The sequence below is a fragment of the Oncorhynchus mykiss genome, chromosome 20 (genome assembly GCF_013265735.2).
Source record: "Oncorhynchus mykiss isolate Arlee chromosome 20, USDA_OmykA_1.1, whole genome shotgun sequence".
In the NCBI taxonomy this organism is placed as follows: domain Eukaryota; kingdom Metazoa; phylum Chordata; class Actinopteri; order Salmoniformes; family Salmonidae; genus Oncorhynchus; species Oncorhynchus mykiss.
Genome location: NC_048584.1, coordinates 1009461 through 1081549, shown reverse-complemented (window position 1 = coordinate 1081549; position 72089 = coordinate 1009461). Strand labels below are relative to the sequence as shown.

The window sequence follows — 72089 nt, the reverse complement described above, 5'->3', positions numbered from 1 at the left end:
TAAAAAAACAAAAACACAGCCCAATGTTTGTATCACAACTAAAGTTACAAATAAAGAAGCATATAGGAGTACCTATTTCTTTGTTAACCGCTCACCACAGAAAAGACGCACTCCCTCAAATAATTCGGAGAACATATCCTTTCCATTTTACTCAGCTATGTTTAATTGTATTCTTCATACTATAAAATATTGCCACAGAATTCTAAGCAAATCTTGTCTACTAGTGTAGCCACAGCCATTTCAGGGCAACTGTGACTGTCTTAGAAGAAAATAGCAGCATTCTACATTTTATTCATATCATGTTTCTTTAGACCCATTTAAAATAATGGATTTATTGTGACATGTAGGCTATATTACATGCATTTACTACTTTTAAAAATATGTTTCAAAATGTCTGCATCTGTGGCTTGTAGGCTGTGCGTGGAAGCCAGGAGATGCTAAATGTGTATATTAAGTAACTTTCAACTACCGTGAGACCGGCAGTTATTTGCTTGACCATCACCAGCTAATGAAATTTCATGACCGCAACAGCAGCACCTCAGGAGCCTAACACTACTTCGTATAATTTTTTTTTTTTTAATCTCCAGATAAGTATTGTGAACAGCTATTATCATGCCACAACCCCTAAAGTGATAGCTTGCAGCTTCCACTCTGACCCAAGGTAGTATTTTGTTCATGCAATTACTTCCATGTTGAAACAATGAATGACCCTCACCAAAAAGCTGCCCTCATGCACTCTCATTCATAAACCAAGACCAACCATATAGTGTATTAGGAAATAGTCGGAAAGTATTCAGACCCCTGGACTTTTTCCACATTTTGTTATGTTACAACAATATTCTAAGTCTGAATGAATCGCTTTCCTCAATCAACACACAATACCCCATAATGACAAAGTGAACACAGGTTGACATTTCTGAAAATGGGGGGGAAAAAAAAATAAAAAAAAGAAAAAAATAAACACACCTTACTTACATAAGTATTCAGACCCTTTGCTATGAGACTCGAAATGGAGTTCAGGTGCATCCTGTTTCCGTTGATCATTCATGAGATGTTTCTACAACTTGGAGTCCACCTGTGGTAAATTCAATTGATTGGACATGATCTGGAAAGGCACACACACACCTGTCTATATTACAGATCTCACTGTTGACAGTTCAAGTCAGAGCAAAAACCAAGCCATGAACTCAAATTATCAGTAGAGCTCCGAGACAGGATTGTGTGGAGGCACAGATATGGGGAAGGGTAACAAAACATTTCTGCAGCATTGAAGGTCCCCAAGAACAGTTTCTTCCATCAATCTTAAAATGGAAGAAGTTTGGAACCACCAACACTCTTCCTAGAGCTGTCCGCCTGGCCAAACTAAGCAATCGGGGAAGAGAAGACTTGGTCAGAGAGGTGACCAAGAACCCGATGGTCACTGACAGAGCGCCAAAGTTGCTCTGTGGAGATGGGAGAACCTTCCACTCCACCAAATCAGGCATTTATTGTAGAGTGGCCAGACGGAGGCAACTCAGTAAAAATAAAAAAAGGCACGACAGCCCGCTTGGAGTTTGCCAAAAGGCACCTAAAAGGACTGACCATGAGAAACAAGATTGATCTGATGAAACCAAGATTGAACTCTTTGGCCTGAATGCCAAGCGTCACGTTTGGATGAAACCTAGCGCCATCCCTACGGTGAAGCATGGGTGGCAGCATCATGCTGTGCGGATATTTTTCAGCAGCAGCGATGCTGGGAGACTAGTCAGGATCAAGGGAAAGATGAACGGCGCAAAGTACAGAGAGATCCTTGATGAAAGATCCTGAGCGCTCTGGGAGCAGGTGAAGACTGGGGTGAAGGTTCACCTTCCAACAGGACAACGACCCTAAGCACACAGCCAAGACAACGCAGGAGTGGGGTCTGAATACTTTCCAAATCCACTGTATATACACAGTATATGGCCCGATTTGCGCAGCGGTCTAAGGCACTGCATCTCAGTGCTTGAGGCATCACTACAGACACCCTGGTATCACAACCGGCCGTGATTGAGTCCCATAGGACGGCGCACAATTGGCCCAGCGCCGTCCGTGTTTGGCCGGTGTAGGCCGTCATTGTAAATAAGAATTTATTCTTAACTTCTTTGGGATAGGGGGCAGCATTTTCACTTTTGGATGACTAGCGTGCCCAGAGTGAACTGCCTCCTACTCAGTCCCAGATACTAATATATGCATATTATTATTATTAGATAGAAATTGGATAGAAAACACTGAAGTTTCTAAAACTGTTTGAATGATGTATGTGAGTATAACAGAACTCATATGGCAGGCAAAAACCGTAGAAAAAAATCCAAACACGAAGTGGGACATCTGAGGTTTGTAGTTTTTGAACTCACCCCTATTGAATACACAGTGGGATATGGGTTGCTGCACTTCCTAAGGCTTCCACTAGATGTCAACCGTCTTTAGAACATCGTTTCAGGCTTCTCGAGTGAAAGGGGGCCGGATAGGAGCGGTTTAACTAAGGGGTCTGCCTGCAGCCTCGTTCTCAGTCACGCGCTTTCACATGAGGTAACTCTCGTTCCATATACTTTTCTACAGGCAATGGAATTCTCCAATGGAATTCTCCAGTTGGAACATTATTGAACATTTATGATAAAAACATCCTAAAGATTGATTCTATACTTAGTTTGACAAGTTTCTGCGACCTGTAATATAACTTTTTGAATGTTTCGTCCGACTGGACCAGATGGCGCTTTTGGATTTGTTTACCAAACGCCCTAACAAAAGAAGCTATTGGACAGAAATGAACATTATCGAACAAAACAAGCATTTATTGTGGAACTGCGATTCCTGGGAGTGCATTCTGATGAAGAGCAAAGTGAATATTTAGAATGCTATTTTTGACTAATGTTGAGCATAGTCCCTGTGACCAAGAACGCCAACGTAACCCGTCTAAATGACTATTGCCCCATAGCACTCACATCTGTAGCCATGAAATGCTTTGAAAAGGGTAGTCTTGGCTCACACCACCATCATCCCAGAAACCCATTCCAATTCGCATACTGCCCCAACAGATCCAGAGATGATGCAATCTCTATTGAACTCCACACTGGAACATAAAGTATTCTTACAGTAGCTTGGTTAAGATAATACACAACAGATAAGAGGTCAATGGGGAATTACCGCTCAATAGAAATAGTTGTCTATCATTACTCAGTGTATTTATTCCTCCTCTGCGTTGTTGCCAGTCAGCGCCTGGACCGACTACCAATTAAGAGCAGGGGCCTGACGCAGATGAGGCTGCAGACATAACAGGCCACTACCCTGTCGATACGACGCAGGCTCAACTGATGACCAACAACTCGGAGCAGCCATCGCCACCGCGCCCAATCAAATCTAACCTGTTATCAAATGATTAGGTCATCGATTGTGCTTTAAAGCTAAATTAAAACCCATGGTAGTATTCCAAGTAGGGCTGACCCCATTTAGTCGACTGTTTGGTCTCATACATATATTGCTTGGCACACGAGACACCCGTCTGACTCACACCTGTCTCAGTGGACTAATCCATTGCGTAAGCCGCAGGGATGGCACACAAGTATCACCAATAGTACATTTACTATTCTAATCTACAACGTTAGTTTGGTTAGGGTCATTTGTTAATGCATTCAATATATTATTTCAGTCTTTTACTGTTCTCATTGTCGGAGTGGACAAGTTGTTTGCTGGCCGCACAACCTAGGCTACGCTTGTGAGGAACACATTTTAGCTTATTTCATTCCATTTACAAGTCTATTGTTTGGGGCGCTCATGTCAATCAATGTTGAGTAAGGACACGCACCTGATTATGCATAGAAGTAGATCAAGGCCACCTGGCCTGCTTGCAAATGTAGGCCTATACATTTGGGGGATCTGATAATATTTCTGATTGTCTTCACCATTGTTGAGCTTCTCAAATAAACATTTTCTTCACCTCAAAACAGCAAGTAAACAAAGTCTGTTTTTACATCCATTGAGAATGACAATACAGTTGCTACAGACAAGACATTTTCAGTGAGACAAATCAAAGGCGAAATCCATTAAAGCCAAGCTAATGGAATTCTTTGCCCTTGACAATCAACCGGTCTCTGTCGTGGGTAATGTTGGCTTTCGCCAACTGGTTGAGCACTGGTACACACTACCAAGTGAGCTATTTTTCAGATTTCAGTCACACAGTAATAGCGTCACTGCTATTAGCTTCACCACATACATACTATGGAACGCCGTTTGGGTCTTTGCAATCAAAAGATACAGTAGCACTGTCAAAGCTGTACAAAAAAAATCTGCAAACAAGCAAACGCTGGCCACGAACGATGCGTTTACAATACAGCATTGGTAATAAAGCACTCATTTGTTCGACCGCAACAACTGGGGTAGCTAGCACCAACACAACCAGCCTGAAAACAATGACCAGTTGAAACTGCAGTAATTTTCATTATTCTTAGCAATGATTTAAGAAACCTTGTGAGTAGGTATTAGCTAGGTTGCCACTTGTTGTTCACCTATTGAAATTGAACTTCAGCTAGCTTCATCTGGCTAGTGATGCTCGACCCGACCGGACCGGGTTAGGATTAGGCACAAGTAGAATTTGCGGTTTGCCTTCAAAATAAAAGTGTCATTGACAGTGATGCAAATGAATACAAATATAATTACTTTTATTTTGAAAGCTAACTATTGTGGCTTGCTTCACATAGATGGGTCCAACCATTAATCAAATAAGAACTGTTTTATAAAGTAGGGTTATTTTATATGACACCTAGCTAGCTATATAGTTAACTATAGCTACTGAAACATTGTTGTGTTATTTGACTTGTATCTTTTTTGACAAAAAGAACCAAACCATATAAATCCTGGTTGAGAATGAAACGACTGAACAAAACAGCAAGTACGTGAAAAAAAAAAAAGATTGTTTTACTGGTAATGGGGACATACATAAACGTCAACAAAACTGTCAGTGGTGTGTGTAACCTTTATTTAACTAGGCAAGTCAGTTAAGAACAAATTCTTATTTACAATGATGGCCCGGACGACGCTGGCCCAATTGTGCACCGCCCTATGGGACTCCCAATCACGGCCGGACGTGACACAGCCTGGACTGTGGTGACGCCTCTTGCACTGAGATGCAGTGCCTTAACACACATGGACGCAGCGGTCTAACTATTTAACTGTACTAGAACGCTTAAAAAGGGCAGTAAAAAATGTTTATCGGTATTATTTTGGCAAGGACGATATCGGTCAAAAATGTGAGTATTAATTATTTAATCAGTGCTTAAAGCATCAGACAAGCTAAGTAGCCTACATATCGTTTATTTTATTTAAACACATTGTAAAATGTAGACGATTGGTCGAAAGAAGAGACTACTCCCGGTCGACCAAGATGTGTATTTTATTTGTTGTCGGGGACTGCCCTAGTTCCAAGGCTATTCATGATGCCTCTACTACAAGTGAGACTAACCAACATTTGTGATTCCATTACGGTGCCTCCACCTTGCAAGAGTTGATACCTCCCACTTCGAGTCAAGACATGAAAGACTATAATTAACTAGGAACTGCAGTAATATGAAATTAGTGTGAGACTGTCTTCACAGGCTGCTGTATAATGCACAGTTCACATACGTTTCAGTGGGTGTGCTTAACCACATTCTCAAAGAAATCAACTCCAGTCTACAATTATTACCTTTTAAATTATCATGAAGCACAATATAGGCAATGGTTTACAAATGCATACACAAATCAGTAGATAATGTGTAAATTACCAGTTTGTTTCTCAATCATGGTAGTGGTGGTGTTGTAGTGACGTCGCATGATGGCAGGCTCACGTTTCCTGTAAGGAAACTTAATGCTGCTGGGCCTGAAATCACCGGTGTCCCTGGTGGCCCCCCTCCAGATCACTCCCACTGCCAACCACAGGGGCTACCCACGCTGGCCTGTGCTATCGCTACCCATAGGAGCTCTGGGTCAGCACTAAACACATATAGGGCTCATGCTAGGTTAGCCTCTTGCTAGTGTGTTTCCTACATACAGTAACTACACATTGGGTATAAATGAATGCATTTTAGTGCAATCAATAGTTTCCTCATATTACTTGCAATAATTTCACCTGACAGGAACCTCTAGGTGAGAGGATCACAACCCCAGCAACAGTTTTGAAGAGGAGTAAAATTGGGAATACTTAACGCAAACGGACAACTGGGAACAAACACCCTTCCACCACAAGTCATTACAGAGTTGAATTAACTACAATAGACAGGCGGCATGCCGCCACCACACAGCACAGAAAAGGAGAAAATAGTGTCACACACCCTCCTGCTCCTAGCAGTAGCTGCACGATTCAATATCCCCAGTAGGTCAAGCCCTCTATATTAGGGTTTCCGAACTCCATGGGTGTATGTTTTGGTTTTTGCCCTAGGCCTACACTGCAGATTCAATTAATCAAAGCTTCATGATCAGTTAACCAACTCATCATGAAGCTTTGATAAATTTAATCAGCTGTGTAGCGCTGGTGCTGAGATCGCTGGCTTTTAAATTGTAGAACCTGGGAAAGACCAATCACTTATACAGTTGAAGTCGGAAGTTTACATACACCTTAGTCAAATCCATTTAAACTCAGTTTTTCATTCCTGACATTTAATCCTAGTGCTGAGCGATTGGTGCTTTTTGAGGTTGTTTCGGGTTTGATTATTTAAATACATTATTGCAATCTTAAATTAATTTTTTAAATAATGTTGTTTGAATGCTGTAACACAGAAAACAATTCCAAGTCCTACGGTTGTTAGCGACTGCTCATCACTTAACCACCACATTACCTCGATAAAACATTTCAGTTGTGTATATTACATTTGTTTTAGGCTTATTTGACAACTATTATTTCAGTCCAAGTCATCAGCTCATCGCAGAGCTGCTGCCTATGCGGTCTGACAAACACTATTTTAGTAGTTCTTCAAAGTAAGGTATACTTTTATGACTGCTGAACACCAACTATCAATCTTTGAGGTATCGCTACCTGAAAATAAATCAAAGAAACTGCTCGCTCTCTCCCGATCACGTTCTACTGTCTCTCGTCTCAGTCTGGACAAGTAGGTGCGCAATGGATGCTGGTCATTGTAGTTAGTTTAGCTCAGAAAACATAATTATGTAGAATATTGGTTGTTGGAAACTACAACTCCCTACTACATGGTACAGTTTGGGCTCGATCTGATTTACACTACATATCCAAAAGCAGGTAGACACCTGCCTGTGGAACATCTCATTTCAAAGTCATGAGTATTAAAATGGAGTTGGTCCCCCCCCATTGCTGCTATAACAGCCGCCACTCTTCTGGGAAGGCTTTCCACTAGATGCTGAAACATTGCTGCAGAGACTTGCTTCGATTCAGCCACAAGAGCATTAGTCAGGTCAGCCACTGATGTTGGGTGATTAGGCCTGGCTCGCTGTCTGCGTTCTAATTCATCCCAAAGGTGTATGATCGGGGTTGAGGTCAGGGCTCTGTACAGGCCAGTCAAGTTCTTCCACACCGAAATGGTTTGTCTCACACCTCGTGCACAGGGGCATTATCATGCGGAAACAGTTCTCCAAACTGTTGCCACAAAGTCGGAAGCACAGAATCATCTAGAACAGGGGTTATTAAACTTTTTCAGCCTGGGACCCAAATGAGATCGAATCGCCGAGCTGACAAGGTAAAAATCTGTCGTACTGCCCCTGAGCAAGGCAGTTAACCCACTGTTCCCCGGGCGCCGTGCATGTCTATTAACGCAGCCCCCGCACCTCTCTGGGTTAAATGCGGAAGACATTCCAGTTGAAGGCATTCAGTTGTACAACTAGTAGCACTATGCACAAAGCTGGTGTAGCCAGCAGATCCAACCCGCTTGCTAACAGCTGCACTAAAGTCAGACAGCATTCCTGTGTATATTAAGACACCGTGGATATGGCTCAGAAAACATACCTCAATTAAGGCGTGTATCCCAAACTGATACACCAAGAACATTGAAAGACATTGAAAAAGTAAACTGCAGTTTGTCTTCATGCTAGCTAGCAGTAGCAACAGCCCACGTTGCGTTGAGCAACAAAATAGCTGATTGGCTGACACTGCCAACCCAAAATGGCTGCTGTGGCTTATGCTGAAGTAGTTTCAGGGCCATATCTCTTGCCAGCTCCTTGGGTGTCAAAGGAATGTTGTTTGACCCTAGTGCAGCTTTAAACAAGCTGATTGAATTGTGGTATGTCGCAAACCATAAACCGACACAAATAATTGAGAAATGACTTCTCAACGCACATATTTATCAAACATTATTTTGGAGGTGTGGTTACTGGTAAAGACACAGTTTAACAAAATACTGGGCAACTTGATTAGCTAGTTATTGTTGTCTTATGGCATTTTTCACCTAGTCCCAGTTTGTTCTACCTTACAATGCCTGCTTTGTTATTGTTGGAAATGACACCTGCCCACGTTGCTGGTAGGTAAAATTATAACAAAAAACGACTTCTGGAACTGAGGTCATCTATAGGGGTGAGATCTATCATGAGGTTTACTATAGGGAAATATAGGTATATCTATTTAGCCAAATATCTCGCAATTTGTATATCTTTGAATCAATTTCAATCTTCTCTTTCTAATTTATGTATGGCTGGGCAGCATACTCTCATCAATTGCTAGCCCCAAAATACCTTTTGCCCTTGTAACGCTGAGCCCCCCTCACCCCCCACCCACTGTTTTCCTATGGAGAGGCATGCTGGTACATTTCGCCAAATATCTCGCAATGTGTATATTTAGATTGTCAAGTCGGACACCATTTTAATCAGGATAATATCCTCGCTTTCTAATTACATAAGGTTGGGCAGCGTACTCTGCTTTCGTCGATCGCTAGATCAGAAACAGCAAATGTTTCCTCTTTATGCAGACATAAGCACACTTGGCACCATTGATGTGGGGATGTTAACTTTCTACACGAGTTGTTATTTTTCCTCCTAAGAACAGATTGTAGTGGTAAAATAAAGGGATACATCTTTGGGTGCCATTAAGGCTAAATTGAACTCACTCCAGTTAACATGCTCTGCGGAGGTAACTTGCTATGGGATTGGGCTAGTGTTCCAGCTCAGACAACCTTCTGACATTTCCAGCCTTGGGTGAATTTAGACTCCTATTGTCCAGCCTACTAACGTGACATACGCCAATGACAATTCATGGACTCTCGTCCAACTCCATCCCTTGGTTACCTGTCCGACTAACGTTAGCTTTGCCTGGCTAACTAGGATATGTATTAGATAGCAAGGAAGTATTGTTACTGAACTGGGTAGTTATGAGAACGAGTTTGGATAAAAGCTAACTTACATTCACTACGCAGATACATGACTCAAGTGCGTATACGCTAAGTTAGCTATGCAGCTAGTCAACTGGGTTAGCTTGCTACGTAGCTAATTAGCTGGGTTAGCTAGCTCGTTCGCTGTCACGCTAGCCGTTTCTGTGCTGGTTTCAGGCATTAGAGATGCGGTTTGAATGGACACATACCAATTTAAATGTAGCTATGGTAAAGATAGTAATTGAGTTGTGTGATAATTACCGCTGAAAACCATAGCTGCAGAGGCTCCCATCACTGCGAAGAACGGAGAGTATTCGGGGCTTTCGGACGACATTCTCGGTTTAAAAGAATACCAAACGGATATTGCGGTTCCCCTTAATGGCTTACCGACTACACCTATCGACGGCCACACGCTCTTTAAATGTAAACTGGGAAACCTATGTAGCTAACTAGAGATGTATTTGGACAAGTCACGAATCTTCTGTTAAATACACCGCGGAGCAGCAGCACAAAATGGTGAAGCGGAAAATATCACCTGACTGGCCAAACCCCATCAACTACTATATGTAGGGGAGGCGCTCACAAGTACCTCTAATAATGATTTACTGCAGCACATCAAATTGGATTTAAATTACAAATAAACAATTCGATATATTTCTGATTTAACCCATCCAAAGTAAATGCTTTATCCTTAGATTATGTCCATTCTTTTTTAAGGTAATCCCCTATTGTAGTCTATTTTGGTGTGCTCCGCTGCAGGGTTTCCCTTTGAAATCTCTCTAGCAATGTCGGAGTGGCATTGACTAAAATAGAATACAGAATATACAGAAGTTTACATGCACTTAGGTTGGAGTCATTAAAACTCGTTTTTCAACCACTCCACAAACTCTTTGTTAACAAACTATAGTTTTGGCAAGTCGGTTAGGACATCTACTTTGTGCATGACACAAGCAATTTTCAAATGGCTGACGGTACCACGTTCATCTGTACAAACAATAGTACGCAAGTATAAACACCATAGGACCATGCAGCCGTCATACCACTCAGGAAGGAGACGTGTTCTGTCTCCTAGAGATTAACGTACTCTGGTGCCAGAAGTGCAAATCAATCCCAGAACAACAGCAAAGGACCTTGTGAAGATGCTGGAGGAAACGGGTACAAAAGTATCTATATCCACAGTAAAACGAGTCCTATATCGACCTAACCTTAAAGGTCACTCAGCAAGGAAGAAGCCACTGCTCAAAAACGCCATAGAAAAAAGCCAGACTACGGTTTGCAACTGCACATGGGGACAAAGATCGTACTTTTTGGATTTATGTCCTCTGGTCTGATGATACAAAAATAGAACTGTATGGCCATAATGATGTCATTTATATTTGGAGAAAAAGGGGGAGGCTTGCAAGCCGAAGAACACCATCCCAACCGCGAAGCACGGGGTTGCTGCATCATGTTGTGGGGGTGCTTTGCTGCAGGAGGGACTGGTGCACTTCACAAAATAGATGGCATCATGAGGCAGGAAAATTATGTGGATATATTGAAGCAACATCTCAAGACATCAAAAGTTAAAGTTAAAGCTTGGTCGCAAATGGGTCTTCCAAATGGACAATGACCCCAAGCATACTTCCAAAGTTGTGGCAAACTGGCTTAAGGACAACAGGTCCTTAATGGTATTGAAATAGCCATCACAAAGCCCTGACCTCAATCTTATAGAACATTTGTGGGCAGAACTGAAACAGTGTGTGTGAGCAAAGAGGCCTACAAACCTGACTCAGTTACACCAGCTCTGTCAGGAGGAATGGGCCAAAATTCACCCAACTTATTGTGGGAAGCTTGTGGAAGGTTACCCAAAACGTTTGACCCACTGGGAATGTGATGAAGGAAATAAAATCTGAAATAAATCATTTCTCACTATTATTTTGACATGTTACATTCTTAAAATAAAGTGGTGACCCTGCCTGACTTAAGACATTGCATTTTTACTAAGATTGAATGTCAGGAATTGTGAAACTGAGTTTAAATCTATTTGGCTAAGGTGTATGTAAACTTCTCACTTCATCTGTAAGTGTGTTATATTGTCTGAAAGCTTAAATTATTGTTAATATAACTGCACTGTCCAATTTACAGAAGCTATTACTGCAAAAAAATGGCATGCTATTTTTTAAGAGCTAGTGTAACCGATGTGAAATGGCTTGCTAGTTAGCGGTGGTGCGCGCTAATAGCGTTTCAATTGGTGACGTCACTCGCTTTGAGAGCTTGAAGTAGTGCTTCCCCTTGCTCTGCAAGGGCCGAGGCTGACTGTTGATGTGTGCAGAGGGTCCCTGGTTCAAGCCCAGGTTGGGACAAGGAGAGGGACGGAAGCTATACTGTTACATTGGTTCCGTCACCCGGCAAGGGTTGTACTTACATTCTGAAATCTTGCTCTGATTTATCATACAAAGAGTCCCAGAAATTACATGAAATGTCGTTTTTGTTAGATAAAATAATTTTTCGTATCCTAAAAAGGTCTATATAGCATGCACGATCAATTTTCTATTTCCACTCGTTCAATTTGCAAAGAAGGGAATCTGTGAAAATCTAACCCTAAACGTTGTTTCAACCAGTCAAATTACGTCCGTATGTATTCCTCAGAGATCCTAGAACGTAACCAGATGTCACTATATCATTAGGAGTGTAGTATATCCTATAGGATGCCAAATTTGGTCAAAGAGCGACGCCTTCATGGCACACCGATGACGCGGGGGGGTCTTCACTTGATTGACTGGTGCTTATTTGACAAAGTTACAATTGGGGTCGAACAAAGCTAGCTAGATAGCCAATGAGCTGGGCTTTACGGGAGAATCGGGAAACCCCGTATCCGTTGCAAAATGTAGCTACTAACCTTGTGCGACAGCAATCCTTTTCCTTTTGGACAAATATTATAAGCATAAGGAGAGATATGAAAACTGGGTGTTTTGCAAATGTTGAACTTATAATATGGCTACTAATACTATAAAAGCTAAATCAAAGTCCAAGTATACAGATTTGATGATATTCTTGCAGAAAAATGTAATGTTAATGTCTCCTTCACGATTTGCCCAAATGTACCTGGGTGACTTCACACTAAATACCATGTAGTTTGCTCGTAGTTAAGGTTATCCGTCTGTAACTTTGCAAATACACTGCTGTCATCTTGTGGACACCATCGGAATTACAAACAGAGTGATGGATAGATTTAGATTTAGGACCTTTCTGTTGCATTTCAAAGATGGTGGTGCGGGGAGGTAGTTTTGTTTCTTTGTATTTTCTTCTACCAGATCTATTGTTATATTCTCCTACAGCCAATTCACATGTCCACAAGCTTCAAAGTGTTTCCTTTTAAATGGTACCAATAACATGCATATCCTTGCTTCAGGGCCTGAGCTACAGGCAGTTAGAGTTGTGTATGTCATATTAGGCGAAAATTGAAAAAAAGGGGGCTATCTCTATTAAATCATTATTTATTGAAGTTCTTGTCTCTCATCGTCACTGAACCTCTGCTAGCTAGCTACATGCTAATGATTTGTTTAAGCATAGCAACATTGCATGAATAGAATGAACGACTGGGTCAAAACATAAGAATATAATTAATGACCAGCCTGTTTGGTTAGCAACTTCAGAATCTTAGCGCAAACAGCTGGCTTTTGTCCGGACTATACCGTCTAGTGGAAGGATGAAATAAAACAAATTTACTCATTAAAATAAAGTGAATGAAAACATGTCGTCAATATTTTTTTAAACATGTTGGTAAACATTTTATAAAAGCAATAAGAGAAGAGAAAATATTTTCTTTGGTGGTCTTTGGGGAGATAAATGTAGCTAGCTAAATCAGCCATTGGCCAGGCCATCAGAAGCTTGATAGAAGGCATCTGCCATTCAACCTTATTAGGGCAACATTTTGGAGTGACCGTGGCATTAATCAATCACAATGACTTGTAAAGGGTCAACAGGTTGAAGTCCAACACGTCACTATGCAATAGCAAGCACTAGATATCCACAGTCTAGCTAGCTAACTAGCTTTTGTTGTAGGCTAGTTTTCAGCGGGTGTTATCGAAGAGGATGTTGTTGCTAATTTGTTAGCTTCGCCCTTTTCAAGAATAACTTTCAAGAAGAAGTTAGATATCAAATGATCATCATCTGGTGAGTGGAACAGTGTTTTTTTTTTTTTGCAGCTCGCATGCTATTAGCCATCTCTTTCAAAATAATGTGTGTGTGAAACAGTTTTGCATTTAAACTTTCGATCACCGGTTATATTTGTGCTAAACGTGAAACGTTTTTTGCATTAAAAAGTAATGGTTGTACATTTAGATTGGGAAGTGCTTAGCCTAATGGTTGTTTTTGTATTATGATTGGGACCTACTGGCTTATTATGTCCGAGTGAATGGACTGCCGTCTTTCCATCGGCCCTATGCAGTGGTGCATGGAGAAGTGGGTTTTCTTTCTTTCTTGTGTGAGGGTGTCGTGACGTGACTACCATTAATGTGAGGACTTATTTTATCATATCAATTAACTGTTAAATTATTACGGGATTAAATTAATCATGTAACAAGTAACTCATTAGCAGTCTTGGGGCACCCCGGAAAAAGTTTGTTCAGTGAGTTAGTTTCCCAAATTAATTGAAGAATATAACAGAATATATCGTTATCATATTAGTCATCCATTAACTATTATTATTATTACCACCTCAGTCTCATTCTGAACGTTGTTGACTTCAAATCTGCATGAACACTAGTCTAAATGATTCAGCTATACACATATTGGCTTAATTATTTATTTACCAACTAAATAATCACACAATTACAAACACACACAGGATAGATTATACGTTTATTACTAACATAATGCAATGAAAAGTCCCTAGTGGATGGCTTGGTACACAATGAAAAGGGAGGGGCATGTAAGGAGAGGGAGAGAAGCTATGCTCATGGGAATATGAATACACTGAAGAGGCGACTGCGGGATGCTGGCTTTCTAGGCAGAGTTAAAATGAAAAGCCGTCTCTCAGACAGGCCAATAAAAAGAAAAGCTTAAGCTGGGCAAAATAACAGACATTGGACAGAGGAACTCTGCCTAAAAGGCCAGCATCCCGGAGTCACCTCTTCACTGTTGACATTGAGACTGGTGTTTTGCTGGTACTATTTAATGAAGGACTTGTGAGGCGTCTGTTTCTCAAACTAGACACTCTAATGTACTTGTTCTCTTGCTCAGTTGTGCACAGGGGCCTCCCACGCCTCTTTCTATTCTGGTTAGGGCCAGTTTGCGCTGTTCTCTGAAGGGAGTAGTACACAGCGTTGTACGAGATCTTCAGTTTCTTGGCAATTTCTCGCATGGAATAGCCTTCATTTCTAAGAACAAGAATAGACTGACGAATTTCAGTAGAAAGTGCTTTGTTTCTGGCCATTTTGAGCCTGCAATCGAAACCACAAATGCTGATGCTCCAGATACTCAACTAGTCTACAGAAGGCATTTTATTGCTTCTTTAATCAGAACAACAGTTTTCATCTGTGCTAACATAATTGCAAAATGATTTCACAATGATTAATTTGCCTTTTTAAAATGATAAACTTGGATTAGCTAATGCAATGTGCCATTGGAACACAGGAGTGATGGTTGCTGATAATGGGCCTCTGTATGCTTATGTAGATATTCCATAGAAAATCAGCCGTTTCCAGCTACGATAATCATTAACAATGTCTATACTGCATTTCTGATCAAATGTATGTAATTTTAATGGACAAAAAACAAGGACATTTCTAAGTGACCCCAAACTTTTGAATGGTAGTGTATAGACAGGTTTTTGGGGGGCTTCATCCCAGTCATTTTCATGACATAGTGGGTTTTATTACGTATGCCTGTCTCCTATCATTATACAGCGTGACAGAATAATCAACCCATCTAATGGCGACAGCAGAAAAGGCCGAGCTGGCAACCATCGTAGAGACAGTCCATCATCAAGAGGATTGTCTTCCCAGACTTGGCAGCACTGTGGACAGCGTGCTGGCAACCATCCTGCGTTTGGAGGGACTGCACATTCTCCTCCAGTTTCCGCGGAACGCCCATGTCTCTCCCAGAGCGCTTTGACGGTACTCCAGCAAGATGCAAGGGATTCCTTCCGCAATGCGACCTGTACCTCGCTCGCTACGCCGAGGCTGTCTTTTGGAGAGACAGGGTTGCCACCGTCATCTCTGCACTGAACGAATGGGCCCTGGACTGGGCCGTGGTCTGGGAAACGGGCGGACCCAAGGTTGATTCCTACGAGGGCTTCACCTTCTTCCGCTCTGTGTTTGATCATCCTGTGGAGGGTCGAGAGGGGGGTGAGCGCCTACTCTGACTACGCCAGGGATCTAAGACCGCTTTGGAGTTCACCCTGGAGTTCCGGACCATTGCAGCCTCCAACGGATGGAACGAGTCGGCTGGTCACCGTGTTCCGTAGTGGACTGCGGGAGGAGGTACAGATGGAGTTAGCCTGCTGTGATGACAACCTGTCACTCGACCAGCTCATCAGCATGGCGATCCGGTTGGACAACCTCCTGCTGTCCCGATGAAGACCTGCACGGAATCCGGAGCCCATGGCTACATCTGCTCTGTGGCTAGAGCCGATGGAGGTGGCCTCTGCACGTTTGCCCGAGGCAGAGCGTAGGATAAGGAGGAATCTGGGCCTTAACTCCTATTGTGGAGAAAAGGGCAGGTCGGGGAGAAATGACCCTCTATCCACTAATAGGCGAGGAGGTAACAAGCTAGGGATTTCCCCTGCTCCAACCCAGGCAGGATGCAAGATATCCCCTCCTTTTCTGTCAATTCAACCAGTGTGTTTAACCATTCAATTCCCTGAATACCCTAGATCCCCTCACCCCCGATTGATTCCGGAGCTGCCGGGAATCTTTTAGATAGTGGCTAGTTGTAACGGTTCTCTTGTTGTGAAGTAGAGGCGGACCAAAACGCAGCGTGGTGGTTGTTCATTGTATTTTAATGAAGACACTATACATGAACAAACTAACAAAAACAAGAAACGTGAGAACTCAAAACAGCCCGATCTGGTGCAAACACAAAGACAGGAACAATCACCCACAAACACACAGTGAAACCCAGGCTACCTAAGTATGATTCTCAATCAGAGACAACTAATGACACCTGCCTCTGATTGAGAACCATACTAGGCCGAAAACATAGAACTGCCCCACAACATAGAAAAACAAACATAGACTGCCCACCCAACTCACGCCCTGACCATACTAAATAAATACAACACAAAGGAAATAGAGGTCAGAACGTGACACTAGTGCACTGCATTACACATTCCTTTGGTTCCCCTGCAGTCACCCATTCCGGTTCGAGCCCTGGATAATCGTCCAATAGGGACATGGCTCGTACATCACTTTTCCCGTTTCTCTGCTGACCCATGACACTCATTTAGAACTGATCACCTTTTTGATTATAGACACCCGCCACGCACCCCGTTGACCTGATGTCTGACGCAACTCTCCCCAGAAGACACGTCTATCCCCTCTCCTATGCGGAGACAGAGGCCATGGAGAACTACGTAAAGGAAAGCCTCCAGCAGGGGTTTTTTTTTTCAGCCGGCCCTGGCACCTTGGTATCCGAGCCAGACAGAGGTCCTGTGGACGAGTGGTTTTGGCAGGAGACCTGGAATGCTGCACACACTTGTCTCCAGCGCGCCGGCACAAGGAACACGACGACCGCCACCGCAGTGAGGTGCCTGTCATTTTCTATCAAGGTATCTTTTACTCATGTATAAGAATTGGATACTGTTTCACCAATGAAAGTAAATGTTAAAAAAACATCTAATTCCTTTTAATAAGCAAAGCAGACTTTTCTTGTTTGAAAAATTGACTAGCCAGAGATATGCTAATTTAACAATGTATAAATGTAACAAGTACATTTGGGTGTCAGGGAAAATATATAAATATATAATATATATATAAAAAGTACATAATTTTCTTTAGGAATGTAGTGAAGTAAAAAACTACTTAAGTAAAAATACTTTAAAGTACTACTTAAGTACTTTACATCACTGATTGAGATCATCTTGACTGGATGCATCACTGCTTGGTATGGCAACTGCTTGGCATCCAACCGCATGGCGCTACGAAGGGTAGTGCGTACAGCCCAGTACATCTCTGGAACCGAGCTCCCTGCCATCCAGGATCTCTATACCAGGCGGTGTCAGAGGATGGCCCTAAATAGTTGAAGACTCCAGCCACCCACGTCATAGACTGTTCTCCCTGCTACCGCACAGCAAGCAGTACCGATGTAAGTCTGAAACCAACAGGTCACAGAACAGCTTCTTCCCCTAAGCCATAAGACTGCAAAATAGTTGACCAAATAGCCAAATAGCTACTCAGACTGTCTGCATTGACCCCCTTTTGCACTAACTCCTGACTCATCGCATACACTGCTGCTACTGCTTATTATCTATCCTGTTGCCTAGTCACTTTATCCAAACCTATATTTACATACCTACCTCAATTACCTCATAACCCTGCACATCGACTCAGTACTATTGCCCACTAGTGCCCAGTGTACATAGCCAAGTTATCGTTACTTGTGTATTTATTACTTGTTATTACTTTCCTATTATTCTCTCTGCATTATTTGGCCTGTCAGTAAGCATGTCACTGTTAGTCTACACCTGTTGTTTACAAAGCCTTTCTCACGAATCCCGCTGAAGATGGTGCCTCTTCCTGTTCGGGCGGCGCTCGGCGGTCGCCGGCCTACTAGCTGCCATCGATTCCCTTTCCTTTTGTTTCTGTTAGTTTGGTCTTATTGGTTACACCTGTTTTGAGTTTAGTTTTGTTTGTAGGCTATTTAAGGGCACTAGGCCCGCTGACTTGCCTAGTGAAATAAAGGTAAAAAAAAAAATAGAAGCCGTAACAGAAGCCCGCAACAATAAAGAATGGAGTCAGCAGAAGCAGCGACTACCCCTCTCCCAACTATGGAGGAGCGCGTCCATCATCATACAGCTGTCCTCCATCGGATCGGTTCAGCGATGGACCAGATGATGGAGCGATGGGAGAGGAGTGGTCTACCGACGTCTACCCCAGCTCCCCCACAGACAGGGGGCTCTTCAGGGGTGGTTTTTCAGGACGAGTGTTCAGGTAGCTGTATAGGAGTTTCCATCGGTGCCACGACGGTGGAGAGTCCAGACCAGGTTTCCACCGTGCGCATTCCCCCAGAATATGCCGATTTGGCTATCACTTTTAGGAAGAAAAAGGCGACCACATTACCACCCCATCGACGGTGGGATTGTGTGATAAACCTCCAGGAGAACGCTGCACTTCCCTGGAGTCACCTGTACCCATTGTCACAGGAGGAGACGTGGACATATGTCACGGAAGCTCTGAGACAGGGGTACATTCGGCCCTCCATGTCACCCATCTCCTCGAGTTTCTTTTTTGTGAGGAAAAATGAGGGAGGACTGTGTCCGTGCATTGATTATTGAGGTCTCAATTCGATCACAGTGGGATTTAGTTATCCGCTACCTCTCATCGCTACAGCGGTGGAATCATTCCACGGAGCGCGTTTCTTCACAAAACTGGATCTCAGGAGCGTGTATAATCTGGTGCGTATTCGGGGAGGAGACGAGTGGAAAACAGCGTTTAGTACCACATCAGGCCACTATGAGTACGTCGTCATGCCGTATGGGTTGAAGAATGCGTTCTCCAAACAAGCCGTTTCCTTCCTGGGTTATCGCATTTCCACCTCGGGGTGGTGATGGAGTGTGACCGCGTTAACGCCGTGCGTAATTGGCCGACTCCGACCACGGGAAAGGAGGTGCAGCGGTTTTTAGGGTTTGCCAATTACTACCGGAGGTTTATCCGGGGTTTTGGCCAAGTGGCGGTGCCCATTACCTCACTGCTGAAGGTGGGGCCAGTGCGTCTACGGTGAAGGCGCTGTTTACTGAGGCTCCCGTGTTGGCGCATCCGGACCCTTCGTTAGCGTTCATAGTGGAGGTGGATGCGTCCGAGGCTGGGGTTGGAGCCGTGATGTCACAGCGCTCGGGCACGCCACCGAAGCTCCGTTCCTGCACTTTCTTTTCAAAGAAGCTGCGTCCGGCGGAGCGGAACTATGATGTGGGGGACCAGGAGTTACTAGCTATGGTAAAAGCCCTGAAGGTGTGGAGACACTGGCTAGAGGAGGCTAAACACCCTTTCCTCATCTGGACTGACCACCGCAATCTGGAGTATATTCGAGCAGCGAGGCAACTGAATCCGCGTCAGGCTAGGTGGGCCATGTTCATTACACGATTTAGATTTACGATCTCTTATAGACCAAGTTCCCTTAACACTAAGGCCGACGCGCTGTCCCGTCTCTATGACACCGAGGACCGGTCCATCAATCCTACTCCCATCCTTCCAGCCTCCCGGCTGGTGGCCCCGGTGGTATGGGAGGTGGATGCGGACATCGAGCGGGCGTTGAGGGTTGAACCTGCACCTTCACAGTGTCTGACCGGTCTTAGGTACGTGCCGCTTGGTGTCCGTGATCAATTGATTCGGTGGGCTCACACACTACCTTCTTTGGGTCATCCGGGGATTGATAGGACAGTGCGGGGTCTTAGGGGGAAATACTGGTGGCCCACCTTAGCTAAGGATGTGAAGCTCTATGTTTCTTCCTGTTCGGTATGCGCTCAGAGTAAGGCTCCTAGGCATCTGCCTAGAGGGAAGTTACAACCCTTCCCGGTTCCACAACGGCCATGGTCTCATCTCTCGGTAGATTTTCTTACTGATCTCCCCCCTTCTCAGGGGAACACTACCGCTCTGGTTGTTGTGGATCGGTTCTCTAAGTCTTGCCGTCTCCTCCCATTGCCTGGTTTCTACAGACTGCAGAGGCTCTATTTACCCACGTCTTCCGGCACTATGGGGTTCCAGAGGATATCGTATCTGATCGAGGTCCCCAGTTCACGTCCCGGGTTTGGAGGGCGTTTATGGAGCGTCTGGGGGTCTCGGTCAGCCTTACCTCTGGTTATCACCCCGAGAGTAATGGGCAGGTGGAGAGAGTAAACCAGGAAGTGGGTAGGTTTCTGAGGTCGTATTGCCAGGTCCGGCCAGGAGAATGGGCGAGGTACGTCCCGTGGGCAGAGTTGGCCCAGAACTCCCTTCGTCACTCATCCACGAACATGTCGCCATTCAAATGCGTACTGGGCTACCAGCCGGTCCTGGCTCCGTGGCATCAGATTCAGGCCGAAGCTCCTGCAGTGGAGGAGTGGGTACAGCGCTCTAGAGAGACCTGGCGGGCAGTCCAGGATTCTCTCAGACAGGCCAGTGAACGGCAGAAAAAGAGCGCTGACCACCACTGCAGTGAGGCCCCTGTGTTCACACCAGGGGACAGGGTCTGGCTCAAGACCCGAAACCTGCCCCTCCGCCTGCCCTGCCGGAAGCTGGGGCCGCAGTGTGTGGGGCCATTCAAAGTCCTGAGGAGGATAAACGAGGTGTGTTATAGATTGCAACTTCCCTCTTACTATTGCATTAACCCCTCGTTTCATGTGGGGCGGCAGGGTAGCCTAGTGGTTAGAGCGTTGGACTAGTAACCGGAAGGTTGCAAGTTCAAACCCCCGAGCTGACAAGGTACAAATCTGTCGTTCTGCCCCTGAACAGGCAGTTAACCCACTGTTCCTAGGCCGTCATTGTAAATAAGAATTTGTTCTTAACTGACTTGCCTAGTTAAATAAAGGTAAAATAAATAAAATAAAAAAAAAATGTGTCTCTCCTCAGGCCGGTGGTAGCTGGTCCCCTACAAGAAGATGAGGTACAGTTTAGTCCTGTTTGTTTGGACGGGTTGTTTCATGCGCTCTTGTGTTTTGCATGTCCGTTTTTCGCTGTCATTGGAATAAAGATCCACGTACGGAACTAACCTGCTCTCTGCGCTTGACTCCACCCACCATTCATAGAAGCCGTAACAGCATGTGAAAAATATAATTTTATTTGATGCCATTTTGTACATATACAAAATCAATCATACCGCATAGAAAGGAGACGCGTTCTGATTTTTAGAGATGAACATACAAATCAAGATGCTGGAGGAAACAGGTACAAAATTAACTATATCCACAGTAACCTGAAAGGTCGCTCAGCAAAGAAGAAGCCACTGCTCAAACAACGCCATAAAAAAGTCAGACCACGGTTTGCAATTGCACATGGGTACAAAGATTGTACTTTTTGGAGTAATGTCCTCTGGTCTGATAATACAAAAATATAACTGTTTGGCCATAATGACCAGTGTTATGTTTGGAGGAAAAAGGGGGAGGCTTGCAAGCTGAAGAACACCATCCCAACCGTGAAGCACGGGGGTGGCAGCATCATGTTGTGGGTGTGCTTTGCTGCAGGACGGACTGGTGCACTTCACAAAATAGATGGCATCATGAGGCAAGGAAAATTATGTGGATATATTGAAGCAACATCTCAAGACTTCAGTCAGGAAGTTAAAGCTTGGTCGCAAAACGGTCTTCCAAATGGACAATGACCCCAATTATACTTCCTAAGTTGTGACAAAATGGCTTACGGACAACAAAGTCAAGGTATTGGAGTGGCCATCACAAAGCCCTGACCTCAACCTCATAGAAACTTTGTGGGCAGAACTGAAAAAGCGTGTGTGAGCAAGGAGGCCCACAAACCTAACTCAGTTACACCAGCTCTGTCAGGAGGAATGGGCCAAAATTCCCCCAACTTATTGTGGGAAGCTTGTGGAAGGCTACCCAAAATGTTTGACCCAAGTTAAACAATTTAAAGGCAATGCTACCAAATACTAATTGAGTGCATGTGAACTTCTGACTCACTGGGAATGTGATTAAATAAATATAAGCTGAAATAAATCATTCTCTCTACTATTATTCTGACATTGCACATTCTTAAAATAAAGTTTTGATCCTAACTGACCTAAGACAAGGAATTTTTACTACAATTAAATGTCAGGAATTGTTAACTGAGTTTAAATGTATTTGGCTAATGTGAATGTAAACTTCAACTGTATGCTTCTCCTCACGAGCAACAAGTTTCCCAAATGGACCAATACGCTCAGACCATTACATTTTCCGAAAATTAGACTTTTAGTCCCTCATCAAACATTGAACAAGCATATCCGGTCCCGTTTGAGCGACAGTCATGACATCTCATGAGAAACAAGTTTCCTATAAGGACCTATAAGCTCCGGCCCATTCACAAAGGTGAATATTTTGAAATGGTGTGTAGACTATCGGCACATTAAAAATAAATAACATGAAATGTATTCGTCACATTCACAGTTTACAGCAGGTATAAAAGATCCAGCAAAATTCTTACCTGTATGTGCTAGCTCCCTCACCAATGCAGTACAATAATCAATAATAACAAAATTCTTACCTGTATGTCCTAGCTCCCTCACCAATGCAGTACAATAATCAATAATAACAATGAAGAGAGTCAAGTAAAAAATAGATGGTAGGATTGGGGTTTATCCAGATTTATATTGTATACTGTATTACAAAAAAGCCTATTGGATGTCTAGTACCAGAATGCTAACAAAATTAGCACAGGTAATAGTAACAAAATCTATGGGCAGATAGGACCAAGTCCTCTGAGGCACTGGGAAGGGAAGGCGTTTACCTGCTGGAGCATGCCGGGGAGATTTGATTGGTGCACAAACAGAGCAGGAATTGATGTAGCGGGCGATGTCCTGCACCAAAGTGGGCCACCAGTACTTAACAGAGATGGATTGAGTGGTGCAGGTGATACCTGTGTGTCCAGCAGCAAGGGGATATGTCAATAGCCGATCCCTTACCTCTTTGGGAACATAGGTGCACTCCGGAGGACAGGTAGCAGGCGTGGGTCGCCAGAGCCTGCCGGATGTCCAAGTCTTATCTCCCAAAGCCTGGGAACAACGATTCGGGAGGGCAGTATGATGGGCGCACTCAGGACAGGAACCTCTCCCGAATTGTGGACACAGGATTGGTTATGATGTTCTTTGAACCTGGGTGGTAAAGACAGGGTGAAGTTGAATCTTGTAAAGAAAAGGGCCCACCTTGCTTGGCTCTGGTTCAGCCGCGTAGCTGTCCGAATGTATTCAAGTTTCTGATGGTCGGTGAGGATGAGAAACAGATCCGTGGCCAGTCTCTCCACTCCTCTTATGCCAACTTCAACGCCAGGAGCTCCCGGTCGCCGAAGTCATAGTTCCTTCATACAGGAGACAGTTTATTAGAGTAGAGTAGTACTTTTTGTGGATTACCTTGATGTTATGACAAGACAGCCCCCACGGCCACTTCTGGGGCGTCCACCTCCACCACAAAGGGCAACGTATGTTCTGGGTGTCTCGTCGCCGTCAATGATCAGGCCCACCACTGTAGTGCCGCCTGCAAACTTAATTATGGAGTTGTAGTCATGTGTGGCCACGCAGTTGTGGGTATACAGGGAGTAGCGGAGGGGCTGAGCACGCACTCCGGGGGGGGGGGGCCCTCGTGTTGATGGCCAGCGTGGCAGAGTTATTGTTGCCTACACTGGGGTCTGCCTGTTCTCAAAGGTTCACAAACCTACAGTGGTTCTTCCTGTAAAAGTTTCGTCATACTGCAGCACACCTTGCAGGCTGGCACAGAATTCTATGGCACGTTATTTAAGTGTCAGCCATTGTTGCTATTAATGCTAGTTTGACCACCAGAGGGCATCTTTGAGAGGCATTTGACTTTAAAAAGAAATATGACTTACGCAGATCGATCGAGATGGCGAAACACAAGTATAGAGACACAGTGGAAGAGCAATTCAGCGGGTCGGACACAAGGCGTATGTGGCAGTGGCGCCTAACAATCACAAATTACAAAAAGAAAGCCAGCCAACTCACGGTCACCAACGTCACCTTACTGGACTAGCTAAACACCTTTTTCTCACGATTCGAGCACAATGACCCTGAGCTGCTGAGGAGACAACACAATGACCCTGAGCTGCCGATTAGAGCCCCCGATGACAACATGGGCTACACACTCAGTCTCCACTGAGGACGTATGTAAGTCATTCAAACGTGTTAAGACGGCATCTCTAGCCGTGCCCTCAGAGCATGTGCAGACCAGCTGGGTGTTGTGTTCTCTGACATTTTCAATCTCTCCCTAGCTCAGCCCTCTAAACCCACCAGCTTCAAGATGTCTACTATCATCCCTGTGCACATGAAAGGGAGAGTAACTGAACTGAATACCGACCAATAGCACTCACTTCCATCATCATGAAGTGCTTCAAGAGGTTAGTCAAAGACCATATCACCTCCTCCCTCCATGACGCACTTGACCCTCTCCAATTCGCCTACCGCCCTGACAGATCCATGGATGACGCAATCACCATTGCACTGCACACTGGCCTTACCCACCTGGACAAAAGGAATGCATGTGTGAGGAAGTTGTTCATCGACTACAGCTCGGACTTCAATACCATAGTGCCCTATAAGCTCATTATAATGCTCACGGCCCTGGGTCTAAACTCCTCCCTGGGTCCTGGACTTCCTGATGGGCTGCCCCCATGTGGTGAAGGTAGGCAACATTACCTCCTCGAAACTGATCTTCAACACGGGGGCCCCACAAGGGTGCGTCCTCAGTCCCCTCCTGTAGTCCCTGTATACCTACGACTGCGTGGCCTCTAAACAGTTCCAACTCCATCAATTTCGCTGACGACACAACAGTAGTAGGCCTGATCACCAACAATGACGAGACAGCCTACAGGGAGGAGGTTGGCACTCTGACGGCATGGTGCCAGGTAAACAACCTCTCCCTCAACGTTATCAAAACAAAGGAGCCGATTGTGGACTTCAGGAGGAACCAGGATGGACACGCCCTCATCCTCATCAATGGGGCCGCCGTGGAGATGGTCAATAACTTCAAATTCCTCGGCTTACACATCTCAGAGAAGCTGAAATGGTCTAACCATACAGACACCGTAGTGAAGAATGCACAACAGCGACTCTTCAACCTCAGGATCCTGGAGAAATTTGGCCCGTCCCCGAGGGCCCTCGCAGTGTTCTACAGGAGCACCATCGAGAGGATACTGCATCACAGCCTGGTATGGCAACTCCACCACCGCTGACCGCAAGGCTCTTCAGATGGTGATATGTGCAGCCGAACGCACCATTGGGTGCACACTGCCTGCCCTACAGGACACCAGGTGTCGCAGGAAGGCCAAGAAGATCATCAGGGACCCAGAGCTACACCATTTTAATTGTTGTATTTCACTTAGTCCTGCATGTTGGAGCGCGAAGCCTACACTTTTCACTATACCCTGCAATCACACATGCAACCCTGTACATGTGACTATTAAACACTGAATGATGCCAGATTAGTTTACTTGGGTACAGGGACAATGGTGGACAACTTGAAGCATGTGGGGACCAAAGACTAGAACAGGGAGAGGTTGAATATATTCGTGAACACTGCAGCCAGCTGGTCTGCTCTGAGGATGCGGCCGGGGATGCAGTCTGGACCGAGTCCCCTTCAAGCGAGTGTTCACACCCTTGAAGGTCCTACTTCCGTCGGCCACAGAGAATGAGAGCTCAGAGTCCTCTACAGCAGTGAGGGCCCTCGTAGGGGGATCAGCGTTGATTTTTTAGCTTGTCTGGGAGAGAGGTTTCTCTGTTTGTTGCGCCGCTAGTTTTCTCCTTTTAATCGAATGATTTGTAGTCCAAACGCGTCTTGCGTCGGAGCCATCAACATGCGATTCCTCTTTTCCCTTTTTTTCATCCTCCATACATTCCATACTGATACAGTTGACAATTAATAACGTTGGCATGCGTTTATTTTTCTTTATATAAAAAAAAGAGGAATAATCACATTTATTTTCTCCCAATATGAAATGGGGGGAGGGGGACTATGATTGTGTTTCCGTAAGTATGTGTGTCGCGCGCAATATCTCAGACACCACTTGCCCTATTTTTTATGAAACTTGGGTCAATGATACATCTTGCCATGGAGATGAGATATTTACAAAATTATACGGATTGGCCCAAAGGGGGTGCTATAGTAAAACGTAACTGCATCTCCCTATGAAGCAGTGGAGTCCGTTCTGACTTCCTGTCCATTGTGAGCTATTAAGTTTAGATTTCCAGTGAGGGGAAAAAATACTTGGTTGTTTTTCTCTCTCTCATTAATCCACGCAACATACATTTGAATAATTGGCCCAATTGCATCATTCGTTGGGGACCACATGTTTACTGTCACCTTGTTTGTAGAATTCTATATCGCTATTTGTGAAATAGGGGTTAGCTGCATCCCACTATGGCGACCAGACTAAGGGCAAGTGGGTGTGTCAAAAGGATAGTAGTAGGTGTGTCAAAAGGAAAGGAGTGGGTGTGTAGAAAGGAAAGTAGTAGGCAAGTGGAAAGGAGTGGGCGTGTAGAAATGCCCTCCCCATTGAGCAGTAGACAACATGTATGTGTCAAGGTGACATCTAGATGGTTATCAATATTAGTTATTTCTTGTGTAGGCTGCTATTCTACATGAAATAAAATCATGTGAGAGAAAATAATTGCCACGTAGCTACCGCCGGCGACACAACCATGATACCCAGTAGGGTGCACTGGTCGTCGGTTTATCTACTCGTCATGGTGCAGCCCAATCAGCCACGCAAAATCCTCAAATCCTAATTAGCTGATTTGCTTCATTTGACAAACCCACTCACCCATACTGCGGTCGCCATATTGGGCAACCCATACTTGAGATGTTTTGCAAGTTGGCCACCATGAAGGACCTATATAGTGCCACCCAGTGGAGACAGTCCCACATTGTTGAGGATGACCATCCCATGAGGAGAACGGGAGGACGTAAAATGGTGGCCCTTGAGAGGACAAGAATGAGATGTACATTGTTAGGAGAAGTAAAACATTCTCAGAAGGAGACATATACATGGAATATGGAGGAGGAATGGAGGGGAAAAGAGAGGTCGAAGAGGGCGGAGGAGGACGAGGGTAAGCTTGAGTCGGGTAAAAAGGGTGGAAAAAACTAAAGAAGAATAGTAAAAAGTGTAAGCAGAGTACCTCGGATCGAGATCTGGAGGAGAAATGGAAGCGAGTGAGGACGAATTATCGGAGATGGCAGGTGTGGTGAAGTCCTCGGAGCCCGATGCTTGCACCAATGGTCAGGATAAAGATGAGTCTGTGACGGTAGGAGTGACATTTTTGGTGAAATTGGACACGTGCTTTTTGGCTGTTCCATTTGTGGTTTTGGGGTGGGTGAAAAAGAAGTTAAGTGCTGTGGAATCGCTGAAGGTTACCCGAGGTGGTCAGTCTGTTCACTTGAGTTTTGATGTTGAGTCTCTGCCCAATAAAGTGATGTTAGGATATTTCAGTTATCCTACACGAGCTTATGTGCCGAATACATTGCGTTGTTACAGGTGTAAAGCTTATGGGCTTGTGGCAGCAGTGTGTAGGAGGGAGGTTCCTAGGTGTGCAGAAGTGTGCAGAAGGGTATGAGACAAAGGAACATGTAGCATTTAGGGGTCAGAAATGTCCAGTATGAGAGAAGCAGGTTGAGGTTACCAGGGTTAGAGTAGAGCAGAGGGTGTTCTATGCGGAGGCAGTGAAGAAAGTTGAGGAAGACGGGACAAATCAAATTGTATTTGTCACATGCGCCAAATACAACCTTTCAATGAAATGCTTACTACAAGCCCTTAAACAACAATGCAGTTAAGAAAATAGAGTAACAAAAATATTTACTAAATAAATTGAATTTAAAAAAATTTAATATACACTACCGTTCAAAGTTTGTGTCACTTAGAAATGTTCTTGTTTTGGAAAGAAAAGCAATTTTTTTGTACATTAAAACATAAAATTAATCAGAAATACAGTGTAGACACTGTTAATGTTTTAAATGACTATTGTAGCTGGAAACTGCAGATTTTTAAAAGGCTAATTCATCATTAGAAAACCCTTTTGCAATTATGTTAGCACAGATTAAAACTGTTGTCCTGATTAAAGAAGCAATCTCAGACTAGTTGAGTATCTGGAGCATCAGCATTTGTGGGTTCGATTGCAGGCTCAAAATGGCCAGACACAAATAACTTTCTTCTAAAATTACCAGAAATTACCAAGAAACTGAAGATCTTGTACAACGCTGTGTACTACTCCCTTCAGAGAACAGCGCAAACTGGCTCTAACCAGAATAGAAAGAGGAGTGGGAGGCCCCGGTGCACAACTGAGCAAGAGGACAAGTACATTAGTGTGTCTAGTTTGAGAAACAGACGCCTCACAAGTCCTCAACTGGCAGATTCATTAAATAGTACCCGCAAAACACCAGTCTCAACGTCAACAGTGAAGAGGCGACTCCGGGATGCTGGCCTCCGAGGCCCGACGCAGGGAAAATTGAAGCATTATCTACAAGCTACAAACACAGCAGCAGAATCCTCCTTCGAGGCCTGACCCAACAACAGAAAGTCACCTCCCTAAAAGCGTCCTGGGTTCTAACCAAACACAGCATGCCCTTCACAGACGCGGAGGTATTTAAAGAGTGCATAGGGTTGTTCTGGAAGGGCTTAAATCTGCAGTTAAATCTGCAGTTACAAGGAAGAGGGAAAACAGTCTTGGACATGGTGGAAAAAGCTTTACTAGGAAGCTTGAGTTGTTCGATTTGTACTTGTCCTCTGGAAGGCTACTGCACTTCAGCACACTGAAAAAATGACAGGCTGAGGTACCAGGCCGCAGCATTGTCACCGAGGTGATTGAAGATTTCATCAAGCAGCTGAGGGACACCAGATTTGAAGACTACAGCATGCCCAAGGATATAATTGTGTTTGTATGTGATCCTTTCACAGTCCGCCCAGGTGAGGAATTCTCCTCCCTTGCTAAGAAAACGATACCCTCGCTGGATGAGGCAGCAATTCAAACTGAGCTGAATGAATTCCAGAGCAAAATCAATGTGCTAACAATGTTTGGATCGACTTACACCTGCGAGTCCTCCTCTGTGAACGCAATGAAGACTCACAACAGGAACCGGCTTCCACATAAGTCAGTCGAGGACTGCCTGTGCATCAAAATCCCATCCCTCTCACCCAGTGGCGGATTTAGGCATATGGGCATGGGCAGCCGCCCAGTGCGGCATCTTGCCGGGGGCGACATGAGGCGCCCACACAAAAAATAATAGTAATTACATAAACATTATTTTTTAAATTTTTTTTGCAAACATAAAAATAATAACATCATAAACATAAAAAAATAAGATAATTACATAAAAAAAATATATAATTACAAAAAAAAAATTACGTTTTTTTTTTTACATAAACATGAAAAAATATAAATAATTACATAAACATAAACAATTATAATATTTACATAAACATATATATTTTTTTACTTAAACAAAAAATAATATTTACATGAACATAAAAAATACAAAATTTTACATAAACATATATATTTTTTAACATAAACATAATTTTTTTTTAAAATTACATAAAATAAATAAATTATTTACATAAACATAAAAAAATATATATATTTACATAAACATACAAAATCAAAAAAACTGACAAACCATAAAAAAAAAATCAAAAAAATATTCCAAATGGTGACATTTGCACGATCGGTTTTCTATCGCTCATTTACACGTTGCGTCAATGTTATCATGTCACCGCGTGGGACTGTGGGTCAATTAACCTTGTCGGAGTGGGCACCCTGATTCTAGTTTGAGCTAGGCAGGCTACTGTTTGGGATGGTCTCCCACTCAGATGTCTGAGGTAGGCGGAGCGGTTGTGCACTTTAGTTTGTGTGTTTCTTGTTTGAAGTGCAATAGTGTAATAATCAGGTTCTCCTCTTTATAAGTGTGTTATTCTATTTGTGTGGTATAGGATTTATACAATTTATTTGTGTTTTTTGTTTGCAATCGGGTAATAGTGTAATAATTCAATTCTCTTTTTTATTTGTATACTACAATTTGTTTCTTTGTCTTTGTTACTTCTTTTTGATATTTATGAGTCTTATTTTTGTATATGTTTATATAGTTTTAAATGTTATGATTGATTATTTATTTGTGTTGTTCCAAATGTCAGAATGGTGCTTTTTTTGGGGTGGCTGGTCGCTGAAGGTGGGGTTCGCCCAGGGAGCCATACAAGCTAGAACCGCCACCGTGCTCACCCATCCACAAGATCGTGTCCAGGGGGAATACAACTTTTCCCATTAAGTAAGTAACTTAGTATTTAAGAAATAGTCATATAGGCTAATAACATTATTGTGATGATTATTAATATAAGTGCGTATCCATGGCTATTTTAGGTCTCATGTTGACAGTATTTTCTGTTTGTTTCATCATTACAGGAGCAGGTTGTCCCGAGACTCTTCTATTAGACCAATGTGTTTTTCTTGTGAAAGATGCTGTTAAGCCACATAGCCTACCTCAGCCAGTTAAGTTATTTTATATGGTCCTTCGCTCTGAAAAAATTGACTTCAATTAAAGCCCTCTTGTTGTTTGTAAACTCAAATTAAAATGAAGATTATTGTTGAAATGAATTAATAGACTGGTGTAGTTTTTCTCCATCTGTTGCTTGGCACCACTTGCATAATAAGTTAGCTATATTTTCAGCACCGGGCGCTGTTCACCTTCTTTTGATGCGTTTGCAGCTTTACATTTCATTAAAAAAAAAATGGTCCGCTGCCTGCTTCATTAGTTGACAGTCTCCTGCATTCTCTCTCCTCATGAATAAAGTGCAATTGTAACTTTTGCGTTATTTAGGTAGGGTCACTTCCCTCTTGGGATTTTGCATTTGGGACTTTTTGCATCTCAGGTCCAAGATAAAACATTATATATATATATATACATTTTTTTGGGGGGGATGAACAAAAATATTCATAATTCATTTTGGGGGCTTTGAGTGGCAAAATAATATTGCTGTCGTGCCAGATTTGGCCCGCGGGCAGCCTGTTGGGGAGTGCGATTGAGATTGCGTCATCTGTGGAACTGTTGGGGCGGTATGCAAATTGGAGTGGGTCTAGGGTTTACAGGATGTTGGTGTTGATGTGAGCAAAGACCAGCCTTACAAAGCACTTCATGGCTACTGACGTGAGTGCTACGGGGCGGTAGTCATTTAGGCAGGTTACCTTCGCTTTCTTGGGGACAGGGACTATGGTGGTCTGCTTGAAACATGTAGGTATTACAGATTTGGTTAGGGTGATGTTGAAAATGTCAGTGAAGACACTTGCCAGCTGGTCCCCGCATGCTCTGAGTACACATCCTGGTCATCCGTCTGGCCCCGCAGCCTTGAGATTATTTACCTGTTTAATGGTCTTGCTCCCATCGGCATGATCACACAGTCGTCCAGAACAGCTGGAGCTCTCATGCATGTTTCAGTGCTGCTTGTCTTGAAACTAGCATAAAAGGCATTTAGCCCGTCTGGTAGGCTCACGTCACTGAGCAGCTCGCGGCTGGGATTCCCTTTGTAGTCCATAATAGTTTGCAAGCCCTGCCACATCCGACGAGCATCAGACCCGGTGTAGTAGGATTCAACCTTAGAACTTCCTGTATTGACGCTTTGCCTGTTTGATGGTTCATCTGAGGGCATAGATTTCTTATGAGTACTGATTAGTGTCCTGCTCCGTGAAAGCAGCAGCTCCAGCCTTTAGCTCGATGCGGATGTTGCCTGTAATCCTTGGCTTCTGGTTGGGATATGTACGTATGGTCTCTGTGGAGACAACGTCGCCGATGCACTTATTGATGAAGCCGGTGACTGAGGTGGTATACTCCTCAATGCCATTGGATTAATACCGGAACATATTCCAGTCTGTTCTAGCAAAACAGTCCTGTAGCGTGGGATCCGTGCCGTCTGTCCACTTCTGTATTGAGTGAGTAACTGGTACTTCCTGCTTTAATTTTTGCTTGTAAGCAGAAATCAGGAGGACAGAATTATTGTCAGATTTGCCAAATGGAGGGTGAGGGAGAGCTTTGTATGCATCTCTGTGTGTGGATTAAAGGTGGTCTCAAGTTGCACATTTAACATGCTGGTAGAAATGACGTAAAACGGATTTAAGTTTGCCTGCATTAAAGTCCCCGACCTCTAGGAGCGCCACTTCTGGATGAGCATTTTCTTGTTTGCTTATGGCTAGTTGAGCGCAGTCTTGGTGCCAGTGTCGGTTTGTGATAGTAAATAGACCTCCACAAAAAAATATAGATATATTTGGACTTGGTAGATAGTGTGGTCCACAGCGTATCATGAGGAACTCTACTTCGGGCGAGCAATACCTCGTGACTACCTTAATTTTAGACATCGCGCAACAGCTGTTATTGGCAAACAGACACACACCCCCAATCCTCGTTTTACCAGATTTAGCTGATCTATCCTGCCGATGCACGGAAAACCCAGCTAACTGTAGATTATCAGTGTCGTCGTTCAGCCAAGACTCTGTGAAACATAATAATACTGTTTTTTATGTCCCGTTTGCAGGATAGTCTCGAACAAAGCTCATCCAGTTTATTGTCCAGTGATTGCACGTTGGCTAATAAAACGGATGGTTGAGGCAGGTTACCCAATCGCCAACAAATTCTCACAAGGCACCCTGATCTCCGCCCCCTGTATTTCCTTATTTTCTTAATGTGAATGACGGGGAAGCTCTTTTCGGTCATAAGAGACGGTAGAATCAACATTATGTAAAAAATGTATTACAAACAATGCGAAAAAACACACTAAATAGCACAATTGGTTAAGAGCCCGAAAAACGGCAGCCACGGTGGAGGGATCCTGAGAGGATTTGTGTGAGTGGTAGATCTGTATCAGCACAGAGGGATAGGCCAACGAGTGATATGTGCTTCAGTCATATTGGACTTTTACCATTCATTGCAATGGTTATCTGCAAGGATGGAACGTAAGTTGCAGAAAATAGAGGTTGTGGTGGCAGCTGCAGATAAGTATTTGGGTGTACAAGATTTGACATCAGAAGAGTTACAGGGTGTCTTGAGTGATGGTGTCCCGTCCTTTCAGGCTTTTGGCCTGAAGTAGGACAAGACAGCTTTAAATATTAGAGTAGGGTGGTGTGTTTTTAACGAATTTAGGGTAAAATGGTAGGGTATTTGTTTATTTATTTTCCTTTTATCGAGCAAAGTATGAGGGAATTATACTCCAGTCTAGTTGGATGGCGGCTGCCTTTTTTAACCTCTTCAAAAAAGGCCACCACGAAGGTTTTTACGGGACTTCGTGTGTAACACAAATAAATTCGATCCTCATTATTTTTTTTGTTTATCTACGCATGTTATAATTGATGGTGAAGGTTAACCTCATGGATGCTTTGAATTAATATTTAATAAAATATTTTAAATAATCTTGATACATTGTCGAGCAGAGATAATTGCAATGGGGACGCGATATAGGAACCATTTATCCTAATTTGCTTCTAGGGGAAGGTCATCGAGTGAGCTCAAACCGGAATTTACTGTTCGAAACTGAAACTCGGATTTATTTTTTGGGATGTTTTAGTCCATTCAAATTAACTCTGGAGGAGGCAGTTGCTTTGCTCGAACTCTATTTAGTTATTATGGTCATTTCATTCTCATGGGCTGTTTATTTTCTGTTCGTTTCTAAACCTGTAATGGGGAGATATTAGATTGTTTCAAATGAAAATAAGCAGATCTTCATCACCCGGACTTGGCTAAAGTTAACCTGCATTTGAAGTCTATGTGCATGTCAGATTCAGAAGTGAAAGGGTGAGTGTTACTTGTAATATACATGTAGCTAGTATTTGATAAATATATGAGCCATATAGTTAATGTTATTGGTAGTTATCGAAGCTGTCAGTGTCCAATTTGTTTTAATCCACACACAGAGCGTTGGGTTCTCTTGACCTGCATTCACCAGCTATCTGAAGTTTTTCGGACAGCAAAATGGACTTCTCCAAATTTCTGGACGATGATTTCGATGTGAAGGACTGGGTGAACGGGGCCTTCAAGATGCAGAAGGATGCGCCTGGGAAGGCAGATGCGCACGCGGCAACGCTGGTCATGAAACTGCAGGTGTTCATCCAGGAAGTCAACAATGCAATCGAGGGTAACCAAAGATTTGTTTAACTAACTTTAACCTATGGGTTAACTGTGACATGGGACATACTCCTTTCATGCCACTTCGATACAGCTACGACCGGAAGTGATTTTCGTAGCAGGTTAACGATGCATTTTCGTTAGAGTGTTTCACACCGTGACGGGACATATACTCTGGGTTGGACCGCTCATTAGGCAGGATTAGGCCGCCATCTATGGCAGCAGATTGATGAGGGCTGCAGAGAAACTGAACAAGGCGAACCTCCAACAACACATGCAACCTCTCAAAATTGTGCCCAAAAACAAGGACAATTTCTCTCAACCAGTGGCATTTGCACATTTTTGGTGAGCGCTGATACCGCCATGTGATAACTAGAGCCCAAAGGCAGGGAAACAGACATCTAACATAAATCATGTAGCTGATATAGCATGTGGTAGAAAGAGTATGTGGCCTTTACTGTATAGAATGTAATGAGATGGAAACTTTTTACATCATGTTGGTTAATCAAATTGAATAGCCTAACCTAAATGGTGTCCAGTCAAATCAAAAATGTGCTGACATGTTAATAAACAAGTAAAATGGACAATATGTACAATCAGGCTACTCACAACTGCTGTCCAGGAGATTCATCCCGTGGGTTAATTGTCATGATCAGTAGTTTCAAGTTTGTATCAATCATTTTTTTTTTACCAGCTGATCATAGCGAATAAGAGAATACTTCTGCATTTCACACTGTGTAAACACATTGCATATAGGCTCAGGATAACTCCTGATAAAGTTGGGTAGCAGATATTCAGATCTTAAAAAGCCACATTGATTAGTCACAGGAATCAGGACTAATAAAGCCAATGCAACGGCCTGCTTTACAAACAGTGAGCCTACCACATGGATGGGCATTCAAAAAATGATATTGCAGGCAGACATGGTAGGCTACATCTCAGTAAGCACGGGCTGACGTGTTTTTTTTGGTCCTGTCTGGACCTGCCTTTTTTGGGGTGTTTTACAAACGGTAGGCCTACCACATAGATGGGCATTCCTAAAATGTAATTTTGTCTGACACTGTAGGCTGTATCTTAGTAAGCACGTACTGACACCTTTTTGGTTGTTTGATGTAGTCCGGACCAGTCTTAATTTCCACATCCATGGACATTCGTTTTTGGTCTGACATTCTAAATTTGCCCGGGGCGGCAATTTTTGTCTCTTCTATGTCGGCCAGGACCGGCCCTGTGTATACTGAACAAAATTAATAAAGATACATGTAAATCTTATTTCTCTCAAATGTTGTGCACACATTTGTTTACATCCCTGGGTTATGGTATGGGCAGGCATAAGCTACAGACAACGAGCACGATTGCATTTTATCAATGGCAATTTGAATGCACAGAGATACCGTGACGCGATCCTGAGGCCCGTTGTTGTGCCATTCATCTGCTGCCATCACCTCATGTTTCAGCATGATAATGCACGGCCCCATGTCACAAGGATCTGTACACAATTCCTGGAAGCTGATAATGTCCCAGTTCTTCCATGGCCTGCATACTCACCAGACTTGTCACCCATTGAGCCTGTTTGGGATGAACTGGATCAACGTGTACAACAGCGTGTTCCAGTTCCCGCCAATATCCAGCAACTTCACACAGCCATTGAAGAGGAGTGGGACAACATTCCACAGGCCACAATCAACAGCCTGATCAACTCTATGCAACGGAGATATGTAGCGCTGCATGAGGCAAATGGTGGTCACACCTGATACTGACTGGTTTTCTGATCCACGCCCCTACCTTTTTTTAAGGTATCTGTATTCCCAGTCATCCATAGATTAGGGCCTAATTCATTTTATTTAAATTGACTGATTTCCTTATATGAACTGTAACTCGGTAACATCACAAGCAGATGTTTTCACCACATCAAATTGGGGAGAATTGTACGTAGTTTTTACCTCAAATTGGTGATGTTTTAAAAGTCAACAAAATTACACAATCGGTTGCTTAAAACCGATCAATATCTTTTGTACTCTTGATTTTTGTCATACGCGCTCGGGTCGCAGGACTTAGAACGCAGGTATAATTTTCTTTCTGAAATGGCATGGATAATTCAGGATGGTCTCTCTGTAAAAAGTCACTGGCCACACCAATAAACTGATTTGACAGTCAACTATGACTTAAATAGCAGCCAGCTGTTGTCACTGTTGATATCTTATGGCGGGTCGTGATTCGTTGAGGATAACTTACTGAAAGTGGTTTCTTACCTTTTCCGTGGTGGCAGCCTTCTGAAATCAACATCTGCCATTCATCTAACCAACCATGTAGAGGTTCTTCCATGTGGCCTTTTGGGTGTAGCACTGTTCAATCGTTTACCTCCCTGTTCTATTGATTTCAGCGTGATATAACACTAAAAGTGTTGCGTTACACTTACGTTATGTTAGCAACCCACTTAAATCAAAATGCAACACTTCAACATGTCTTCTACAAATTGTTCTCTAATCAGTGGTGCATTACATTACATTACATTACATTACATTACATTGCTCCCAGATTCCATGTGGTTTTTGAGCTGTGTTCGTTTTAACAGGACGTGCACTCTGATCTCCCCCTCTCGCACAATTGATTTCAATGTGACAATCAATGACTGGTTTGTTTTTCTCACATATCAAAATCCACATTCCAAAATGGAGCTGACTGTCCTGCAGGTTGTCCTCTTAACAAGTGATGTAAAAATATCTCCACTTGCTATGTGTTTTTTTGAGTTGTGGTAGTTTCAACAGTGCCCCCAACCGATTGTGTGATTTATTGCCATTTGTGCATGATCAGTTAAAGGCCATTAAAGTAATATGAATACTGTTGTTGCGCATGTACACTACCGTTCAAAAGTTTGGGGTCGCTTAGAAATGTTTGTCCATTTTAAAATAACATCAATTGATCATAAATACAGTGTAGACATTGTTAATGTTGTAAATAACTATTGTAGTTGGAAACGGCAGATTTTTAAAAATTGAATATCTACAGAGGCCAATTATCAGCAACCATCACTCCTGTATTCCAATGGCACGTTGTGTTAGCTAATTCAAGTTTATAATTTTAAAAGGCTAATTGATCATTAGAAAACCCATTTGCAATTATGTTAGCACAGCTGAAAACTGTTGTTCTGATTAAAGAAGCAATAAAACTGGCCGCCTTTAGACTAGTTGAGTATCTGGAGCATCAGCATTTGTGGGTCCGATTACTGTCTCAAAATGGCCAGACACAAAGAACTTCCTTCTGAACCTCGTCGGTCTGTTCTTGTTCTGAGAAATGAAGGCTATTCCATGTGAGAAATGGTCAGGAAACTGAAGATCTCGTACAACGCTGTGTACTACTCCCTTCAGAGAACAGCGCAAACTGGCCCTAACCAGAATAGAAAGAGGTCCCGGTGCACAGCTGAACAAGAGGACAAGTACATGAGTGTCTAGTTTGAGAAACCGACGCCTCACAACAAGTCCTCAACTGGCAGCTTCATTCAATAGTCAGAAGTAACCCCGCTTCCCAATTTCAGATTTTTTAAATGTATTTCACCTTTATTTAACCAGGTAGGCTAGTTGAGAACAAGTTCTCATTTGCAACTGCGACCTGGCCAAGATAAAGCATAGCAGTGTGAACAGACAACAGAGTTACACATGGAGTAAACAATTAACAAGTCAATAACACAGTAGGAAAAAAAGTCTATATACATTGTGTGCAAAAGGCATGAGGAGGTAGGCGAATAATTACAATTTTGCAGATTAACACTGGAGTGATTAATGATCAGATGGTCATGTACAGGTAGAGATATTGGTGTGCAAAAGTAAAGTAAATAAATAAAAACAGTATGGGGATGAGGTAGGTAAAATTGGGTGGGCTATTTACCAATAGACTATGTACAGCTGCAGCGATCGGTTAGCTGCTCAGATAGCAGATGTTTGAAATTGGTGAGGGAGATAAAAGTCTCCAACTTCAGCGATTTTTGCAATTCGTTCCAGTCACAGGCAGCAGAGAACTGGAACAAAAGGTGGCCAAATGAGGTGTTTGCTTTAGGGATGATCAGTGTGAGACACCTGCTGGAGCGCGTGCTACGGGTGGGTGTTGCCATCGTGACCAGTGAACTGACATAAGGCAGAGCTTTACCTAGCATGGACTTGTAGATGACCTGGAGCCAGTGGGTCTGGCGACGAATATGTAGCGAGGGCCAGCCGACTAGAGCATACAGGTCGCAGTGGTGGGTGGTATAAGGTGCTTTAGTAACAAAACGGATGGCACTGTGATAAACTGCATCCACTATTTTGTAGATGACATCGCCGAAGTCGAGGATCGGTAGGATAGTCAGTTTTACTAGGGTAAGTTTGGCGGAGGAGGCTTTGTTGCGGAATAGAAAGCCGACTCTAGATTTGATTTTAGATTGGAGATGTTTGATATGAGTCTGGAAGGAGAGTTTACAGTCTAGCCAGACACCTAGGTACTTCTAGATGTCCACATATTCTAGGTCGGAACCATCCAGGGTGGTGATGCTAGTCGGGCGTGCGGGTGCAGGCAGCGAACGGTTGAAAAGCATGCATTTGGTTTTACTAGCGTTTAAGAGCAGTTGGAGGCCACGGAAGGAGGGTTGTATGGCATTGAAGCTACTATCTTTCCTAGATGGGTATTTAAGTTCTGGTCAGATAACCAAAAATAACATAATTCTTTGGCTAGTCAACACCTTAAAATTGCCACTTTCTACACTTTGCCGAAATTACACAACCCTATTGTAGCGGGCATTGATGCAGTAACGGCCCCTCTATCTACTTTTGTTGACTTTTTTATTAGACCACTCGCAGAACAGCTCCCCTCCTTTGTAAAGGACACCAGCAGTATGATCTCTATCATTGAATCTCTTGATCCTCTCCCTGAGAATACCTTGTTAGTTACTTTTGATGTTGAGTCGTTATACACTAATATTCCACACGAGGGCGGTATTGAAGCTGTGGAACATTTTCTTCTGCAACGTGACCCTAATGAACTACCATCCAGTGCTGCATTATAACATTGGCTGAAATAGTACTCACACAGAACTACTTCATGTTTCTAAATGATTTCTTTATTCAGACGAAGGGTACTGCTATGGGATCCCCCATGGCTCCTAACTATGCTAATTTGTATGTGGGTTACATGGAGAAACAGTCTATTTTCAAACCTCTCAAAAATGTTTTCTTGCCTCACATCATTATGTGGAAACGGTATATTGATGATATTTGTGTTCTATGGAGGGGTGATGCAAAACAGCTCCAGGCGTTCCATGCTTTTCTTAACTCCTGTTCTGAGCATCTGAGATTTACTATGCAATCTGATACACGTCAAATCAGTTTTCTTGATCTTCTGATCTTGTGTGAAGATAATGTTCTATACACTGATCTTTACAGGAAGCCTACTGATCGTAACAGTTTGTTGAGGGCTGATAGTTGTCACCCGCTTCCCTTGAAAAATAGTTTGACCTACAGCCAATTCTGTCGAATCAAAAGAATTTGCAAAAAACAATCAGATTTCAACAGAAATATGACTGAGACGCAAAGGAAGTTCAAGGAGAGGGGCTACAAGAGTGATCAGATTAATATTGCCATTGAGGAAATTCCAAACAAAACGAGACATGACAGTTTTCAAGGTCAGTCTCGTAAAAAGACACATTCTTGTGTTCTAACTACCCGCTATTCAAAGTGCTCTGAACAAATTAAGGGAATTGTTCACAAACATTGGCACATCCTAAAATCCCATGATCGTCTCGGTAATGTGTTTTCGGACCTTCCCTGGTCGTATTCTCGCGGGGCAGAAATCTCAGAGACCAATTGGTACACTGATTTACCACCCCGAGATATTCCTGAACAACGTCTATTTGCGCCCCTACTGGATGGAAATTACAAATGTAATGGCTGTGCTCAATGCAATGGCACTTATAAATGTAGATCCTTCAAACACCCACAAACAGGGAAATCGATCCCAATAAAAGGTGTTATTACGTGCTCCACTAAGGCAGTTATTTATCTTATAACTTGTCCTTGTGGTAAAAATTATGTAGGTAAAACAAAGCGCGAATTAAAAGTACGTATCTCAGAGCATCGTAGCACCATTAGGTGTAAAAACTTTACTTATCCAGTTGCGGCCCACTTCTTGGAGGTCACTCGATTTCGTCTCTGCGTTATATTGGCATCGAACATGTCACCCTCCCTAGGAGAGGGGGTGACCTTGATCATTTATTGTTAAAACGAGAGGCTGCCTGGATCTTTAATTTAAAGACCCTTGCACCCTTTGGTCTCAACGTAGACTTTGATCTGAAGCCATTCTTGTGATTATTGTGACTTTGCCATTGTAATTGTTTGTAAACTTGTGTAGTCAAATTAATATATGATCGTATGCTATCCATGTGTTGTTTGTATGCTGTTCTTTGTATGACATTTTAATATTTGATAATTAACCAATGATATCAGGCCACTCTTGGCCATGATTACAGACACCTGTGTCTTTTGACACTATATAAACGAGTCATCCCACAGTGTTTGTGATTATACCCTGATGAAGACAGCTTGCCTGTCGAAACGTTGGTAATTAAATGTTTGCATCTGAGCTCCTAGAGTGTGCGGCTCTCATTTTATTTTCAAGCTTCATTAAATACCTGCAAAACACCAGTCTCAACGTCAACAGTGAAGAGGCGACTCCGGGATGCCTTCTTTTGAACGGTTGTGTATGTCTAGATAGTACATTTAATTTTTAGGTTTTCAATATCACAAACTGTTTTTACATATTGATTTGGACATTTTAAAACTATGACGGTGTCTTGTCAACAGGAAGCAGCGACATCATTTTCAACTTAAGCTGTAGGAATTGAAATGGAACTTTCAACATTCATTTCCAATGGTATTGTACTTCATCAGGTAAAAACTGATTGATTTATTTTGATGACATACTAGATATCACCAAAACGTGTTGGCCCTGCCTAGACATACTCTATTTCTTGTGTTTCGTGTTATAATATTACTGCCTTTTCCACAAAGGAAGTAAAGTAGTCCAGGTTCAATTAACTGAACTGGAAGAACCAAGAGTCCTAGGATACATATTCCTAATGAATTAAATGTAATTCCTGTATCTCAGTCAGAGCAGATCTACCTCTTCCATCTGAGTTGGCACTGGCAGTTGTGTTGTGGTACCAATGCCATGTCGCCAGCTTCTCTGACTATTTACGGACACAACAGAAACAGTTGACAAGGGCCCAGTCCGTGGCACCATATTAATTCAGTTTTTGAATTCTATTTCAGATAGCAGTAACCAGGCCCTGCAGAACATGCCCAGAGTGCTGCGGGATGTGGAGGCTCTGAAGCAGGAGGCGTCGTTCCTGAAGGAGCAGATGGTCCTGGTCAAGGAGGACATTAGGAAGTTTGAGCAGGACACTGTACAGTCCATGCAGGTACAGAGGTTATTTACAGTGGCAATAAAAAATATGTGAACCCTTTGGAATTGCCTGGAGTTCTGCCGAAATTTGATCTGATCTTCATTTTTTTATTTATTTATTTATTATTTTTTTTTGAATTTGTACCCCTTTTTCTCCCCAATTTCGTGGTATCCAATTGTTGTAGTAGCTACTATCTTGTCTCATTGCTACAACTCCCGTACGGGCTCGTTAAGAAGAATCCTAGAATGTCAGCTAAAGACTTACAGAAATCTCTGGAAGATGCTAACATCTCGAATCTGCAATACTTAAAACACTGAACAAGAATGGTGTTCATGGGAGGACACCATGGAAGAAGCCACTGTTGTCCAAACAAAGGAGCACCTGGAGGTTCCACAGCGCTACTGGCAAAATATTCTGTGGACAGATGAACCTAAAGTTGTGGAGTTTGGAAGGAACACACAACGCAACTCTGTGTGGAGGGAAAAAAAGGCACAGCACACCAACATCAACCTCATCCCGGTAGCCTAGTGGTTAGAGTGTTGGACTAGTAACCGGATGGTTGCAAGATCGAATCCTCGAGCTGACAATCTGTCGTTCTGCCCCTGAACAAGGCAGTTAACCCACTGTTCCTAGGCCGTCATTGAAAATAAGAATTTGTTCTTAAGTGAATTGCCTAGTTAAATAAAGGTATAAAATAAAATCCCACTGTAAACTATGGTGGAGGGAGCATCATGGTTTAGGGATGCTTTGCTGCCTCAGGGCCTGGACAGCTTGCTATCGTCGACGGGAAAATTCATTCCCAAGTTTATCAAGATATTTTGCGGGAGAATGTAAGGCTGTCTGCCAATTGAATTACAACATCATTTGGCTGATGCAACAGGACAATGACGCAAATGACAGAAGTAACTCAACAACAGAATGGCTTCAACAGAAGAAAATACGCCTTCTGGAGTGGCCCAGTCAGTCCTGACCTCATCCCGGTTTGAGATGATGTGGCATGACCTCGAGAGCGGTTCACACCAGACATCCTAGAATATTGTGGAACTGAAACAGTTTTGTAAAGAGGAATGGTCCAAAATTCCTCCTGACCGTTGTGCAGGTCTGATCTGCAACTACAGAAAACATTTGGTTGAGTTTATTGCTGCCAAAACAGGGTCAACCTGTTATTAAATCCAAGGGTTCACATACTTTTTCCAATCTGCACTGTGAATGTTTACACGGTGTGTTCAATAAAGACATGCAAAATTATAATTGTTTATGTTATTAGTTTAAGCAGACTGTGTTTGTCTATTGTTGTGACCAGAGAAAATGTTACGACCAATTTATGCAGAAATTCAAGTAATTCTAAAGGGTTCACATACTTTTTCTTCCCACTGTATATTACACATACACAGACAGACTGAGTGAAGTGACTTGTACTAAGCAAAGACCCATAACACAGATGCAGCACAGTCCGCTCATGGCCACATACACAGGCGCATACTACTCTACGATCTAGCACCTGGACAGGATATCATACTATCCAAATAGAATAACAAGCTCACAATGTGCCAAATATGAATTGTATGTTTACCTGTTCTTGATTCGGTGCTGCAGGTCTTGGTGGAGCTTGATCAGGTCAAGTCTCGCATGCACCTGGCTGCCGATGCACTACAGGAAGCAGACAAATGGAGCACGCTCAGTGCAGACATTGAGGAGACCTTCAAGACACAGGTGGCGTTAATCTACCTCTAAAACGTTTGCGCTCCTATCCTGTGATATAGAATGCTGGCGATTCACTCTTTGTACAGATGTTATACATTTAGGATTCCAAATTATTTTATTGGGCACAATAAAATAATTGGGCACATATTTTATTTATGACAATATTATTCTTGTTCTACAAAGAGCACTACACATCCTGCCTTTTTGGTGTTCTTTAATAGTATTGAATTCTAACTCTAACTCTACATAAACTACATATTTATGTTTGAGGTATAGAGTCAGGGTAGAGAGCCCACATTTATGGGAAGCCATAGGGTCTACTGATTTTAATTTCAAATCAAATCAAATGGTATTTGTCGCAATGCACCGAATAGTGGGTGTGGACTTGTGTCGGTATGCATGTGTGTTTGTGTTGTCGTGTGTGTTATGTGCGTGCGTATGTGAATGGAACTGGGTTTTGTATCAGTGTAGTGTGTGTGTGTGTGAGGGACATCTGCTCTTTCCATTACATAGACTGACCAGGTGAATCCAGGTAAAAGCTCTGATCCCTTATTGATGTCACTCGTTAAATCCACTTCAATCTGTGTAGATGAAGCAGAGGATATGGGTTAAATAAGGATTTTTAAGCCTTGAGGCAATTGAGACGTGGCTTGTGTATGTGTGCTGTCACATGGTGAATGGGCAAGACAAAAGATTTAAGTGCCTTTGAACGGGGGTAGTGGTAGTAGGTGCCAGGCGCACCGGTTTGTGTCTCAACTGCAATGCTGCTGGGTTCTTCATGCTCAACAGTTTCCCGTGTGTATCAAGAATGGTCCACCACCCAAAGTACATCCAGCCAACTTGACACAACTGTGTGAAGCATTGGAGTCAACATGGGCCAGCATCCCTATGGAACGCTTTCCACACCTTGTAGAGTACATGCCCCGACGAATTGAGGCTGTTCTGAATCGGAGGGAGGGGGTAACGACACTATTAGGAAGGTGTTCTTAATGTTTTGTAGACTTTGTGTGGTCTTGTACGTGTGCTTAGTCATTTTGATTCAACCAAACCTCCATTTTGTTTGAACCTAAACCTCCAGCGCTCCCTCGTTCTCCAGGATTTGACAGTGATCTCCTCTAAGCTCACCGCCATGCAGAACAGCCTAGCCATGCTGGTGGATACGCCAGACTACTCTGAGAAATGTGTCTACCTGGAGGCTCTGAAGAACAGGCTGGAGGCCCTGGCCAGCCCCCAGATAGTAGCCACCTTCAATTCCATGTCTGTAGGTAAGATACTGTTTCTAAAGGATGGGATTGAGAGTTTGAATATTGAATCCACATTAGTTTAGACATCCGGTTCAGACCATGCCAAGGTCTATGGTGGTTTTCATATACATTGGTCTCCTAAGTAATTGCTGATTTAAACTGTTGACTGAATACTGTTGAAATTAAGTGTTTGCCTTAACTTGAATCCAGTATTTATATTATTTCTAAACTCCTATTTCTCCTCTTCATGCTTTTCTTTCCTGTAGACCAAGCCAAGCTGTTTGTGAATGTCTTCACAGAGATAGACAGAATGCCACAGCTCCTTGCCTACTACTACAAGTGTCATAAGGTATGTATTGCATTTATCACTGATTCATTTAATCAGTCCCTCCAAGACTTCTCAATGTTGTTGTTGTTGTGATATCTGCGGCCAAAAATAAATGCGGCCAATAAAATACTTTTACGGCGGCTTGACAGATTTTTGTTTTGATCATGTTCATTTCATATAAATCAATGAATAAGTCGTATGTGCTCAGTTCTAGTATTTTAAACTGAATAGTCTCTGCCTGCAGCATGGTCTATTTTCTTGTGTGAACACATGATAGACAGTTCTGGAGCCGCTGAGCCGGAGGAGCGTGAATCAATCCATCCTTCGCTGCGGCCAGCAGTACAAACAAAACGAATAATGATTATCCAGTCAGTAAAACGGGTCATTCAAAAATAATGAATAAATCGCAAGCTGCACATCACTGTCAGAAATGTCTCTTGTTTTGGCTTCAGTCATGGTGATCTGCCGCTGCTGTGGTGGCCGTTCGGACGTAGTTTTCACTTTGCATGACTTTCTCTTGTGTTCCAACACAACGCTGCATGGAGTGCAAAACAATTTGCCCCCACTTTAGCTGTGACTTTTGTTGATAAATTAAATGGATTCCTGTTCATTGTTCTGCCTGTCAGTCATAATCTGTCAGTTATCAGCTATCAGATTCACACACTGGCAGGGAAAAAAGTGTGAGGAGGGGTTTTGATTGGGCTGTTTTCTGCGCTAACAGTGGTCGAAATTGCCATCTCTTTTGATTGGACCTTTTTATGCAGTAAAAGTGCGTGATTGGTCAAAACTACGAGCTCTTTCATATTTTGCATGGTTTGGTTGGTTTTTGCATGAATTATACGATTGCGTAATCCTGGAGGGACTGTAATTGCTAGGGTCTTACAGGGTTTATCTGTAGGAGTGTGTGTTTGTTTCCAGGGTCAGCTGGTGAGTGTGTGGCAGGATCTGTCTCAGAGTGAGCGGAGTCTGAACCAGCAGCTGGCTGAACTCTACGACACCCTGCTCTCCACCTGGCACTCACAGCTACAGTGGAGCAGCCAGGTATACTCACACACACATGCTCACACATACCGTAACGCGCACAACTAGGCATCTTTCACACACACGCTGGCTCATACCTTAACGTGCACAACTAGGCCTCTTTCACACACTTCATCTCACTGTAAAACACAGCTAAGTATCCTCGCCCTAAGTACAGCAACATACACCCTAGGTATCCTCACACACTCATACCATAAATGACACACTATTTTCATAGCATAATTTCCGCTGGTAGGCTGTACAATAACACACATTTGCCTTTTGCTTTAAAGAACATGTCTGCAGAGCTTCAAGGATACACTATCTTCCATGTATATTTTGCATTCTACAGCCTAACCCCATGTCCCTGACCATCATCTGCCCTCTCCCCCACCAGGTATTTCAGAACCCGTACGAGGTGGTGACGGTGCTGCTGATCCAGACCCTGGGGGCCCTGGTGCCCTCCATCCCTGTGTGTCTGAGCACGGCCATGGAGCTCACCCCCCAGGAGCAGAGGATGGACACCTTGCTGGAGCTCCACCACACCGCTGCCACCTTCGGCAGGAGCCTGGAGCAGGCTATGCTGCCACACCTGGGTCTGTTCACCTGCTACCACTCCTGTGTAGTTTTAGGCCTATCATTTGTATGTAACAGGGACAGTGCATATTCATCAACAAGTCAGTCAATGCTGAGGTGTGAAATAGTGCTGGATTTAGCTAGTCAGCTTATTTTCATCCTTAATCAGTTGTCAACAGTGAGAGTGATGATATAGATGTTAATATTTTATTGATATAAGACCTGGGTTACATACATGTCAAATACCTGAAAGTATTTAAGGTGCCCTTGATTTGGCTTGACGTTTGCACTTTTGGGACTATTCCATAGGTAAGATAATTATAGTAGGGAAACTAAAGTAAATGCAGCTCAAGTATTTGCAAGATCTGCTCATTACATGTGTATAATGACTAATGAATTGTAGTGATGTATAAGGATAAATCCTGACTTTAGCTCCATCCACGAAATTCTAACTTTTCCTTAGGATTGATGTTAAAGGAGCGATTTGGGGGGGTAAGTTCAGTGCTCACTGTTCAGACCTCAAGGTACTGTAGACTTACGTTGTGGTTGTACCTCTCAGGTGAGAACAACTTGCTGAAGGTGAATGAGCTGGTCAGTTCCCTGTATGACCCCTACAAACCCTACCAGCTGCAGTATGGAGACCTGGAGAAGTCCCACCTCCTCATCCAGATCAGCGCCATGCCCCTGGTGAGAGACACACGTACAGTCAGGTCCAAAATGATTGGCACCCTTGATAAAGATGAGCAAAAAAGACCTATAAAATAAATAATACAATCAATGAGATTTATTTTATGCTTAAAACAATTTGAACATTTTGTATTTTATACTGATACAATTGAAAAAATATATTTTGTTTAACAAGTATTTTTTTTTTCCCCTCAAAGAGATCAAATTATTGGCCCCCTTGTTTTCAATACCTCACCTTGACAGGATAATGGCACTGAGCCTTTTTGTGAAATGTTTTATGAGATTGGAGAACACATTGGGAGGGAACCTTGACCATTTCCCCCATACGGAATCTTTCCAGATCCTTGATATCCTTCGTCTGCGCTTATGGACTGCCCTCTTCAATTCAAACCACAGGTTTTTTTAAATAGGGTTCAAGTCCGGAGATTGAGATGGCCATTGTGAACTGTTTATTTTGTGGTTAATTAAACATTTCTTTGTGTATTTTGTGCTTGAGGTTATTATCTTGCGGCCAAGTTTCAGCCTCCTGGCAGAGGCAACCAGGTTTTTATCTAAAATGTCCTGGTACTGGGTCATGAGTTCATGATGCCGTTGACCTTAATAAGGGCCCCAGGTCCAGTGGATGCATAATAGCCCCGCAACATCAAAGATCCACTACCGTATTTTAGGCATCGCACTTACAAAATAAACAGTGGAACAGATTGGCTAGTGAAACGCACACTCGGCCCTCTGATTGGACGAGCAAGCTGCCAATCAGCACAGGTCGGGTGAGCTAGCGAACAGGGAGAGCTGATTTCCAGAAACATGCTTGTGACTCAAAAAAATGGTGACTTGGTCCCACCTAGGTTTTATGCAGTATTTATCAAGGGTGCCAATAAGTTGGGACCTTACTGTACATAGGAACATAGGGTTGGGCGGTACACTGTATCTACCGTATGCCGTGGTGTTTTGAAATACCCAGAAACGTATTTTCTTAACTGTTTTTTTTATTACATTAAATGTTTTATTTAGTAAATACCTGCAGTCAACTTGTGCATTAGGTTACAAGATAAAGAAGATTGCGTTCTTCATTTCACCTGTAACATCATTTTGCTGGTAATTTCCCAAAACAAATGTGTTTTTTACAGCTAGTGCACAATGAGAGTTACTGTGCAGCATGGTGGAGGTGATCAAAATTACACACTACTAAATGTTTCCCAGCTAGATACAGTATCTTATATTAATAAGTTAGATGTGCTTAATACTCTCCAGTTGTGTATTCTTTGCTAACTTGCTAGTTATCTCAGCAGAGAATCCCCTCCTGGATCAAGAGCCCTGGTGTTAAATAAGTTTTTAGACTTTTGAGGTATTACTTTATGAGCTGGGTTGTCTGTCCTTGCAATGAATTAGTTCACTTTCGCTCGTTAGCATTTAGCTAGCAACCGCAATGGGAATTTCCAATCAAATATTATTTGTCACAACCGGTATAGACCTTACCGTGAAATGCTTACTTTCAAGCCCTTAACCAACAACGCAGTTTTTTAAGAAAATAGAGTGAAGAAAATATTTACAAAATAAACAAAAGTAATTATTTATATATATATATATATAATATTTAATTATTTTTTTTTTTTAAAAACATAATAATGAGGCTATAATACTGTGTGCAGGGGTACAGGTTAGTCAAGGTAAGTTAGGTAGGGGTAAAGTGACTATATTAAACAGCGAGTAGCAGCAGTGTAAAAACAAAGGGGGTGGGGGTGTCAATGTAAATAGACCAGGTGGCCATTTGAATAATTGTTCAGCAGTCTTATATGGCTTGGGGGTAGAAGCTGTTAAGGAGCCTTTTGGTCCTCGACTTGGTGCTCCGGTACCGCTTGCCGTGCAGCAGAGACAACAGTGTATGAGTTGGGGCCTTCCTCTGACACCACCTCGTGTATAGAGGTCCTGGATGGCAGGAGGCTCAGTCCAGTGATACCTTCTGTAGCGCCTTACTGTCGGATGCAGAGCAGTTGCCATACCAGGCGGTGATGCATATACTTGTTAGTATTTTGTTTGCATTCTGATAATGTTCATTAGGATTTTTTTGTGTATAGTGCTGGTAATACCATATACGCTGGTATGGCACAAGGGTGGTATGAAAATCTGGATACCGCCCAAACCTATATATACACACACACACACACACCCCAACCCTGATACAATGGTAATTTCATATTTTAGTGTCATACCTGGGTAGGCAGGTGGAAAGGACCATGTGACCGTTTGACTGTGTACCTCTTTCCTTCTCTCTTCATTACACTTTCTCTCCTCCCTCTCCTTATCACCCTCCCTCTATCAGGAGCATGGGGAGGTGATAGACTGTGTGGAGGAGCTGAGTCACTCAGTGGGGAAGCTGTTTGGCCTGGCCAGTGTTGCTGTGGACCGCTGTGTCAAACTGACCGACGGCCTGGCCGTGTGTGGCCTCCTCAAGGCCCTCAAAGCCCTCTTCACCAAGTAATTACACAGCTACAAAGTACAAACACTTACAGTCCGAGTTATTGACACCTTGATAAAGATGAGTAATAATGACTGTATAACCAACATAATTTAATTACTGAGCTTTTGTTGTATGCTTTAACAAATTCAGAAATTATTTCATACTAATACAATTGTTCAGTGAAATATATTTTGTTTTACCCTTTACGCACATGAGTTGAAAATGGCAGATTTGGGCACTGATAAATGTCTAAATTATAAAGCAGTGGCTGTACAGTTGCATGCTACACATGACGACAGACATGCTCTGCACAGCACAGCGCTGTATGAATTGCCTTGTCAAAGCATAACACTGTAAGATTGTATTTTATAACTTAGCTAGTTATGTTGGCAGTATAATAAGCTTTCAAATCATGGCCACCTGACCCAGATTGTGATTTATAATGGACCGTTTCTGGATCGCGTAAAGAACAACAGTAAGTGTGTGATGGCGGGGATGCAGGGTTGTGTTAAAACAAAATACCTACAAGTGTGCTTGCTATAGTTCCTCAATGGCACAGGTAGGAGAGCTAAAAAAAAAAAGCACCTCTCCTTGATCAAATCTGTAATACCCAACATGTTTCAAGCAGACCACCTTAGTCCCTGTGCCCAAGAATGCAAAGGTAACCTGCCTAGAATTATTACCGCCCCGTAGCACTCACGTCAGTAGCCATGAAGTTCTTTGGAAGGCAGGCCATGGCTCACATCAACACCATTATCTCGGAAACCCTAGACCCACTCCAAGTTGCATAACGCCCCAATAGATCCACAGATGACGCAATCACACTCCACACTGCCCTTTCCCACCTGGACAAAAGGAACACCTATGTGAGAATGCTGGTTATTGACTACAGCTCAGTGTTCAACACCATAGTCCTCACAAAGCTCATCACTAAGCTAAGGACCCAGGGACTAAACAACTTCCCCTGCAACTGGATCCTGGACTTCCTGATGGGCTGCCCCCAGGTGGTAAGGGTAGGCAACAACACATCTGCCACGCTGATCCTCAACACCGGGGCCCCTCGGGTGTGTGCTTTGTCCCTTCCTGTACTCCCTGTTCACCCACGACTGCGTGGCCAAGCACGACTCCAACACATCATTGTTTGCTGATGACACAGCAGTGGTAGGCCTGAAAACTGACAATGATAAGACAGCCTACAGGGAGGAGGTCAGAGACCTGGCAGTGTGGTGTCAGGACAACATCCTCTCTCTCAACATGAGCAAGACAAAGGAGATGATTGTGGACTATAGGAAAAGGAGGACCGAACGGGCCCCCATTAACATCAACGGGGCTGTAGTGGAACAGGTCGAGAGATTCAAGTTCCTTGGTGTCCACATCACTAACAAACTAAACTATGAAAATGTCAGTGAAGATACTTGCCAGCTGGTCAGCGTATGCTCTGAGTACGTGTCCTGGTAATCCGTCTTGTCTGCAGCCTTTAGAATGTTAACCTGATTAAAGGTCTTACTTAGATTGGTAACGGAGAGAGTTATCATAGTCATCCATAATAGCTGGTGCTCTCACACATGCTTCAGTGTTACTTGCCTTGAAGCATGCATAGAAGTAATTTGGCTCGTGTGGTAGGCTCACATCACTGGGCAGCTTTCCGCCAGATGAAGGAACATTGCTGCAAGGGCTTTCTTCCATTCAACCACAAGAGCATTAGCAAGGTCGGGCACTGATGTTGGGCGATTAGGCCTGGCTCGCAGTTGGCGTTCGATGGGGTTGAGGTCAGGGCTCTGTGCAGGCCAGTCAAGTTCTTCCACACCGATCTCGACAAACCCTTTCTGAATGGACCTCGCTTTGTGCACAGGGGTATTGTCATGCTGAAACAGGAAATGGCATTCCCCAAACCGTTGCCACAAAGTTGGAAGCACATAATTGTCTAGTTTGTCATTGTATGCTGTAGCATTAAGATTTCCCTTCCTTGGAACTAAGGGGCCTAGCTCTAACCATGAAAAACAACCCCAGACCATTATTCCTCTTCCACCAAACTTTGCAGTTGGCACTATGCATTTGGGCAAGTAGTGTTCTCTTGGCATTCGCCAAGCCCAGATTTGTCCGTTGGATTGTCAGAGTCCAATGGCGGTGAGCTTTACACCACTCCTAGCGCATGGTGGTCTTAGGCTTGGCCCTGGAAACCCATTTCATGAAGCTACCGACAAACAGTTATTGTGCGGACATTGCTTTCAGAGGCAGTTTGGAACTCGGCAGTGAGTGTTACAACTGAGGACAGACCATTTTTTTTATGAGTTACGCGCTTCAGCACTCGGCGGTCACGTTCTGTTAGCTTTTGTGGCTGAGCCGTTGTTGCCACTTCTCAATAACAACACTTACAGTTGAGCGTGGCAGCTCTAGCAGGGCAAAAATTTGACAAACTGACTTGTTGGAAAGGTGGCATCCTATGGCGGTGCCACGTTGAAAGTCACGGAACTCTTCAGTAAGAATATTCTACTGAAATTGTTTGACTATGGAGATTGCATGGCCATGTAGTGTATGTTATCGGGTTAATCCCGGAACATGTTCCAGTATGTGCTAACGAAACAGTCCGGTAGTTTAGCATCCGCTTCATTAGACCACTTCCTTATTGAGCGTGTCGTGGACATTTTTACACACGGACACTCAAAGTCAATCTTAATGAATCATTGTTTATTGTCAGCGCGCTGGTGTTTTTATTAAAAATATATATTTTTATACAGATTCATTTAAATTGACTTACTGAAATCAGTTGATGTCACTCAATTGTTCATGGATGATGTGTCTCCTCCTGGGTAGCTCACTGTAAGGGTCTGGTCGGGGCAGGTCCTCGTCAAGGTTTTGGTCAGACAGGAATTTCCCTCACACTTCAGAAAATGCACCACCGGTTTTCCTCGCAGACCCCCACTGGAAAGCTCCCCCAGGCAGAATCAATCATGCTGTTCGTTGACGCCAAATTGTCGTGGAAATTCTTACACAGGGACACTCGGTCAATCTTAAATGAATCATTGTTTATTGTCAGTGAGCTGGAGAGGTTCCAACCAACTCAATGCACCATAGTACACATGTTAATCAGGAGCTCACCCTGGGCAGACCCAGCAGTTGTCTTATATACAACTATACACAGACAGGTTATATTTGCGAGATTTAGCATGATTCATTCATCATTACTGTTTTTGTTTCATTCGTGTGACCGACCAATACTGTTTCATAACGTGACAGACCAACACCTCACAAGGCTTCTCTCTAAGCTGAGACCTTGCAACTGATAAGAGGATTTGTTCAGTCAACCACTTGCATGAACACAGCAATTGTTTTATAGGACAGCACATGACTAGAACACAGAAATTAGTTTAAGAAAAGCACACATTTCCCTTACACTGGTACTTCCTGTTTTGAGTTGTTGCTTGTCAGCAGGAATCAGGAGGGTAGAGTTATGGTCAAAGGGAGGGTGAGGGAGCGTATTGTATGCATTTCTGTGTGTGGAGTAAAGGTGATCAGTTGTATTGGTATAAAATAATATAATTTTCCCCCAATTTTTTTTGCATAGAATAACTAATTAATTTATATTATTAGTTTTATTCAGTCATTATTGCTCGTCTTTATCAACGGTGTTAATATTTTCGGACCCCACTGTATATACTATACCGTAAATGTTAATATTCCTGTTTACTTTTGCCCATTGCCCTCACGTATGTGTCTTGGCCATATTTTCCACAGGTATGTGTCAGACTTCTCCACCACTCTGCAGTCAATCAGAAAGAAGTGCAGGTTGGAGGATACGCCCAGTGCTGCTGTGTTCCAAGAGGATTGGACCACCTTCCAGAACTCTGTCAGGTGGGTTTTGTGCAAACCGAAACCAAGCTCTGCTGGCTCTGATATTTATAATTTCAGAACGGTTCCAACAACCATGGTTAATGCGTAGCCAGTGCAGTGCAGTACAGCTCGGCTGGGCTTGGCTCAGTAGTATGAAAAGGATATAGTTGTGCATGAACTGTATTGAACTTTTTTTGATTCCTCCTGTTTCCTCTGCATTGCAGAATCATTGCCACCTGTGGGGAGTTGCTGAGACAATGTGGTGCCTATGAGCAGCAGCTGTCAAACAAGTAAGACCAACACCATCACAATAGCTGAATTCCAAATCAACCCCCAGCCCCTACTCCGTAGCTACCTGACTCCCTGACTGATATCCATCCTTATAGGTTTACTAAAGTGCATTATATAGTACATGGGTCTCAACACACCTTACATTATGATCCTATAGGATCCTGGCCACGGCAGGGAAGTACCTGTCTGAGTCATACAGCCCTCTGAGCCTGGCGGGCATCCAGGAGGCCAGCTCCACGGAGAGGAAGACCAGTGGCAGGAACCCCTGGCAGGAGTACAACTACCTGCAGCGGGGCAACATGGCAGAATACAACAGCCTGATGGAGGTCCTCTACTCCCTCAAGGTATGGATGGTGATGCTGACGGAAAATGGAGATGACTTGGCACTGTTAACTTTAATTTGTGTCTGCGTTTAGTTTTTTAGAATGGGTACAATCAGGGAGAAAATATAGTATTGAGATTAATGACTTTGTCATTTTTGCTTCATTAAAGCCTTGTAATGCAATTAAGTGTGAGTATATTTTTAGGGAGTTAGGTCTGTTGTGAGGTCTGGCATGTTCAAGTTGCCATTGCGTTGTAGGAGAAGGGGACAGGTAACTCCAGTCTTCTGGCTGAGCCCCGAGTGGCTCTGACCCGTCTCAACCAGCAGGCCAATCAGCTGGCTTTCGACTCGGTCTTCCTGCAGATCAAACATCAACTCTGCCTGGTCTCCACAATGGAGGTGAGAGTGTGCGTGTGTGTGTTGTAGTGTGTGTTTATTAAAGAATGACCAGTGGAATTTCTTTAGGGCCGATGCCAATCTTTTGGGGTCAAGGAGGCCGATGGCTGATATTCAATATCATTACATTTGAAAAAATGTTGGACAAATTTCCATGAGATATATATTTTTTTATCAAACTATAAATGTGACTGTTTTTACCAATCTAACTACATAACAATATAATGGTAGTAATTGTATTTGAATGGTTAATCTCTTTATCAACTAGGTAAATTAAGATTGCATAGGACTATTCACAATACAGGTGAATGCATATTCAATAGGAGTGTGTGCATGCATTGAGTTATTGAGCTTGTTTTGGCTGATCAGTGAAGTCTATGGTGCTACAGATGACAGACGATGTGTTTGCCTTCCACTTGGGGCTTATATTGGCCTACTGATCACTCCAGCATGTCACGCCTGTAGGGAAGGACATGATATATGCACTGCTGTTAGTTTGACGATATATAATAACATCTATCCAATGCAAATGGGCCCAACGTAACGTCATGATTTGTGATCACAGATGCTTATGAAACTAGTATTTATTTTCCGTGATCTGGAAAATATAATTTTTTCAGCTGTCTAAACAACTCCGCTGCCGGGACTACGTTTTAAACAACTCAATTGGCTAGTTCAACTATGTCAACAAATGGGCGGGTTGTAACTTGTTTCTACTGCTACGATTGGATGGTGCGAGGCCTTAACTTCCTTTCACATCTCTCCATCGCTCAAATCACTGTGTCCTGTTTACTGCTACTATGAGAACTAGCTCAATGGCCATGACATTTGCTACCAAGCCATAAATGTGTTTTAATATCTAACAAGGAGAGAGAGGGATGGCAAAAAATATATGTTTACAACAGGAGAATAGCCTATCTGGCTGGCATGAAAATAAACCACGGGAAAAAGTGTTCTCCATTCACTATTCAAGTGCATAGATGACATGTATTTTTTTCCTGTTGCCTCTGTTTCGATACAGGTGCATGATAATGGTCCATTCTAAATCAAAACGAATTTCACACATATATTATTTAGTAGTATATGTAAAGTCTAATGGGTGACAATATTAGCCTTCACTTGTGAATGATGGCCTGCATAATAAACAATGCCTTTTTTTTGCAACTTGTTTGAATCATAGTCGCACACCTGGTGTTGCCCATAGGCCTATATGTTTTAATAAGGTTTGTATCACAACTAAAGTGGCCAAATAACTTCTTAAAATGAAGCACATTAATCCGCTTTACAAGGGGTGTAGAGCCGAACATGCTGACCACATTTCTCACGACGCGTGCGTTGCAAAGTAAATGTACACAGAGAGGACCTTGTGCATTTCAGGTAACATAACAACCCAATGTTTATATCCTAGGACACATTAGCTCGCAACAGCAAGCTAGCTAGCTAAATTGCCATAAATGTTTGTTTATCGACCTGTCCCCAAATTAATATATTTGGTTCACAGTTCGTTTTGATATTTCAACCTGCGTGTCCTGATCGCGTCTGGCTGCGGGGGGACAAAATCAACGTGCGTAATCCGCTTGCGTCGCTAAATAAATGTACACATACATGTTATTCAATTATTTCACCCACTCTGCTCGCGCGCATCAACCAGCGTCTGTGTAGCCAGGTGCTAAAATAGAAATTGGTTCTATTTGTGACGCTTGACGTGCTGCAAGTCCAGCCTCTCCCATCTCTTCATTGGTTTGTAGGAGCATATAACCATGTAAGTGATTGAAAGGTGAACTGAGGTCCACACTCCAGTCCAGTTGGTAGTGATAATGTACCTTGAAGTTGGTTGCCAAGTGCCATATAAAGTCCAAAGAAGGAGGAGGAGAGATTACTAGAAACAAACTCGGTTTACCCTTTTTATCTGTGGATTAATTGTCGGAGTAGAGGACCTTGTGCATTTCAGGTAAAATAACAACTCAATGTTTGTATCCCAGGACAAATTAGCTCGCAACAGAAAGCTAGCTAGCTAAATTGCCATACATGTTTAATGCTTTTCGACCTGTGATATAGTTGGTTCAGAGTTCGTTTTGATATTTCAACCTGCGTGTCCTGATCACGTCTGGTATGGGTGGACAAAATCAACGTGCGCATGAGCGGTCTGGTCTGCATGTAACTGGCATATATAAGCAGCACGTGAAATTACCAGTTTGGGGAAGATAACTTTCACCATATAAATGCATGTTTTATAATAAAAGCATTACATGCATAACATAATTGCATTTGCGGTCACTTTTGATAATGGTGTTTTCCACTAATGGAACATTGGCGCTTATAACCTACTAACTACCATGTGTGCACTGATGCACTTTTAATGTGAAGAAATAGCCTAATCAACATTTTAAGATAAACATTCTGATCTGTTGTGTCAGCCACATTAAAACATTTTTTTTTTATGCTAGTGGTTGTATTAATTTGGGATCTATCGCATCCCACAACTGTCTCAGACTGTTTGGATGGAATATTTAATTCTTGCACAGAATAGAATAGGTCGACTTTTGTACTATGGAGGATAGTGGATTGCCATAGGCCAGTGCTTTTGCTGTTCGTTAGGCCTACTCATCTTGTTGGCTGATGAAAAGTAAATGTGGGCAGTTCTTCCAATATTTATTATTTCACCTTTTATTTAACCAGGTAGGCCAGTTGAGAACAAGTTCTCATTTACAACTGCGACCTGGCCAAGATAAAGCAGTGCAACAAAAAGCAACACAGAGTTACACATGGGATGAACAAAAGTACAGTCAATAACATAATAGAAAATCTATATACAGTGTGTGCGAATGGATTAAGGAGTTAAGGCAATAAATAGGCCATAGTAGTGAAGTAATTACAATTTAGCAAATTAACACTGAAGTGACAGATGTGCAGATGATAATGTGAAAGAAGAAATACGGGTGTGCAAAATAGCAAAAAAAGTAAATTAAAAACAATATGGGGATGAGGTACTTGGATGGGCTATTTACAGATGGGCTATGTACAGCTGCAGCGATTGGTAAGCTGCTCAGATAGCTGATGCTTAAAGTTAGTGAGGGAGTTAGAAGTCTCCAACTTCAGTGATTTTTGCAATTCGTTCCAGTCATTGGCAGTAGAGAACTGGAAGGGAAGGCGGCCAAATGAGGTGTTGGCTTTGGGGATGACCAGTGAGATATACCTGCTGGAGCGCGTGCTACGGGTGGGTGTTGTTATGGTGACCAGTGAGCTGAGATAAGGCGGAGCATTACCTAGCAAAGACTTGTAGATGAATATCTTCAATATGCACCTCGGAATTGGATAAGGACACGCGCAGTTGCATCACGGATGTGTCTGTCTTAACTTGCGAGAAAGACCTGATCAGTGACAGAGAGCTGAGACGATTCAGATTGCGCAGCACACTCAGAGAGAAGGACACAACGCAGAACTCCGGGCCACAAAAGGCATTGATTTTTTTAGGGTGCATTATAGCCACAAAGGTGATGCCGCAGTGAAATTCGAGGCTTTATCAAGTGCTTGTCAAATTGTGAATGAGAGACTGATAAAGTGTGTACAGCCTGCGAAAAAAAAACTAAGCAGAGCTCATGCCTTTTCATGCAATTTTTTTCAAATCCTCATTAGTCTCATCATGCAGCCTTACAATGTATTAAATCTCAAAAACATATAGTCCAATGTTTGTAGAACAACTAGTTACATTAACTCTAAATAAGCATGTACCCGTTTCTTTTTAACCGCTCAACACCGAGTAGAGACATATGTACTCCCTCCAATCGTTTGAAGAATTTAAAAAAATATTTTACTCAGCTTTGTTCATTTGTATTCTTCATACTATAACATAATGCCACGGAATTATAAGCAAATCTTGTCTGCTAAATAAACTAGTATATCCGACAGCCATTTGGCATAGCCACATCAGGACCTAACATAAGCACAACATACTAATGCCCATAATTTTCCCAATTTCCCAACCTAAACTGTGAATGTTTAAATGATGTATTCAATATAGACAAAAATACAATCATTTGTGTGTTATTAGTTTAAGCACACTGTTTGTCTATTGTCGTGACTTAGATGAAGATCAGATAAAATTTGTGCAGAAATCCATACTTTTTCTTGCCACTGTATGTTCCATATTGTACCATGGCTGTTATCAGAGCCGAGATGCAGGAGGTTTTGGAGAGAGCTATGCTGAAGACCTGCCTACCTTCAGCTTGTCCCCACAGGAGTACATCACCAATGTAAGTCTTTCCTGCTATGAGCTCAACATCTACAGGCTAATTCAAATCAAAGAGTAAAATATTATGTTTTATATGTATTGTCATGACTCTCTAGCCTTGATGAGGATCACAGGTGCCAGATCAGCCTTGCACATGGCTGACAGATAGCTAGACCCCCTCCCTCTCCCACAGGATAGTAGAGGGGGGAGTTGGGCCAGTTTTATGACTTAATAGCCAGTCATAAATAGTTGGCACAAACTCGCCCTCTGGCTCTCTAGTATGGGAAGGCAAAAATCTTTGTTCCAGAGACTTTTGCCACCAAAACCTTTTTTCTCCAAGAGAATGTACTTTGGAACAATATTCATAAGATATGAATATTAAGAATGTTCTGTGGGGATTTAAAGAATAGTCCTGTCATGTTGCTTCTCCTTTTATGATGTCATTAAAAACTATATAACGGAAATACTGTAATTGGGAAGTAAACACATTCTAGCTGTAAAGTTTCCATCCAATAGGATGTTAATACAAAATGAAGAACGATAAAACTATTTTTTGAAAAGATAGACATGTGATTTTAAACTTCTAGTGAGATAATGGTTTTCATGTCTGTTGCACACTAAGCCACGCCCCTAATGAGGTCAGAAGAGCATGTCAGTGTGATGGAACCGCCTTTCCGACCAGAGTGATTTAAAAGGACTCACTAAGAATGAACATATCAGACCAAAACATGCCGGGTTGCTGCTGACGTGTAAAGTGGTCAGGAGCCTGAACCTGAATAATCAACCTTGAGACCACTAGGAGACCAGCCTGACAGACAGCGTGAGCTGAACGTTACTAATGGTTAAAACTACAAGACCAGACCGTGTGGAGCGGTGGCTACACGGCTGAAAATGGTGAGAACCCGTACATTGTAGGGTTACTACTGGCGTGTAAAGTGGTTGGGCGCTCTACCCTGAATAATCAACCATTGATACCAAAAGACGTGAGACGTTAGTCTACAAGATGAAATGGTGAGAATCTGGAGCTCTCAACTTCAACACTAGAAGAGAAGATCACCTAGGAGACCAGAAACATACACAGGCTGCAGCTCCAAGAACTTTGACTAAAGACACAAGTTGGGAAGGAGAATCCCCACAGACCATTGGTACATCTGAAGTGTCTGTCTAACATCCACTCCACTACCAGAGAAGCTCTACAAAGATGGACATTGTGACCTCTGGTGGACCACCGTAGACTTACATATAGCCACTACCCATTGACGGATCGATTGGTTTCAGTGGGTAGATGACGATCAGGGACAGCTATGTGTAAATATATATTGCATTTCTAATCCGAAGGAGCGGTGGTTAGGGTGCTAAGTATTAATATTTCCGTGAGTGTAGCTTCCAAATGTATCCAAGTGTTGTACCCCTCCCTCTCCATATGTGTAACAAGCCGTCGTATCTTGTCAGTCCACTAGCGACTTTTATCTCATGTTAGTGTGTATGTGTATTCTGTTGTTATTTGTTTAGTTAGTAAATAAATGATTAAATTAATGTGTAGTACTGGATATTCAGAAGGGCTAGGGTTCTTGCGGATCCAAGGATTATGCGCTGTTCAGAATGAGACTGATGTAATAATGATTAATAAGTGACCTGTTATTGATGTAAAAGATATCTATACATTTTTAGTTTAAGTCGGGAGATAGTAACTCATTAAACAACTTTTCCCGTAGTGCCCCAAATTCCTCATGAGTTAATTGTCACATGATTAATTTAATCGAGTAACAATTAAACATAGTTAGTTGATACAATAAATAAGTAATTCGATTAATGATCGTCATGCCACGACAATATTATGTAATACATAGCCTGTCTTTAGAAAACAATAGTGGGGTTTTCTATTGGAAATGTTCAGTTAGTGTTACTATAGTACCATGAATGTTCAGGCTAGCAGACATGAGTGTGTTTAAGGTGGCTAACTGCCTGTGTTTCTCCCTGACAGATAGGACAGTACATCATGTCTCTGCCGCTCCACTTGGAGCCCTTTGTGACGCAAGAGGACCCGGCACTGGAATTGGCTCTGCATGCAGGCAAACTGCCCTTCCCTCCTGAGCAAGGTGACTGTCTCTCCTCTTCTCTCCCCCGCTCTTTCTGTCTCTCCCTCATCTGTCTTTGAAATGTTGTTTTTTTACATTGGATAAAAGTAGAAACTCAGAGCTACAAAATGGCATATCATACACTGCATTTGAGGAACAATAGGAAAGTCAAATCAAATGTATTTATATAGCCCTTCGTACATCAGCTGATATCTCCCCAAACAGTAAGCAATGCAGGTGTAGAAGCACGGTGGCTAGGGAAAACTCCCTAGAAAGGACGAAACCTAGGAAGAAACCTAGAGAGGAACCAGGCTATGTGGGGTGGCCTGTCCTCTTCTGGCTGTGCTGGGTGGAGATTATAACAGAACATGGCCAAGATGTTCAAATGTTCATATAATAATAATCACAGGCAGAACAGTTGAAACTGGAGCAGCAGCACGGCCAGGTGGACTGGGGACAGCAAGGAGTCATCATGCCAGGTAGTCCTGAGGCATGGTCCTAGTGCTCAGGTCCTCCGAGAGAAAGAAAGAGAGAATTAGAGAGAGCATATTTAAATTCACACAGGACACCGGACAGGACCGGAGAAATACTCCAGATATAACAAACTGACCCTAGCCCCCCGACACATAAACTACTGCAGCATAAATACTGGAGGCTGAGACAGGAGGGGTCAGGAGACTGTGGCCCCATCCGATGATACCCCCAGACAGGGCCAAACAGGAAGGATATAACCCCACCCACTTTGCCAAAGCACAGCCCCCACACCACTAGAGGGATATCTTCAACCACCAACTTACCATCCCGAGACAAGGCCAAGTATAGCCCACGAAGATCTCTTCCACGGCACAACCCAAGGGGGGGCACCAAGCCAGACAGGAAGATCACATCAGTGACTCAACCCACTCAAGTGACGCACCCCTCCTAGGGACGGCATGAAAGAGCACCAGTAAGCCAGTGACTCAGCCCCTGTAATAGGGTTAGAGGCAGAGAATCCCAGTGGAAAGAGGGGAACCGGCCAGGCAGAGACAGCAAGGGCGGTTCGTTGCTCCAGAGCCTTTCCGTTCACCTTCCCAGTCCTGGGCCAGACTACACTCAATCATATGACCCACTGAAGAGATGAGTCTTCAGTAAAGATTTAAAGGTTGAGACCGAGTTTGCGTCTCTGACATGGGTAGGCAGACCATTCCATAAAAATTGAGCTCTATAGGAGAAAGCCCTGCCTCCAGCTGTTTGCTTAGAAATTCTAGGGACAATTAGGAGGCCTGCGTCTTGTGACCGTAGCATAGGTGTTGGTATGTACGGCAGGACCAAATCAGAGAGATAGGTAGGAGCAAGCCCATGTAATGCTTTGTAGGTTAGCAGTAAAACCTTGAAATCAGGAAAGTAACTCTTCTTTGAAAGTTGATCAACTTGTAAACTCACTTTTGAGAAAATTGCCTTTTTGAATGTTTTGGTATCTAGTGAAGAGCTCTTCTTTGTCGACACCCATTCAGCATCGTTCACACACTCTTAAGCTTTAGCACCACCCATCTCGTTTCACTCTCGAAGCGTTCAGAGCGCACACTTGACGCTCTGGACGATTATTTGTTTACCTATGGATAACATATGAAAAGAGCCTAACCAGCTCCGCTGGCAACAATTTAATTCTGCTTTTTTGCAGACGTTTACTGACACCGGCCATATTCAACGGGTGCTGTACACATCACATAACGAGCCAGCCAGCTAACGTTAGCTATTGAAACAACAATGAACACAGTGCCAACGATGCCACACTGCTGGAAGCTAACCAACCATGTTCAATGTTAGCAAGCTAACATTAGGCTCTAACTAGAAAAGTAAACGGCTCTGGAATACGAATAATAACGTCAGCTAGGGAGCCAGCCAGCCAACACTAGCTAGCTAACAGTACATTTTAGCTTGAAATAAAAACCACTTTCTGTCAAAATAGCTAGCTACAGATGTTATACGTTTCTATCTTACCTGTATACATCATCAATCATGATGGATGTGTCTCCCTGTCAGGAATGCCATACCACGGTTGCCCTTAGTTTGAATATGTAATCTGGAGACTGGTGTTTTCTCAATCTCTTTAGCGATCATACTCAAATTCCACTGATTTCAAAACTTGATCCTCCAGTAAGCATTTCACTGTAAACCTGTTGTATTCGACTCAAGTGACAAATAACATTTTATTTGAGGTGATGACCTTCCGGAGCTGGACAACACGGCAGACTACTGGCTGGGCTCTATCGCCAGGGCGACGATGCAGACGTACTGTGATGCTATCCTGCTCATCCCAGAGCTCACGGCCCACTCTACCAAACAGCTGGCCACTGACATTGGTACCTGACCACCATCACTTACCTACAAAATGTGCTTGATAGATCTAGACCTAGGGAACTATGTTGGACATGAAACATGTTTATAAGTCATTGCTTCTTGTGTGCCGTTTGATCATCTGGAGTTGGTTGTTTAGAAAAAATGTAAATCTACTATGGGTTTTTATCTACAGACTCATAACATTTGCAGACGATTTAACGTAAACCAAGAAGCCATACATACTTATACACACATTGGTTGTAAGTGTGTAGTTATTAGTAACTACATTGATGTTGCTAGTAATAGAGCATCGTCAAGTATTCCAAAGTCCTACTTGCCAAAGCGTCATTAAGCTTTGCTGGTACACTCTACATCTATTTGTAATCTCGGAAACTCACAACTAAAATGTTGCGTAATTGCATCATATGCTCGATTAAGTTCAGGGGGAGATGTTAGAGAAAGGTACAAATGTGACTTGTGAAGTCTCCACCCCCCTTCAAGTCTATAGGATGTTCCCCCTCCCTTTCAGAAATTCGAAAGATGCGAGCGCCGGAAAAAAAAATCTGCAAACCGTTCCTCGTTGTCATCACATCCCACAATCATCTGTTGACAGATGCTACAATACCATTTATGTTACGTCTCCACAAGAGATGAATTGGTAAATATATAGTAGTAATTAATAGGTAATAATATAGTGCCTTCAAAGTGGTCACACCTTTATTTTTTCCACAGTTTGTTGTTACAGCCTGAATTTTAAAATAGATTAAATTGAGATTGTGTTTGTCACTGGCCTACACACAATGCCCCGTAATGTCAGTGGAATTATGTTTTGGGACTATTTTACAAATGAATTAATTAAATTACAATCTGAAATGTCTTGAATCAATAAGAATTCAACCCCTTTTATGGCAAACCTAAATAAATTCAGGAGTAAAAATGTGCCCTAAATAAGTTCAAGACTAAAAATGTGCTTAAGATCGGTGTGTGAGGTTGTAAGTAACAAGAACATTTCCCAGGACATAGACATATCTGATATTCTCAGAAAGTTTAAATTATTGTTAATCTAACTGCGCTGTCCAATTTACAATAGCTATTGCAGTGAAGGAATACCATGCTGTTGTTTGAGGAAAGTGCACAGTTATGAATTTAAAAATGTATTAATAAACCAATTAGACACATTTGGGCAGTTTTTATACATTTTGAACATAAATGCAGTCTAAAACTTTGCACATACACTGCTGACATCTGGTGGCCAAAATATAAATTGCAACTAGATTACTATCTTTTACTTAATGTACATTAATTTCACATATCCACAAATTTGAAAGTGTTTTCTTTCAAATTGTATCAAGAATATGCATATCCTTTGCCTCAGGTCCTGAGCTACAGGCAGTTAGATTTGGGCATGTCATTTTAGGTGAAAATTGAAAAAAAGGGTCCGATCTTTTTAACAAGTCAGGTAAGTTGCATGGACTCATTTTTGTGCGATCGTAAAGATTAACATAATTTTTTCTGTACCCCACACAAGGTATGTAAGGTTCCTCAGTCATGCAGAGAATTTCAAAACACAGATTCAACCCCAAAGACCAGGGAGGTTTTCCAATGCTTCACAAAGAAGGGAACCTAATGGTAGATGGGTACAACAACAACAAAAAACAGACATTGAATATCCCTTTGAGCATGGTGAAGTTATTAATTACACTTTGGAGTGTGTATCAATACACTCAGTCACTACAAAGATACAGGTATGCTTCCTAACTCAGTTGCTGGTGAGGAAGAAAACCGCTCAGGGATTTCACCATGAGGCCAATGCTGACTTTAGAATAGTTAGTTTAATGGCTGTGATGAGAGGAAACTGAGGATGGATCAACAACTTTGTAGTTACTCCAAAATACTAATCTAATTGACAGAGTGAAAATAAGCCTGTACATAATACAAATATTCAAAAACATGCATCCTGTTTGCAACAAGACATTAAAGTGAAACCTAAACATTTTTGGAAAATCTAACTTTTTGTCCTGAATACAAAGTGTTTGGGGCAAACCCAATAAAACACATTACTGTGTACCACTCAACATATTTTCAAGCATAGTGGTGGTTGCATCATGTTATGGGTATGGCTTGTAATCGTTAAGGACTCGGGAGTTTTTCAGTATAAAAAAGAAAGGGAATGGCACTAAGCACAGTGAAAATCCTAGAAGAGAACCTGGTTCAGTTTGTTTTCCACCAGACACTCGGTGATGAATTCACCTTTCAACAGGACACCTAAAACACAAGGCCAAATCTACACTAGAGTTTCTATTAATACTTTCTGAAGGCACTAGTATGTCCATACTGTGTTTTCAGTGTGTCTGTAAAAGTGTTGGTCTTCTAACTCCCCACAGACTATCTGAGCAACGTGATGGATGCTTTGGGCTTGCAGCCCTCCAGGACCCTGCAGCAGATAGTGACCCTGCTGAGGGCCAAGCCAGAGGAGTACAGACTGACAGCCAAACTGCTACCCCGTAGACTGGTGTCCACCATCGCTGCCCTGAGGGGGCTGGACCACTGACCACGGTCGCACTCTAAACAGGTAATGGACTATGGACAAAAATGAGCTCTTTTGCTAACTCTGGCACATTGACATTTATATGAACACTGAAATGTTGATTTAATGTGCACTGTCCTTGTCCCATAAGTCAAACATTAGAAATATCGGGCCCAGAGTTCTCTCACCCTAACACAAATACATTGTTTCAGACGTATCTTGTGTTTACACCTGACTAAAAAAACTTGTGTCAAAGAATTGTAGATGAAAAACAATCAAATGACAAACATATGATGTATAAATATGGATTTATGTAATGTAACAATCACATAAACAATCTGTTTCCCTTTCTGTAGATATGATAACTGGAGTCTTGACCCCTGGTGTGGCAGAAACCTGAAGTCTCCATTTAGGGATATTCCCATCATGAAATGGCTATAAGCAACGTCTGGTTATCAAATATTTAAACTGCTTTGGCATCGTACTCTTTATGTCTTTTTTTATATTTATTATGGCTCATTTCTGGAAATCAGGGTAGAAATGGTTTTGCTTATTTGTAATGTACTGGAATCTGTCCACTAATTGAATAAACATCTGGCCTCTGTCTTCAACTCTTTGATAATGAAGTTAATTGAAGATTCAAATGAAATGTCTGATTTTAAAGGAGACATTTTATTTTTAGAACCAAATCTCTGTGTGATGTAAATGTAATGTTGTAGAAAGGTTCAAACACCTCTTTTGTGATTTAACTTGTGTAGCCCTGAAAAAACATGAACAAAGGCAACAACAACAAAAAATACCCCAAAATATCCTTTTCGAAACGGCAAAGCTGTTTAGTGATGCAGGTTGGTAGATGTTGTACACATGAAACTGTTATTCCCAACTTTATCCGCAACATTATATTCAATTTTTTTTCGACTCGAGCAATACCTCTGTCCATTCCAATGTGAAGGAAACACTTGAGCAAATAATAAGAGGTACAAAGTATACTGAACAAAAATATAAATGCAACATGCAACAATTTCAAAGACTTTACTGAGTGACAGTCACCAGCTGTGACGCTCATCGCATGTGGCAGGGCTTCGAAACTATTACGGACTACAAAGGGAAAGCCGTGAGCTGCCCAGTGACGCAAGCCTACCAGACCGACTAAATGCCTTTTATGCTCGCTTTGAGGCAATCAACACTGAAACATGGATGAGAGCACCAGCTGTTCTGGACGACTGTGTGATCTCGCACTGCGTAGCCAATGTGACATTCACAAGGCCGCGGGGCCAGACGGATTACCGGGACGTGTACTCGGAGCATGCGCAGACCAACTGGCAAGTGTATTCACTGACATTTTCAACTTCTCCCTGACCGAGTCTGTAATACCAACATGTTTCAAGGAGACAACCATAGTCCCTGTGCCCAAGAAAGCGAAGATAACCTGCTTAAATGACTACCGCCCCATAGCACTTACGTCGGTAGCTACGAAGTGCTTTGAAAGGATGGTCATGGCTCACAGCAATAACATCATCCCGGAAACGCTAGACTCGCTCCAATTCGCATACCACCCCAACAGATCCGAAGATCTCAATCTCACTCCACACTGCCCTTTCCCACATAGACAAAAGGAACACCTATGCGAGAATGCTGTTCTTTGACTGAAGCTCAGCATTCAACACCATAGTGCCCACAAAGCTCATCACTAAGCTAAGGACCCTGGGACTAAACACCTCCATCTGCCACGCTGATCCCTCGGGTGCGTGCTTAGTCACCTCCTGTACTCCCTGTTCATCCACGACTGCATGGCCAAGCACGACTCCCAACACCATCATTAAGTTTGCTGACGACAACGGTGGTAGGCCTGATCAACAACAACGATGAGACGGCCTCTAGGGAGGAGGTCAGAGACCTGACCGTGTGGTGCAAGGACAACAACCTCTCCCTCAATGTGATCAAGACAAAGGATATGATTGTGGACTACAGGAACAGGAGGGCTGAGCACGCCCCCATTCTCATCGACGGGGCTGTAGTGGATCAGGTTGAGAGCTTCAAGTCCCTTGGTGTCCACATCACCAACAAACTAACATGGTCTAAGCACACCATGGCAGCCGTGAAGAGGGCACGACAAAACCTACTCCCCCTCAGGAGACTGAAAATATTTGGCATGGGTCCTCACATCCTCAAAAGGTTTTACAGCTGCACCATCGAGAGCATCTTGACGGGTTGCATCACTGCCTGGTATGGCAACTACTCGTCCTCCGACCGCAAGGCACTACAGAGGGTAGCGCGTACGGCCCAGTACATCACCGGGGGCAAGCTTCCAGCCATCCAGGACCTCTCTACCAGGCGGTGTCAGAGGAAGGCCCTATTCTCTCTGCTACTGCATGGCAAGTGGTACCGGAGCGCCAAGTCTAGGTCCAAAAGGCTCCTAAATAGCTTCTACCCCCAAGCCATAAGACTCCTGAACAGCTAATCAAACGGCTACCCAGGCTATTTGCATTGCCCCCCCCCCCTCCGGAATGCTGCTGCTACTCTCTGTTATTATCTATGTGTATTCACTTTAACTCTACCTACAAGTACATATTACCTCAATTACCTTGACACTGGTGTCCCCACACATTGACATTGACTCTGTACCGGTACCCCCTGCATATAGCCTCCACATTGACATTGACTCTGTACCGGTACCCCCTGCATATAGCCTCCACATTGACATTGACTCTGTACCGGTACCCCCTGCATATAGCCTCCACATTGACATTGACTCTGTACCGGTACCCCCTGCACATAGCCTCCACATTGACATTGACTCTGTACCGGTACCCCCTGCATATAGCCTCCACATTGACATTGACTCTGTACCGGTACCCCCTGCATATAGCCTCCACATTGACATTGACTCTGTACCGGTACCCCCTGTATATAGCCTCCACATTGACATTGACTCTGTACCGGTACCCCCTGCATATAGCCTCCACATTGACATTGACTCTGTACCGGTACCCCCTGCATATAGCCTCCACATTGACATTGACTCTGTACCGGTACCCCCTGCATATTGACTCCACATTGACATTGACTCTGTACCGGTACCCCCTGCATATAGCCCCGCTATTGTTATTTACTGCTGCTCTTTAATTGTTTGTTATTATCTTATCTCTTACTTTTTTCGGGGGGTATTTTCTTAAAACTACATTTTTGGTTAAGGGCTTGTAAGTAAGCATTTCACTGTAAGGTGTACGTACACCTGTTGTATTCGGCGCTTGTGACATAACATTTGATTTTATATATTCAGTTTCAATATAGACTAGATATTGCAATCGTCTATGTATCAACGTTTACAAACTATCACTTCAAGTTAATCAAAGTTTAATATATTAAACTTCTCAGACAGATTCAGTTTTCAAATTCAATTCTCTAAATTCAGATTCAAAACCAGAGATAACATCCTGGTTCTTTGCCAGCCAGGAAAGGTTGAAGAGAACAGATAGAAGAGAATGCTCACTGTGGTAAACTGAAACTTCTGCCGGTTTCTCAAACCAATGTGCATGTTGAATATATTTTCTTCCCATGCATTTGGCTCTAGCAGTTGAATCGTTTTGGCCATTCCTGAAAGCTAACAGTACCAGGATGTTGTCTCTGGTTTTTAATCTGGAATTTAGAGAACTGAATCTGAATACATCTGAGAAATTAATATATGAAACTTTGATTAACTTGAAGTGATGTTAACTTTGATCCCACAGGATAAATGCAATACCTATGACTATTGAAACGGAATATATAAATATTGAATTTGAATATTCAAGTAAATTGAAATTGTTTTATTAAAAGTGAATGCAACATTCATTCAGTTCAATTTTTGAAAAATATTACATTCAAAATGATAAAATACTGTAATGAAACAGTCACGAACCCTCGACCTTCCATTCCGATGTCTAGGGCGCTATCGACTGTGCCGCAAAAGCATGCTCAAAGCGGAGGTGTTGATATCCGCGGTTATAAATCAATGGTCGTTACACTACCCCTCCATTCAAAGAGCGCGTCCTCGCGATAGCTTGCGACTCTTATAGGAACGCGCTCACCGGCCAACCACACGCACTGTCGTGGATGCAAGGTCCGATCCCACCTTCTAGCCCGAAGTCCAGCGCACTATCGACTGTGCCGCAAAAGCGTGCTCAAGCGAGAGAGTCGATATCCGCACTTATAAACCCAGGGTCAATACAATTGATGTTGACACTGAAATCGCTCCACAATCATCTTTCAAAATACACCGAGTCTTATTAATTTACAGCATTTCCCTCACTCAGGCAACAACAAATGTGCAAAACCTCTTGTTGCGCGCGGTGCTAAAGTCTTAAAAGCAAGCCAAACAACCATGAGTACAAACCTCTACTTCACATTTCCAATTCATAAAACTCAGGTCATATACAGTGTCAACGTTTATGATCACTATGTTTGATGTACAGTTACAAGATTATGTGGTGTCATACCCTAGGTTGTGAGAAAGTCTGCCGTGGCACAGGCACCTGAATGCACTCATGACTCCTTTCTACGTGCACCAAAATTACGATCTGTTTCACTGAATTGCCTTGTGAAAGCCTAACACTGTAATGTCGTATTTTATAACTGCTAGTCATGTTGGCAATAGAACAAGCTTTCAAATCATAACCAGCTGACCCAGATTGTGATTTATAATGAACATTTTTTTTTCTTCATAAAAGTGTATTGAAATTGCTTAGTCCTCTCACTCAATCCCTTGCAATTGTTGTCTATTTTTTTGTTGTTGTTGTCTTACGTTGTACCTACACCAAATTTTCCAGGAATAGTATTACGTTACAGAATGCATCCAGACTATTTTCAGATTTCGTTATCAACTAATTATCAACTAATGTGGCGGAAAGTACAGTAAATGTAAAATGCACATAACATCAAGTGTAATGTTTGGTTTCAGTCTTGTCAGGTAAACTTTGACTAATACTTTCCATTCTCTACAAACTGTTCCCTTTCAATTGCTACCATGGTTAAGCATATGCTTTTCATGTTTCTTCTGTAAGAAACGTTTAAATTAGGCCTATGCAAGGTTATTATAGTTTTGTGATTTTTCTACTCGTTTTTATTTCTATTTGTTTTTAGATTTTATTTTGACATTTATTTTCAGCTAGTTTTCAAGTTTGAGTTTTGTAAAATCATTTCTATTTCGTTTTTATATTATTTAGTTTCTGTTTTCGTTAGGGACAGAAAGTAGTCTTATGCACGGGAGTAATACATAAGGTGATGGGTCAGGTAATAGATTTGGTTCGGTTTAAGTTATAAATTAATCTTAATGTGACATGAATCTGAAAAGTTCATTGTCGGTGTTCGACTCAGATTCAGACATTTCTTCCACGCAGATCAAAGCAATGGCCAGTTCTCGTAGTTGTTGATCACATAGGTATTCTCATCCCTGTTCTGTAATAGGTTGATAGTCTTGACAATGTTCGCCCTGTTGCCAGTTACGAAGAGTAGGATTGTTTCCATGGTATATCCCATGCGTCCAATGTGTGGTCAATTACCTCTATGGTGTGTGGACGCTTAATCGGATGGAGTTTGAGCAACGCATGGAGGGGGTGATAGAACCAAGCGGTCAATCCATCCGTAAACAAACAGGGTTATTTTCCATGCCTCTCAGAATCTCCTTAACTTTCTGGGTTGCTTTATCCATTTGCAAAGCAGTCAACTATTGTACTCTAGCATAGCCAGGAGTTTTACATTTGGGATCAAGAGTTTGGTTGAATTTTCTGAAGACTGGCTCAGCGCAGTCTCGTGGACTTGCCAAACTGGATGAATGAATTTACCAGTGCTTCTTCTCTTGATAAACTCATTTGAATTCGGTTTTCATGTTTCTGCTCTTTTCATGCAAACTGCTAAAGTTGGTCGTCCTGACTTGAAGCTACTGGTTGCCGTTGAAATGCAGCTACTAATAGTATCTGATGTGACCACCATTTGCCTCATGCAGCCGACATCTCCTTCGCATAGATATGGTCAGGCTGTTGATTGTGGCCTGTGGAATGTTGTCCCACTCCTCCTCAATGGCTGTGCGAAGTTGCTGAATATTGGCGGGAACTGGAACACACTGTTGTACATCTTGATACAGAGCATCCCAAACTGGCTCATTGGGTGACATTGCTGGTGAATATGCAGGCCATGGAAGAACTGGGACATTTTCAGCTTCCAGGAAGTGTGTGCAGTCCTTGTGACATGGGGCCGTGCATTATCATGCTGAAACATGAGGTGATGGCGGTGTATGAATGGCACGACAATGGGCCTCAGGATCTCATCACGGTATCTTTGTGCGTTAAAATTGCCATCAAAACGCAATCGTGCTCATTGTCTG

General features: G+C 42.8%; 2 protein-coding genes and 1 long non-coding RNA gene across 7 annotated transcripts in view; 2 read left to right on the top strand and 1 right to left on the bottom strand.

Moving 5' to 3' along the window:
- LOC110498798 (V-type proton ATPase 16 kDa proteolipid subunit) overlaps nucleotides 1-9892 on the bottom strand; it is a 22611-nt gene extending 12719 nt beyond the window's left edge. The window contains exon 1 of the mRNA XM_021575424.2: nucleotides 9576-9892. Within this exon, the coding sequence (XP_021431099.1) occupies nucleotides 9576-9648 (73 nt within the window). The 5' untranslated portion in view covers nucleotides 9649-9892. The remainder of the gene's footprint in view (nucleotides 1-9575) is intronic.
- Nucleotides 9893-16672: 6780 nt separating this feature from the next.
- LOC118942001 lies at nucleotides 16673-30763 on the top strand. Its single transcript, XR_005037868.1, has 3 exons — nucleotides 16673-17064; nucleotides 30323-30453; nucleotides 30588-30763. It is a non-coding gene; the product is annotated as an uncharacterized LOC118942001 (long non-coding RNA).
- A 2867-nt stretch (nucleotides 30764-33630) lies between these two features.
- Nucleotides 33631-66339, top strand: LOC110498797 (conserved oligomeric Golgi complex subunit 7-like). 5 transcript variants are annotated; one of them, XM_036955587.1, is made up of 19 exons: nucleotides 33631-33960; nucleotides 41115-41201; nucleotides 41583-41731; nucleotides 43313-43429; nucleotides 44517-44685; nucleotides 44931-45013; nucleotides 45911-46033; nucleotides 46410-46608; nucleotides 47148-47275; nucleotides 49596-49750; nucleotides 53469-53585; nucleotides 53789-53854; nucleotides 54013-54199; nucleotides 54436-54576; nucleotides 58743-58826; nucleotides 60789-60903; nucleotides 63081-63224; nucleotides 65586-65773; nucleotides 66085-66339. In XM_036955587.1, exons 3-18 carry the CDS (start codon nucleotides 41609-41611, stop codon nucleotides 65750-65752), a joined length of 2118 nt encoding a protein of 705 aa, XP_036811482.1. In that variant the 5' UTR covers nucleotides 33631-33960; nucleotides 41115-41201; nucleotides 41583-41608; the 3' UTR covers nucleotides 65753-65773; nucleotides 66085-66339. The 5 variants fall into 5 exon arrangements, with proteins under 5 accessions (XP_036811482.1, XP_036811483.1, XP_036811480.1 ...); XM_036955584.1 differs by lacking the exon at nucleotides 41115-41201 and adding an exon at nucleotides 34080-34300 and having other exon boundaries at nucleotides 33633-33960; XM_036955586.1 differs by lacking the exon at nucleotides 33631-33960 and adding an exon at nucleotides 34163-34300.
- Nucleotides 66340-72089: the final 5750 nt, after the last annotated feature.

Excerpts from the sequence above, each read along its gene's own strand:
- LOC110498797 (XM_036955584.1), top strand. The coding sequence starts at position 34,138 with ATGGACTTCTCCAAATTTCTGGACGATGATTTCGATGTGAAGGACTGG. Across the intron at positions 58,827-60,788 it reads CACAGGAGTACATCACCAAT|ATAGGACAGTACATCATGTC; the intron begins GTAAGTCTTTCC and ends TCTCCCTGACAG. Across the intron at positions 63,225-65,585 it reads ACAGCTGGCCACTGACATTG|ACTATCTGAGCAACGTGATG; the intron begins GTACCTGACCAC and ends AACTCCCCACAG.